At 32.9% G+C, this 71,872-nt stretch overlaps 6 protein-coding genes and 1 long non-coding RNA gene across 15 annotated transcripts; 5 read left to right on the forward strand and 2 right to left on the reverse strand.

Annotated features, from left to right (window-relative positions):
- Positions 1-17,589: 17,589 nt before the first annotated feature.
- Positions 17,590-22,257, forward strand: LOC109797463 (CDT1-like protein a, chloroplastic). Its single transcript, XM_020357511.3, has 7 exons — positions 17,590-17,870; positions 17,995-18,114; positions 18,221-18,446; positions 19,034-19,900; positions 20,608-20,779; positions 20,867-20,954; positions 21,977-22,257. Exons 1-7 carry the CDS (start codon positions 17,707-17,709, stop codon positions 22,038-22,040), a joined length of 1,701 nt encoding a protein of 566 aa, XP_020213100.1. The 5' UTR covers positions 17,590-17,706; the 3' UTR covers positions 22,041-22,257.
- Positions 22,258-22,772: 515 nt separating this feature from the next.
- KPL (kokopelli) lies at positions 22,773-28,801 on the forward strand. 9 transcript variants are annotated; one of them, XM_083074156.1, is made up of 8 exons: positions 22,773-23,209; positions 23,360-23,437; positions 23,738-26,912; positions 27,018-27,110; positions 27,362-27,457; positions 27,539-27,871; positions 27,964-28,074; positions 28,556-28,801. In XM_083074156.1, the coding sequence occupies exons 1-3, from the start codon at positions 23,090-23,092 to the stop codon at positions 25,805-25,807; spliced, it is 2,268 nt and encodes a 755-aa protein (XP_082930282.1). In that variant the 5' UTR covers positions 22,773-23,089; the 3' UTR covers positions 25,808-26,912; positions 27,018-27,110; positions 27,362-27,457; positions 27,539-27,871; positions 27,964-28,074; positions 28,556-28,801. The 9 variants fall into 9 exon arrangements, with proteins under 9 accessions (XP_082930282.1, XP_082930284.1, XP_082930279.1 ...); XM_083074158.1 differs by having other exon boundaries at positions 23,738-25,908; positions 26,832-26,912; positions 27,018-27,457; XM_083074153.1 differs by having other exon boundaries at positions 23,738-27,110.
- On the reverse strand, positions 23,577-25,930 carry LOC145957769 (uncharacterized). The gene is made up of 2 exons (XR_014433770.1): positions 25,833-25,930; positions 23,577-23,861 (listed from the first exon to the last, which is right to left on the reverse strand). It is a non-coding gene; the product is annotated as an uncharacterized LOC145957769 (long non-coding RNA).
- A 2,492-nt stretch (positions 28,802-31,293) lies between the features above and the next one.
- On the forward strand, positions 31,294-34,607 carry LOC109797070 (uncharacterized). Its single transcript, XM_020356974.3, has 3 exons — positions 31,294-31,507; positions 32,622-32,919; positions 33,481-34,607. Exons 2-3 carry the CDS (start codon positions 32,628-32,630, stop codon positions 34,476-34,478), a joined length of 1,290 nt encoding a protein of 429 aa, XP_020212563.1. The 5' UTR covers positions 31,294-31,507; positions 32,622-32,627; the 3' UTR covers positions 34,479-34,607.
- A 1,622-nt stretch (positions 34,608-36,229) lies between these two features.
- Positions 36,230-37,346, forward strand: LOC109797491 (miraculin). The gene has a single exon (XM_020357544.3). It carries the CDS (start codon positions 36,291-36,293, stop codon positions 36,918-36,920), a length of 630 nt encoding a protein of 209 aa, XP_020213133.1. The 5' UTR covers positions 36,230-36,290; the 3' UTR covers positions 36,921-37,346.
- A 1,375-nt stretch (positions 37,347-38,721) lies between these two features.
- LOC109796448 (pentatricopeptide repeat-containing protein At2g20540) lies at positions 38,722-40,854 on the forward strand. The gene is made up of 2 exons (XM_083074162.1): positions 38,722-39,088; positions 39,170-40,854. Exons 1-2 carry the CDS (start codon positions 38,839-38,841, stop codon positions 40,384-40,386), a joined length of 1,467 nt encoding a protein of 488 aa, XP_082930288.1. The 5' UTR covers positions 38,722-38,838; the 3' UTR covers positions 40,387-40,854.
- An 8,077-nt stretch (positions 40,855-48,931) lies between these two features.
- On the reverse strand, positions 48,932-58,109 carry LOC109796449 (beta-glucosidase 12-like). The gene is made up of 13 exons (XM_020356123.2): positions 57,966-58,109; positions 57,752-57,821; positions 52,799-52,857; positions 52,636-52,711; positions 52,433-52,510; positions 52,261-52,348; positions 51,911-52,166; positions 51,677-51,795; positions 51,294-51,511; positions 51,082-51,113; positions 50,875-50,977; positions 50,619-50,727; positions 48,932-50,502 (listed from the first exon to the last, which is right to left on the reverse strand). The coding sequence occupies exons 1-13, from the start codon at positions 58,074-58,076 to the stop codon at positions 50,307-50,309; spliced, it is 1,515 nt and encodes a 504-aa protein (XP_020211712.1). The 5' UTR covers positions 58,077-58,109; the 3' UTR covers positions 48,932-50,306.
- Positions 58,110-71,872: the final 13,763 nt, after the last annotated feature.

Consider the following 71,872-nt stretch of genomic DNA (forward strand, 5'->3'; position numbering starts at 1 on the left):
ACAAAATTTGTGACGGATTTTTAGAGACGGAATATATTTCGTCACAAAATTCGTCACAAAAGTCAATAAATGCTAGTCCGTCACAAAACTTAAAATTCCCTCACAAAATGCGTCACTATTAGCGACGCTATTTTTTCTGTCACAAAATTCGTCACAAATATTTATTTTTCTAGTAGTGTTAGTAGTTTAATCAATTTAATTAAATAAATATTCTATTGATTATTATTAATGTTGTTGTTATTGTGTTTAATTTAGGTAATATTTTAAAAATCAAATCGGTCATCAAACTAATAAGGATACTAGGTCAATGAGTAAGTTAGAAGAATACAAAGTATTTTTATACTAGTTTGCCTGCAACTATCAAGATTATGTCCAATTCTTAATTAAACCCGATCAAGTTTCACTATCTTTTCCAAAGATATAAGTATTTTTTCATTAGCTACTTCTAGCCCAACTTAAGTATTCTTTGACTTATCTTTTCAAGCAACTGCCTAAGTATTCTTTAACAAGTCTCTTCAAACTTCACACAATCGAGTACTTTTTTATAGACAAGACTCTCCAAGCTCAAAGTAACCAAGTATTCTTTTATAGACAAGCTTCTCCAAGCTCAAAGCAACCAAGTATTCTTTTACAGTTAAGTCTCTTCAAGCTCAAAGCAATAATACAAAGTTAAAATTGGGTAAGATAATTGTGTTTTTCATCTTACTTTCAAGACATGATATAACAATATTAAGTACAAGGTTTATACATAGAAAGATTGAATGTAATTTTACAATTGTGTACTTCTCTACTTCTTTCTGATTCTTTAAACTTCCTTTTATAGGTGCTTCAATGAAGATGATCGTTGCTGTAATATTTTGAAACTTTGATATAATATCATGAATTTTCTTATCATTACCTTATTCTTAAAATAATAATTTTAAATTTTTATTTTATCACATTTAAAATAAATAAAGATAGATGTTTTATTTTAATACTTTATATTTTTTATTATATTTTCGGAAAATTAAAATAGAAATATTTGTTATCCAATTTTAATATTTTTAAAAATAATATTTGTATTATTATATATATATAATTGTTAAAATTTTAAATGTTTAATATAGGTAATTATATTAAAATTTATATATATATATATATATATATTATGAATGGACTAAAAAAATTATTAATTTAAAAAAAAATGAAAACCTGCAGTAGAAAAATCTGCTACTGTTATCTTATCCTCTTATCTCATAATTAATAACCCTTATCTCTAAGTAACTAAGTTGTAATAAAAAGTAAAATTCCAACTAAATGATAAAAATTCTCCATCAAATGCTAATTATGTAATCATTATAAATTCTACTATAAATAGGCTTAGATTTAGAAGATCATACAATTGAAAATTGGTGAAGGAAGAACACAAAAGCTTATGGAGAGAAAAATAGTGAGAAGGAAGAGAGAAAGCGAGAAAAAAAATACAACTTTTGAAGTATCTCAAAGATATATCACTTTCTTAAGGTAAGAGGGAGGATAACTTTATCTTTTTAAATTTTATATGCTATTATGTTTATTTAATTATGTTATATTTTATGTGTATTTAATTAGTGAGGTGTTCCTAACTTCACTTACTTGCTTAATCTATGATTTTTTTTACTCTTAATAATTAATGAGGTGTTTCTAGTTTGTGTTGTTTAATTATTTTATGATGTTTATCAATGTCATTTATTTGATTAATATTCCTTAATACATTCCATTTATGTAATTTAGTTCAAGTATCTTTTATATTAATATTAACTATAATATAGTTTTGTTAAACTCATATTGTTGTTATTTCTTCATACATTTATAAAGATAAAAATTATTATATGACAATAAGAATGAAAGTTTGAATTAATTTGTAGTTGGAGGTTCACCTTAGGGATTTAAATGAGTAAAAACTTAAGGTGAAATAACCTTTAGTTATTTGTTATTATAATGTTCATTTATCCTGACTAGTCACTACAAGTATAATTCAAATTTTTATATCAAGAAAAATTAATATATATTTATTAGTATTAAATATTTCTATGCATATTATATAATTGTTGATATTTATTGGATAATTGTTCTCACTCCTTATGTTTCTTGTTTAAAATATGTAATTAATTTATAATAGAAAAAAATATAGATGGATTTGCCAGCAATTCCGGGTCCTTTTCCCTCAGTCATATCTGCGATATTCTCCGGTACTACGTGAAGTATAGATGCTGTAGCAAACTCGGTTTCTTTCAACGGAGTGGCGTTGTCATCTTTTACATTCTCTCCAAATCAAGAAGTTCTTACCATGATCGACGACCCTATAGTAGTTACTTTTTATTTACCCCCAGCGAATCACGTTAATCCCATTGTAAATATGTATCAACCTAATCTGTAAATATTGTAATAGATATGTGAAAAGTAAGTAGTTACGCACGTAGTTGTAAATATTTTTAGAATAATATGTAATGTAATTATAAGCTAATTATATGTAAATGAGTTCAAAAAATCTTTCTTTGTTATCATGTATAATATTATTAATAATATACTTGTGTTTTCAATCTATAAATATTATAATATATATAATATTGGGTTTAATATTTACATGACTAGACGTTATAGTTGCAAGTTCTTGAGCATCTCTCACATGTTTGTTTCTTCTGTCTTCAATTTTTTCATTCCTTGTGAATAGAAGTATCCGTTGATGTATTATGCATAAGAAAATGAGATCTAATGTAAAACAGGTTATAATTTCAATTGCATCCTCTTGTATTGTTTAGCAGATTTTAAATAAAATGCATAAAGTCTTTTCATAACAAAACACTCTTGTATTATTTAGCAGATTTTAAATAAAATGCATCAAGTCTTTTCATAACAAAACCCTCTTGTATTATTTAGCAGATTTTAAATAAAATGCATCAAGTCTTTTCATAACAAAACAAAACAAAAAGGTTATAATTCCTTTTCAAATCATTTAGCTCATTTGTATCCTTGTTGACGTGGATTTAAAAGCTATTGTCATATATTAATGCAAGTTGTATTGGTGTAACATATATTAATACTAATACATGTACGTAATTTATAGTATTGTTAGAATATAACCTATATCTGTCACTATTAGTTTATATTTTCAAACTTAATGTACGAAAATTTTATTTATTTAAAATATATTCAGATCAGCAGATGCATGCATGTAAATTAAGGAGAACGTATAAGTCTAAGAAATGGAAATTGATTACGTGCGTAGCAGTTCATCTCATCTGCACAAGAGAAACGCTAGCTTCTTACCTGCAGGATGGTGCAACATCATTTTCTTTTTACTGATTTGGTGTAATTTCAATTTATAAAACAAACTATGGGTTTATCTCATTCACAATTTCATTTCAAAACATTTTAAATCTTTTAATAAATTGATCCCTGAATACTTTTAACTTATACACATGTTTGTTTTTGAATACTTTTGTTCAATCGTTTATCTCAGACCTGGGTTTAGCACTGATAAAAAAAAAAACTAGACTTTGGATATATTTTTTTTAACATTGAAAATATATTGAAATCACACCATCACAATTATGAATGTCAATACAAACATGCCAAAACATTTAACCTAATTAATCTATCCTATTATAATTTAATTCAACTCTATTAACCATGTTGTTAAGTTATTTCCTTTTTTTGCCATAACATTATTATTTAACATTTTTTTCTTAAAAAAAGAAAAATGGAGTCTCAACATTTGACCTCTCCTAAGAGAAGTAGAGAACCTTGCACCATCTATTATTCATACCCCCAAATCATTATATTATGAAGTGTTATTAGTCACACTACACTTTCTAATATATTTATTATTATGATATACTTTCTTTTATTAGTTATAATTTATTAAAAAAGAGAGTTATTAAATAAAGGGTAAGACTCATTAATTTTTTTATTTGCAAATTAATTTTAGCACATTAAAAAACCTGTGTATTAAAAAAATATATTATAAAGTGATTTATTAACATTTTTCTATTATCTTTCTCTCCTCGATCTTATTATCACAAGTCATTGCAAAAATGATTTTTATTGCTAAAATCACTAGTACAAAAATCACATTTAAAATTAGGATTTTAAAATCGGTTAAAAAGTAGTTGATATTAAAAGTGACGCAGTGACAATTTTGTAAATAATAACATTACTTTTTAAATCGACTATCTTTTAACTGATTTTAAAAGGTATCTGATGCTACTTTTAAAATCGGTTATTTAAGAACCGATTTTGTATGTAGTATACAAAATTGGTTCTTAATTAATCGATTTTAAAAATGTCAACGCCTATACTTTCTCTCTTTCCCTCCATTCTCTTTGATCTTTCCCTCTATTCCTTTCTTCGCGCTCTCATCTAAAGTCTCTAGCTTCTCATTTTCTTTGCAAGACTACTATATCAAGGTAACATTCTCATTCTCTTCCCATGTCTCTAGTTTCGTTGTTGCTTTATTCTAGTAAATTTCGAATCTGGAACGGGCCGTTCTGCAACCAAAATGAGCTATTCTACAAACAGAACGGGCTGTTCTACAACCAGAACGGGCAGTTCTTCATCTAGAACGGGTTGTTCTGATTACAGAACGGCCCGTTCCAGATTACAGTTTTAGGGCTTTTGAGGAACCTGGAACGACCTGTTCCAGTTTAGAAGTCTAACTTTTAAAATCTGTTTATGCATGACCGATGTTAAAAGTCTAACTTCTAAAATCAGTTTATGTATGACCGATGTTAAAGTGTAACTTTTTAAAATCGGTCAAAGAATTGATTTTAAAAGTAAAAAATGATCGATTTTAAAAGTATTTTTTTCCACTAATAAATATCATAGCCATCACACAGAAACTATTGAAAACCAACCACCAAATGGGTAATAGTTCAACCAATTCACCAATCAAGGCCATTATTTCATTTGCAAACAACCAAATAGATAAAATGAATAGTCCTCAAGCTTTTGTGGGAAATAAAATAACAAAATGATGTTTAGAATACAACAATGTCACTTGGATTAGTTAAAGAAAATACAAAACCCCTTTTTCAATGGGCAAATTAGCTCAACATCATAAACACTAATAGATAAAATGTTTTTTTATATCTTAAATGTGATTTTAAAAAGTTAATGATTATGAATTCTACATCCTAAACAGTTTTTTTTTAACGTGTTACTAAACTCGATGAGAGACCCAACATAAACACTGATTTGTGTAAGATATTAACATGGACAACTTGAGTTCTGTGTGATTTCAAACTAATGTTCTAATTGGTTAAAATCTCAAACAATGATACATGATTAATTTGTTATTGTATCAATCATTTTGGTTGCTACTCCTTCGTCACCAATAACTTTGGTTACCAATATAACAAAAACGAAAAGGTTTTAAAAAAATGAAAACAAAAGCGATATATTATTAAAAAGAAAATATTCCTTTTATTAATAGTTATAAATTATAGATTTTAACATTATGTATAATTAAATTATAAAATAAAAAATTACAAAACTTAAATTAGGATAATATATATATATATATATATATATATATATATATATATTGCATTATAAATATAATATCATGTTATAAAATGTATTACAAATTTTTTAATATTAATACATAATACTTCAAAAATACTTATATTTTATAAGAAAATATTATATGTCAAAAATAGGTTAGGCTGTCTTAAATGGAATCCAAGTTCATCCTAAAAATGCACCAGACCCAATTTCGAAGTTCAAGTCTATTCAAATCAACCTTAAACCAAGACAGTTAACAGATTGAGTTGGATCATGCCCGATCCTAATAATTTATGATTAAATGATAATGTAAAACTATTTTACAATGTTAGTGTATCATTATTAAACTCTTTATAAAACATTTTCATACTTATAAAATAAATTTTGTTAATAAAAGTATAATACACATTTAAAAACTAATTTCAACACAATACCTAAATTAAAAGGGGAAATGAGTCAAATGACTAATAGGATTGCCTGGTGGTTGGAATAATAAGGAGTTGGTGTAAATACTTAGAATTTCAGTTTAATCTCCATTATCATTTATATATATTTTTATGAATAAAAAAGTTAATAGAGGAAATATATTAATTTTTTAAATAATAATATTCAAACCATAAAGATTTAAAATAAAAATAAACAAAAATAAATATTAAAATTTCTATTATATTAAATATTTTTTCATATTGTCATTTCAATAGTTATATTTTCACTTGTATAAATAACAAGAGGTGGAAATTGGGTATTGGTTTGAACCAACCTAATGATCCAGTGAAATTGGAAGAAAAAATTTGGATTGGTTCAAAATGATTTGGATTTGAAAATTACACTACTAGAAAAATTAAAATTAGAGAGAGAACAAATCCGTCACTAATCTTTATAAAATCCGTCACAAATAAATTAGTGACGGAATTTGTGACGGAATCAGTTCCGTCACAAAAATTGGCGTCACAAAATATTTAGGGACGGATAATTTTCTCCGTCACAATTAGTGATGGAATTAAGGCATCACAAACAATATAATTTCCGTCACTAATTTATAACAATAAATGTTTAGAAATTAATAAAAATCCGTCGCAATTTGTGACGCGTCTAACTCCGTCGTAATTTGTGAGGGACTAAATCCCTCGCAATTTGAGAGGGATTGAGAGGTATGTGAGTCCGTCACAAATTGTGATGACTATAAATCCCTCACAAATTGTGATGAATAGAGTCCGTCACAAACTGTGATAACTATAATTAACTAAAATCCGTCACAATTTGCGATGAAAGAAATTCGTCACAAACTGTGATGAATAGTATCCGTCACAAACTGTGATGCCCAAAATTGACTAGAATCCGTCACAATTTGCGACGCCAGAATTCCGTCACAAACTGTGATGACCAGAATTGACTAGAATCCGTCACAATTTGCGATGGATAAAATCCGTCACTAACTGTGATGACCAAAATCCGTCACAAACTGGGCGTATGTGATGACTAATTAGTAGTTTAATCAATTTAATTAAATAAATATTCTATTGATTATTATTAATGTTGTTGTTATTGTGTTTAATTTAGGTAATATTTTAAAAATCAAATCGGTCATCAAACTAATAAGGATACTAGGTCAATGAGTAAGTTAGAAGAATACAAAGTATTTTGATACCAGAACGGGCCGTTCTGGATATACATGCTTCTTTTATTGTTTTTCTTATATTTAAATATAAATGTATAATTTTAATATCTCTATGAGTTCCTATGAGAAACCTAAGGGAATGCATTTGTAATTGTAAGAGACAATTATATGAGTAAGATATTTATTGTATGGATTAAAGTGCTCTGTGGGTTCTTAAGAGAATCCTGAGAGAAACAAACAAACTATGCAAGTTTATATTTTGCTTCTGTTGTATTCCTTGTTGCATGAGATGTATGAATATCTATTTAATTCCACAAATACATGAGTTTTGATTTGAATTAAACATGTTTGGTATTTCAATTATGAAAAAATTATGTTATTCAATTTTTGTTATTTGTGTTATGGTACGTGGGGTAGAGGCTGTCACACAAATGATATATATTTATTATTAATAAATAAATAAAATATATATATTATTATTTTTATAATATTATTGATAAATTAATATCAATAATATTATTAGTATATTTATAGATAAACTAATAATTTGATAAATATAACTTATTATATATTAATATACTTTTACAAAAATATAAATATATTAATTATAAATATACATATCTTATCTACTATATTTATATTTTTTTAAATATATATTAATATATACTAAGTTATATTTATCAAATTATCAATTTATTTATAAATATACTAAAAATACTATTGATATTAATTTATTAGCAATATTAAATTATTAATAATATATAAATTTTATTTATTTAGTAATAATAAATATATATCATTTGTTACATTAATAAAAACTATAGTATATTAACTTAAATAAGCAAATAATTGTATAATTTTAAATTATTATATATATATATATTAAAATTTTAAAATTATTAAATTTTTAATGGGAGAGATTCAAATTGCACAATTATGATATTTGAAGGACTAAAATTGTTCAATTAAAAATTAAAGGACTAAAATTGCACAATTACAATTCTTTAGGGACTAAAATTATTCATTTAAAACTTTAGGGATCAAAATTGCACAATTACAATACTTGAGGGATCAAAAATGTAATTAAGCCAAAATTAAATTAATACTCTTTTTTTTTTTAATTTCACAAGTTTTTTTTTAAATATTTTTAATGAATGTCTTAATTTCTTATGCTCAAAATTGACAATTTTTTATTTAATTAAATGAATTTCATAATTTTTTCAGATCTTTAATGAAATAAAATATTTTTAATTTTATTATTTTTTTTAAAAAAAATTTAACATATTTTCGTTAATAATGCATAAGTCTTATATATAAAAGTTTCATAAATAAAATTTAATATTTTGAGAGGGAACAATTCATCACAAATTTTTTCACAAAATATTTTAACCTATTTGTGACGAAATTTTGAGAGGGAATAATCCGTCACTAAATTTTTTTTATTTAGTGACGAAATTTGTGACGGATTTTTTAGAGACGAAGTTCATTCCGTCACAAACATTTTTTTTTATTTAGTGATGAAATTTGAGACGGATTTTTAGAGACGAAAATTTTTTCGTCACAAAATCTGTCACAAATATATTTTTTTATATTTAGTGACAAAATTTGTGACGGATTTTTAGAGACGGAATATATTTCGTCACAAAATTCGTCACAAAAGTCAATAAATGCTAGTCCGTCACAAAACTTAAAATTCCCTCACAAAATGCGTCACTATTAGCGACGCTATTTTTTCTGTCACAAAATTCGTCACAAATATTTATTTTTCTAGTAGTGTTAGTAGTTTAATCAATTTAATTAAATAAATATTCTATTGATTATTATTAATGTTGTTGTTATTGTGTTTAATTTAGGTAATATTTTAAAAATCAAATCGGTCATCAAACTAATAAGGATACTAGGTCAATGAGTAAGTTAGAAGAATACAAAGTATTTTTATACTAGTTTGCCTGCAACTATCAAGATTATGTCCAATTCTTAATTAAACCCGATCAAGTTTCACTATCTTTTCCAAAGATATAAGTATTTTTTCATTAGCTACTTCTAGCCCAACTTAAGTATTCTTTGACTTATCTTTTCAAGCAACTGCCTAAGTATTCTTTAACAAGTCTCTTCAAACTTCACACAATCGAGTACTTTTTTATAGACAAGACTCTCCAAGCTCAAAGTAACCAAGTATTCTTTTATAGACAAGCTTCTCCAAGCTCAAAGCAACCAAGTATTCTTTTACAGTTAAGTCTCTTCAAGCTCAAAGCAATAATACAAAGTTAAAATTGGGTAAGATAATTGTGTTTTTCATCTTACTTTCAAGACATGATATAACAATATTAAGTACAAGGTTTATACATAGAAAGATTGAATGTAATTTTACAATTGTGTACTTCTCTACTTCTTTCTGATTCTTTAAACTTCCTTTTATAGGTGCTTCAATGAAGATGATCGTTGCTGTAATATTTTGAAACTTTGATATAATATCATGAATTTTCTTATCATTACCTTATTCTTAAAATAATAATTTTAAATTTTTATTTTATCACATTTAAAATAAATAAAGATAGATGTTTTATTTTAATACTTTATATTTTTTATTATATTTTCGGAAAATTAAAATAGAAATATTTGTTATCCAATTTTAATATTTTTAAAAATAATATTTGTATTATTATATATATATAATTGTTAAAATTTTAAATGTTTAATATAGGTAATTATATTAAAATTTATATATATATATATATATATATTATGAATGGACTAAAAAAATTATTAATTTAAAAAAAAATGAAAACCTGCAGTAGAAAAATCTGCTACTGTTATCTTATCCTCTTATCTCATAATTAATAACCCTTATCTCTAAGTAACTAAGTTGTAATAAAAAGTAAAATTCCAACTAAATGATAAAAATTCTCCATCAAATGCTAATTATGTAATCATTATAAATTCTACTATAAATAGGCTTAGATTTAGAAGATCATACAATTGAAAATTGGTGAAGGAAGAACACAAAAGCTTATGGAGAGAAAAATAGTGAGAAGGAAGAGAGAAAGCGAGAAAAAAAATACAACTTTTGAAGTATCTCAAAGATATATCACTTTCTTAAGGTAAGAGGGAGGATAACTTTATCTTTTTAAATTTTATATGCTATTATGTTTATTTAATTATGTTATATTTTATGTGTATTTAATTAGTGAGGTGTTCCTAACTTCACTTACTTGCTTAATCTATGATTTTTTTTACTCTTAATAATTAATGAGGTGTTTCTAGTTTGTGTTGTTTAATTATTTTATGATGTTTATCAATGTCATTTATTTGATTAATATTCCTTAATACATTCCATTTATGTAATTTAGTTCAAGTATCTTTTATATTAATATTAACTATAATATAGTTTTGTTAAACTCATATTGTTGTTATTTCTTCATACATTTATAAAGATAAAAATTATTATATGACAATAAGAATGAAAGTTTGAATTAATTTGTAGTTGGAGGTTCACCTTAGGGATTTAAATGAGTAAAAACTTAAGGTGAAATAACCTTTAGTTATTTGTTATTATAATGTTCATTTATCCTGACTAGTCACTACAAGTATAATTCAAATTTTTATATCAAGAAAAATTAATATATATTTATTAGTATTAAATATTTCTATGCATATTATATAATTGTTGATATTTATTGGATAATTGTTCTCACTCCTTATGTTTCTTGTTTAAAATATGTAATTAATTTATAATAGAAAAAAATATAGATGGATTTGCCAGCAATTCCGGGTCCTTTTCCCTCAGTCATATCTGCGATATTCTCCGGTACTACGTGAAGTATAGATGCTGTAGCAAACTCGGTTTCTTTCAACGGAGTGGCGTTGTCATCTTTTACATTCTCTCCAAATCAAGAAGTTCTTACCATGATCGACGACCCTATAGTAGTTACTTTTTATTTACCCCCAGCGAATCACGTTAATCCCATTGTAAATATGTATCAACCTAATCTGTAAATATTGTAATAGATATGTGAAAAGTAAGTAGTTACGCACGTAGTTGTAAATATTTTTAGAATAATATGTAATGTAATTATAAGCTAATTATATGTAAATGAGTTCAAAAAATCTTTCTTTGTTATCATGTATAATATTATTAATAATATACTTGTGTTTTCAATCTATAAATATTATAATATATATAATATTGGGTTTAATATTTACATGACTAGACGTTATAGTTGCAAGTTCTTGAGCATCTCTCACATGTTTGTTTCTTCTGTCTTCAATTTTTTCATTCCTTGTGAATAGAAGTATCCGTTGATGTATTAATTGTTTATATTAAATGCATTTTACCAAATTTTTAATTTTTATCTGATCAAGGAAGCTAATTATCACCTTTTAGGTACCAAATGAGTGAAGTCGTGCATAAATCAATTCAAAACAACTTTTGTTTAGGATTTATGTGATTCAAGGGATTTACTTATCTTTTTTTGATGAAAAGCATGTCTTCCTTATTTTTTTTTATTGTGGGTACCAAGGAAGCTATTTTACTTTGATTTATTAAGGAATCATATACATGAAGATTAATTTATTTATCAGACATTATAAATGATATGAATTCAAAATAAATGTCTTATAGGTGAAGTATTTCGTCTATTAGACATTTTGTGTCAAGATAACTAATTGTCTTATAATACATTTGTCTTATACTCATTCATCTTCTTGAATAATTTGAAAATATTTTCTCTAGAAAAGCATTTATGATTATTATCATTAAAACTTATAGTATGAGGGGATCTAAGATCGTCTTTAGACCTAACATATATATATATATATATATATATATATATATATATATATATAATATTTCATACATATAAATTTCAATAAAATTCATACAATGCCTTAAAGAAACTCCTAAAAAAATTATAATGAATATAATACTAACAAATCAACCAAATTAAGGATAGGTTCAATCATATAAATTAATACATGATTTTAATTAAAAATATATTATATAAATTATTTGAGTCAATTATATAACAACGCTTCCATATGGTAGCTTTCTACATGAAGGGTGATGCTCTTAGTTGGTTGAAGTGGCTCTATACTAACCATCAATTGGATGATTGGGAATATTTTTTTCGAGCTCTCAAACTCCAGTTTAACCCTTCATCCTATGAGAATCACAAAGTCAAGCTTCTCAAAATTTGTCAATTTACTATTATTTCTAAGTGTCAACTTTGTTTTGAAAGTTTATCTAATAGAGTTTTTGGCTTATTCCATTAACCCTTTTAAATTGTTTCTTTTCATGTCCGATTCTATAAATTAAAAGAGAATAGGTTATTCTTAAGTCTCAATCTGTCCATTAGGCTATGGGCTTTACTAGATTAGTTGAAACAAGATTCGCGACTCCAAATCAAAAACTATATCTCGCTCCCCTCCCACACCATCTCTTTCATTATTTTCCTCGCCTTCAACACTTTCCACTTCCATATACCCTACACCTCTACTTATAAAGAAACTCACCCTTGCCCAAATGAAATATTGTCATACCAAGGGCATATGTTTTAATTGTGAAGAGAAATTTTACCCTGGCTACAAAGGTTCCCCTAAACAATTCCTACTACTTTTCATTGATGATGACCCACCTTTACTTTACCTTTTTGATAGTCTTGATGTTCCTTCCTTTGACATCACTTTTTTTTTTTTTTACCTTTAATGACCTATTAGATTCGCAAGCTATCCACCTTTAACTGTCACCTCAAGCTTTAATTGGTCAACCCTCCCCACAAACTCTTCGCTTTAAGGGTTCTATCAATGGTCTCATTGTTATCTTACTCAATGATACCAAGAGCTCTCATAACATCATGCAACCTCCCATAGCTTATCAACGTCAACTTCCTATTACTCCTAGCTTTACTTTTCTTTTCATGGTTAGCAATGGTGCTCACATTTTTTTGTTACCAATTTAAGGTGTTGACATTGTCTTAGGCATTGAGTGGCTTCGCATTTTAGGCCCCATTACTTATGATTTTTCCATCCCTTGCACGATGTTTAATCATAACAACACATCTGTTACACTCTATGGTGATCAATTCTTGGTTAATAGTTCTACATGCCAACAACTTTGCCATATTTTTCATATGGATGCCATTGACTCCATACACCTCCTTTTGGTCATTGTCACTAAATCCCCTCCATCACTTTGTAACGATCCAATACAATCATTTCACTTATGGATCAATAATTAGCACAAAAAAATAACTAGCACACCTAGGACCAATATAGTCACAATACCAAATTATGTACATTATAGCATGTATGTATATATATATATATATATATATATATATATATATATATATATATATATATATATATATATAAGTATATGTACAATAATCTAGTAATGAAAACTATAGACACTAGGTTGCCAGTCAAGCAACATCTATACATCTGATTATGTCAAAATAACCCAACCAAAAACAACAAAACAAGTCGCTAGCATCGCCTCACCAAGGCCACCACTTGACTCCAGTTAATCTTTTCATGATTCCTTGATAAATCATGATCATCACAATCCAACCACCAAAAAACATGAAAGAGCGAGTAAGATTATAAAAGAATAATCGTACAAGTATAGAAGTATAACAACTACATTGACAACATCAACATAATAACCACATCATCATGACATTCAACAACTTTACAAAGAAAACCATTCAAATACATATGAATACTCATTTATCACCACATCAATGTCATTCAACAACAATCTTAACAAAGCACATGAACAACACCAAATAACACCACATCATATATGCATACACTTCAACTAGTGTGTTGTCACGTATTCATCTATGGGAATTTCCTACAACACCTAAGCAATCTAAGTGCAACTTAAACTAAGAAAGTATAATACTACCGTTAGGTATAATATAGTTTAGGTGTGAGCCTACCATGATATTGATATGCATTAATCAAGTTACTTGTGGGATTAACTTGCTAATTATCCTTACGATATCATGCACTTTTCTAGTAATTAGTTAAGGATTTTAACCTTCGAATTCATACCTTACTCCAACATTGACTAAGGATCTAGAGGAGACCCAACAATCCACTCCAAGAGTTATCACCTACTCAAGGAGGGTTTCAACAAATGGCCTCCCAAAGTGCCATGCCAATATATGCACTATGAGATATTTAACTTTCAAAAACGCCATCTCCTCTAATCCTAAGTTAATCAATATGTTTTAATGACTATAACATTCTCAACATCAGCACCTCAACAATCATCATCTATATTCATTACCTAGGTTAATTAATATAAAGATCTGACAACATCATCACTTTATAACATACCAATGCATCACAACCATTTCAATCATACAATCATCTATATATATATCAATATACATAAAATAACATCACTAATCAACATACAACAAGCAATAAACTCACCTAATCTATTCATGTTCACCATTTAATTATATTAAAGCAACAAGTATTTTCAAGCAACTTGTGCCTAGTGTGATACACCTTGTGCCCGATGCCATTGAGGCAAGGTGCCCTCTGTCTCGCCCACACCCAACATCATACAACCCATGCCCAGCGTGGATTAGGTAGAGGCCCCCTAAACCCTCATGCCTAGCATCACAAAGTCCTATGCTTGACCTTATGCCAACCTGAAATGATTCTCTTTCCTTACGCTTGACACCATTCCTTTGGCGTTTGATGCCAATCCAACCTAAGGTAATTCTCTTACTTCACGCTCAATGTCATTCAAACCTTACTCAATGTGATTTCAAATCGAGACGATTCTTTGTTCTCATGCTTGGCACCACCAACCTCACACCTGCTGTAGGCAAGGTCAAAAGTCCCCTATTGAAGCTACACTCGGTGCCTAGAAGGCGTGCTTAACACAATGGTGAGTTCTACATATAAGAGACCCACAAATTTACTCCGTCACCTGAAACTCAACAAAACCAAGCATGCAACACAACCATACATTTCCATCCATCATATATAACTCATTCCTCATCAAAGTAGCATGCAACCAAAAATTGGTCAAAATCACCAAGATTCACTTCAACATGCTTCAAAGCACCAAAACTCATCATACATCAATTCCACCTCAGAATTTCAATCATGCAACCATTAAATTATGAAATCAATCATCCGATATACAATTCCATCAATTCAACAAGAATCATGAGTCTAACTTGTATTATCTCAACTCCAAGCAAAGGGAGGAAAAAAAGGGAGAATTAGTTCCAAGCTTTTGAACTTCAAGAAGCACCACACCACACCTTTACAAAGATGATCTTCAACAAGAGCCTTCAATCAACAGTAACACACCAAATAAAGATGTACTACTCTCTTGGGAAGTCTAGAAAGAAAAAAAAGAATCAAAATCTCCAAGGCTTCTCTTTTTAGGATCTCTCTAAGGTTTTTTGAGAAATGATTTTATGAGTCTTAAGTCTCATCAAAAGGCACTTTATATACTTCTCCTCTCAAGGTTAATTGGGCCTTAGGTCAGAGAAACCCTCAAAACTACCTAAATTCACAAGGATTCCTAAATTCATAAGTTTCTCAACAAAAGACACCAAAACAACACAACTCATAATTATTGACACCATTTTGAAACCAATGGTCAAACTAAAGTTGTCAATTGGTCCCTTCAAACCTATCTTTGTTGTTTCCCTTGTGACCAACCCTCCCAATGGTTTCATTTTTTCCAGACATGACACTCAATCATTTGCATGATCGACCCCCTCCAACATTTCTAGATTACCACCATCACTCAATTGACCTGTCGATTATCCCAATATCCCTACAATAAACACAAATCCTTATGTGCCAACTCAATGAAAATCTTTGTCAATCTCACCAAATAATGGAACCTCAAGCAAACAAAAATAAGATTGATCTTACCTTTCAACCACAAGAGTGGGTTTGGCTTCATCTCAAACCATATTGCCAACACTCCATCTCACGTTGATGTTCTCAAAAACTAGCTGGTCATTTTTATGACCTTTTTCAAATTCTTTGCCGCATCGAAGAGGTGGCTTACAAGCTTTCCCTTCCTTCTACGATCCAAATACATCCTATTTTTCATGTCTCTTTACTTCAATGCCACATCAGACCACCACCAACCACCATCAATTTGAATTAGTGAAATGAAGTATCAAATGATTTTTAAATTTTTTTAAAAATTGTGGAATTGATCTATGTATTAAGAACTTTAAATTTAATAGTTGGCTCGTTGAAATTTGATGTAGAATATGAGTTATTGAATGAAATAAGTCTAGGTAAACTTATTCCTGAAATAAATAGATCCCTTATATATATACATATAAATATATATACATATAAATATATATACATATATATATATATACATATATATATATATATATATATATATATACATATACATATATATATATATATATATATGTATGTATATATATATATGTATGTATATATATATATATGTATATATATATATATATATATATATATATATATATATGAGGAGAGATTACTCCACTTAATAACTCATACTCTACATTAAATTTTAATAATTCAACTGCTGAATAATAAATTTTTAATGCATAGATCAAATTTGTAATTTTTTTAAAAATTTAAAATTATATGATATTTTATTTTATAAATTCAAATTGACGGATAACCATAAAATATTTTATACATTGATTTGAATCTATATAATGAAATATCATATGATTCTTAATTTTTTAAAAATTTGCAGACTTGATCTATTTTTTAATAACTCTTAAGTCAATGGTTAAATTGTTAAAATTTAATGTGAAACATGAATTATTGAGTGAGGTAACTCTCTCTTTATATATAAAATCTATAATCTATAATTTATTCCTATACGTAAAAACGACTCCCTATTTTCGAATACATAAATTTTAAATTATTTTGTCCTTAAATTTTAAATAATAAAAAATAATATTAAAAATTAACTATTTTAACAAGCCTAAGACTATGAGGTTTAAGTTTTAACCGTAACACTAATTTTAACAAACTAGTAATTTTTAAATATATTTAAATAAATATAAAGTCACAAAGTGCCTTGATCCTACTTCTATATAAAAATGATAATTTAATTTGATTTACACAATTTTTTTTACAATTTTATCCTTATAATAACTTTCATACTATTCTCTCCCACTATTTATTTCACTATTTTTTATTTATTTTTATTTATTTTTTCTTATACTTTTTGTAAATCTCTAACTAATTGATAATCATGTTTTTTTTTTCTCTTCTAAATAATAGAAGCATATAGTGTCTCTTCCGTACTATATATATTAAAATAAATTAATATAATATATAAACCTTACAAATATAAGAATAAATTAAAATTTTCATTGTATTTAATATTTTCTTCTTTAGTGATTCAACGGTTATATTTTCTCCGGTATAAATAAAACAATACCGCGAGATAAGGGACTATTGAGCCATCACGAAAAACGATATTTGAACATACACTTTCCCTCGCAACAGTCACCTCACTCACCTATCTAGGGTTTCTCGAATCGCCATTGAAAATGGAACACAAATCGTGTGAGGATTCATCAAAAATCGCTTCGGATTTCAAGTGCGAGAAGGCTCTTCAAGTAGTTGACGAATCCATTGCGTGTCCCACGCCGCAGAAGAACTCTGAACCCTTAACCATCGCATCCAGAGAGGGACAAACTGAGATTCCACAAAAGTGTGCTCTCTATTTAATTCCTTGCATTTTCGGAAAAATTTTGGAGAAATTTTGCTCTTCAATGTCTTTTTTTTCTTCTTTAAATTTAGTAGAAAATTGAAATTTGAGTTTTTCTTCTGCTAAGACACTGGACGCTTGCGGAGTTGTTTAGTCACATGAGTTGTTCACTCAGATTGCTGCGTCTGCGTAAAAAGCCTCCAACTTTTCAAAATGTTTCCAGACAAGTTGAAATTCTTTCGAAGAGGTGCATTTTTTGTTGTTGTTATTTTTTATTATTTAAATGCTCTGAATTTGTTTAAGGGTTTTCATTGATGGGATAAGGAAGTGAGGGAAGCGAGTTTTGTTTGCAGGAAAATTTCCTATGTCCATCTTGCACAGATGAAGCACATACTCCCTGATGGTATATGTATAGACAAGATTCTTGTTCATGATAAGAAGACCTTGTGTATGGTGCCTGATCTGAACATCATCTTGAGATATGAAGTTGTGGAAGATCACTCTGGTGAATCTGCTGATCTGGCTCTTCGGCGATATTTTAATTCTAGTCTTGTTAATTTCCTTGTTCTTCATCCCGAGGTAAATTTTTCAATTTTGAGTTGTTAATTCTTAGTTCAATGTGTTATTGTATTATTCTATAATCTAAATATTTAGCTGTCACGTGTGTGATTATTGTCACACCTAAACAGTGGTATGAGATTATTTTATAATCTTTAGATGTTTTGAGATGCACGGTATCATTTTTTATATCTGCATTTCTTCTCTAATCTTAGGATGTTTTTGAAGTTGTTTGGTTGTGTTTGAGCGATACATTTTAGTACCTGCATTGTTAATGTAATACTAACATTTTATGGTAATATAGTACATAGAATCATTGATGGTGGGACTCAAAATCAATATCGTGGTGGCATATAAGTTATCTGCAAAAAAACTCTGATGTAGAAAATACTGTCACGTAGTTAAAAAATGGCTTGTTGATAATATCATAACAATAGATATGTATGATTATGTGGTTAGGCTACCTTTATATAACTGCTTTTTTCTTGGATCATGCTCAGTTATTTGCTTTTATTATTTTTAGTTGGCTAGAAATTTTTAAAAGTGTGATTGATAAAAAAAAACATGTTTGATATTTTTTTTTTGGTTTTGTTGTGATTGTGAACAAGGTTGCTGATATTCCAGAAGCCCAACTGCCAGAACCCTTTAACCGAAAAGCTCGTGGTTTGAGTTGCGAAGATTCTCATGTTAAAGACTTTTCATGCCAATCTTTACGTGTAAATTCTTCGACAAAACTTTTGTCAACTTCCAATCAAATTGAAATGTCGGGGAATTTCGAAGTGTATCCATTATTTAGGAGGCGGTTTTCTCGGAAGAATATTGCTGACCAAACAGAAAGGGTTGAGTTTTCATCCACGATAACTTCTTCATCATCTCATGCGTCTGATTGTTTGGATAACCAAGAAAGTGAAAAGGCATTGCAGACAGAAAGGGTTGAGTTTTCATCCACAATAACTTCTCCATCATCTCATGCGTCTGATTGTCTGGATAACCAAGAAAGTGAGAAGGCATTGCAGAAAGGATGTGCACCATTAGCTGATGATGTTGCTAGTCTCAATATGGAAACAGAGCACCATAAGAAATTATTTTCGATGTCTTCTCAACCTAGTGTTGTTAATACCCCAGTACATACTATCGGCCCCCATTCTGTTACTTGCAATAATTCTGAAACCCCAAAGGTGAAAAATATGCCCAGATATGATAGTTTTATGACAGAGACACCTGCCCAGTCGGCACCTGCAAGATTATTGCCCATTTCTGATGTTAAGCCCCGGAACATGTCTACCCAGAAGTCATCATCGTATCATAAGCCAGCAAAAAGAGTGCTTGACTTTACACTCATGGAAGGTAATGATGACTTGGACATTAGTCTAGACAAGCTAGAATCTAGCAGACTTCCGCATGGCTTTCCTGAATCTATTAGAGCATGCTCCGATGATTGCAATTCTTCTGACTCTGTTCCTGTTCTTCAAGAGGTATGCCTATCACACCTTTATCAATTTTTGAGTGATTCTTCTGTCATATTCTTCTCATACTCACTAATTATTCCATTTTGAATGAAATAAATTTTTTTCTTCTAATATTATAATACCTATCTTGTATGTGTTCACCGTCCCCAACGGAGATTATTACTGCTTTCGGTGGTGGATACTTCGTATCAATACTATGATAAAATTTTTGTGAGTAATAGTTCACGTTAAGATCTGATTATTTAATAGGTGCATGCATGCATAAATTAAAAAAGTGAGACAAGATATGATTATGACAAAATAATGAATATAAGGAGTGAGAAATGTTTGAAAGATAGAAAATGAAAATGAGGGTAGTCATACGAAAATATTTTCTTTTATTAACTCCCTAGCTATACTAGGTGATTGTTCCTTGTCCTTTTAGATTGATGGGATGGGATTTATCATTATAACCTTGTATACACCATACAGTATTTATTTTTCTTTCTTGAGTTATCCCTGCTTCAGTAGCTTCGAGTATCCATGTTTTTAATTAATAGCAAGATCTTTGATGTACATGTATGATACCTTTTGAACATATTTAGTGGTTTTACATAAAAATTCTTTATGAATAATCATGAGCAAATTTTCAATTATTTCCTTGTGAATTTTATTAGAATTTTTTTCTTCTTCTGAAAGTGTTTTCTTTCTTGTAACTTGGCTTTTCAACGCAGGCTCACACCCAAAATCAAACCGGTCTAGATACACAGCATAAAAAACATTCACAGTTGCTGGATCTGGTTAAAGTGATTCATTCTATATTTCAATCCGTCAACAGAATCCCAATCACAAAAGAGGAGCTCATGCAGAAAATACTTACCAACAGTTTGGATTTTGTTGATATTAGTATGTTCTAATTCACTTGTTTACTACATGATTTCTTGTTGATTGTTATTAATAGAATGCAATTAACTAATATTGCTACCTCTATAGGAGAAGTTGAAGAACGGGTTGAGTCTCTGGAAAAGTTGGTGCCAGATTGGATCCGCAAAAAATCGCTTCTTATTGGAGATATGTACTGGTGGGTTTCTTGGGTCTCTTCCTGTTTACTGTTGAGTCAATATATTTTACTGATGTGAAACGTACGAGTTATAGAAGTTTTAATGTTGGGCCATTAAACTGCAATTATTATTATTTTTTATTATTTTGAATGTGTGTGAGAGGGTGTTGATTGTAGAGGAGGGTTAACAGGAAAGTAGACTGCAATGTCTGTTCATTCTTACAAATATAAAATCAACCTTAAAGTAGCAACTAAGCTTGTGAGACAGAGTTGGTTATTGATATATGATGCAGTGCTTCCTTCCTTAACCTAGTTGTAAGGAGTTTGATCATTGACATCCTTATTATTTTAATAAAAAGGGAATTCAAGTAAAATGACTATGGAATTCTCATCTATCTAATGTTAGTTGATTAATTTTCGTAATTTTTATTTGATTTAAATATACTTTTAGTTTTTGTGAAATCAATAGTTTCAATTCTAGTCTCTAAACAAGTTTTTCTTTATTTTTTTTATCTCTGTAATTTAGAATTATTATTTTTTTAGTTTCTATTATTATGTAATCATTTCTAACTATTTATTTGTTTATTAAAAAATCATTTGACTATTTCAAGTGTTATCCATTATTGTTAATGATCCTATGTTAATGTGTAATATTTTAAAATATTTTTATAGGTTTTTAAAATAAATGTTATTTATCTTTTTTAAAATTATCATTAAAGATTAAAAATAAAGATTTTAGATTTTAGATTTTAGAGGGATGAAAATCAAATAAATATTATTTGAAACGAACAAAAATCAAAATTCAATTATTTTAAGAAACTAAAATTATATTTAAGCTTTTTTACCTTGTATAGTCCTATTCTTAGCGATTCCATTGTTATTTTGAAATTCATTATGTCTATGAATGCACGTTCTTATTCTCTTTTATTGAATTTTAGCTACTTATTCTTAGTGTTATTGTGAGCTAAAACCATCTGACTTGAAGTTATTTATTTGTTAATTGTTTTGAAATTCTAATAATCGTAAAACCTTAATATTTGCAGCATCAATGAAGACTTAGAGTTGGATTCCGTTGAATCAAGGATTTCCAGCAAGGAGATTGTTTGAGAAGGCTTCAAGGATTTCCAGCAAGGAGATTGTTTGAGAAGGCTTTTACCGACTGTTAGAAGATACGATGTTATAATTTTTTTTTTATAAAATTTTTACTCTCTTTAATAATGTAATAGAGGATGAATTTTTCTTCATTATTATATTTGAACCATATAAAGTCACACATTTTAAGAGTGAAAAAAAATAGAAAAATCAAACAAATATTCTCTTATCATTCCTTTCACAATTCCAACATTATGGTTCATAAAATAAAATAAATTGATAGAATAAAATTATTTCATTAGTATTTTATCACTAAAAAGTTGGAAAGAAAATAAGAATAAAATAAAATTCCTTTTTTTATCACTAAAATTTCATTAGTGTAAAAAATTAAAGTGAGAATACTATCACTATTTATGATTTGATTATTTTATGAGTTCAAGATGATTTTTTTTAAAGTATGTTATCATATATATATATATATATATATATATATATATATATATATATATATATATATATATATATATATATATATATATATATATATATATATATATATATATATATATATATGAGGAGGGTTTAAACGACATCGGTGTAACTTTTACTAAGTGTTACACTGCTCAATAACTTTATATTAAATGTGAATTTTGAAAATTTAACTGTTAAATTGAAAGTTTATATCTCTTAGATTATATATATCAAATTTTGTTAAAATAGAACAACTTGAAAGTAATCAAAGTGTTCATATTTTAGTATATTTTGAAATGTATGTATTACGTCAATTTTGTTTTATGAAAATAAAGTATTAAATCATCTTAGATTAATATAAAATTTGGAGGAAAATATTTTTTAATCAAATTTAAAAACTTGAAACTAATCATAATACCAATTAGATTAATATACTTTTATTATTTTTTATTTTAATTTTATTTTTAATAAGAGTACGAAATAGTAATAATAACAGCGTTCAACCATCATTAGCGGTTACAACTTGCAACTGCTGACAAATTTGAAGTTACGCGCTTCTTCCATTTCTCATTCGCGTTTTCTGTTTCCACGTTATGCAGCAGCGGATTCCAATGGAATTTGAGGAAGCCCACAATAATTTACGCGCTATAAGACTCTTATATAGGCTTCTCCAAGACAATAGCATCGCCTTGCAAAGTTCAAATTCAAAGGATGTAAGTGCTTTTATACTTCCATAAGAAAACCAACATAATGTGACTGCCACATAATCTTAAAGAGTTCTCTTTTGTCTTTTGTCTTCTTGCTGCTGGATTTTACTTGGACAAATCTCAGTGTTTCTATGTATATTTTCTTGTTTGTCGCAGTTGGTTGAGAGGGCACGAGATTTATTGAAAACTTTGCTGGATGTTGCTGTTGAAAGTGTTTTTGAGACTCATTTAAAGGTGCATATATGGTTGTTCATCATTATATTATAATGGGACCCTTCTTTTTATGAGTAAAAATATTGTGGATGAGATCATCATTCTTTTCCATCTTTTCTTCTATTTTTGACCTTAATCAGAGGAATAAAATGCACTTCAATAGCAATGCTTCAAATTCTTCCACCCACTGAGCCTACCAGCAGTATAAAGAATATGTGATTTCTTTTATGTGATTCTGATTCTTTTATTTAACAGACCATAGATACACAAGCAGGTATATCTAAGACATCCTTTGAACAAGAAAAACATGTGGTTGTGCAGGAGTCAAAGTCTCCAGTTTCAGCCAACATTTCCCAAAGCTCTGTAAAATATCCACTTTGCAGTAAAATGACTCCAGAGAAGGAAGATCAGACGCAGTTGCCAGAGCCGTCAAAGCTTAGCATATCTGATGATGGAGGAACAAAATGTAAAATACTATGCAGTATAGGTGAGGAAAGCAGTATGATGCAACAGAATGCAGTTAAGGCAACAAATCTATCTAATGACAATGGCGTTTTACCCAACACAGAGAGTAATCATAATAAACAACAGCATCATGATGTTAATGCTTTATACGATGATGGTGAGCGTGCAAAAGAATCGTTACGCATGTTTGATGCAAAAGATAGCGAGCAAAATGAGGAGAATAATATATCATTGATGAGTAGAATTCATGAAGCCCAAAGCAATTCTAATGCTGCCAGACAGGTTGAATATTCGGATCAGAAGGGTGATTTCTCTGGTGATTTGGTTAATGCGATCAAAAGAATTGAGTCTCGGATTTTGGCTTTCAAAATTTGTTCAAATTTAGTGAATTCCAGTAAGAGCAGTGCAGGTCATCATACTACGCATGAGGCAGCAAATTCAGACAGTCCTGTAATACAGAGAATCAATGGGGCTTCAGGAAGTCAATTGAGTTGTGGAAAGTCTCTATTGGAAGGACATAGGTTGATGAGTCAGAAGACATGTAAACCAAGTTCTAAGGGTGAAAATTTGGATTCAGCAAATGCATTTGAGGAACCCTATTTTGCTGAACATGAATCATTGAGCCAAAGTAAGATGGCAAATCAGAATTATTGCCTTCATCCTAGTGCAGAATCTGCAAAGAGCATTGATGTACCAAAGCAGATTGGTACCCAGATGGTATCAGGAGGAGAGTGGTTGAGAAGTCAAAATAGGATTCAAAGTTCAGAAGAAAGCATAACTGTTATAGACAGAGCTAAATCATTGAATAGGTTAGTTAACGCCGATGCCTATTTTGGGAGTCAAGCTAGTGAGTGTATTCAAGGTTTTAGGGTCCCTTTGAATCAAGATGGTCATACTAAGAAGCATTTCATGTTAGTAAGTAAAACAAATAGGGAAAGTATGGTAAGAAAAAATCCAGTGGCTTGGTCAAAGACTGATCAGAATCGAAAGGAAATGAGGTCTGAATCTTCCTATGCACAGAAGTCTGCACGATCCAAGTCCATTATTGCAAGGAGAGAAAAGCCACCACCTCATCAGATGGTAATGAAACCAACTCTATTGGACCAGAGATCCAGCGAGATTAAGGTAAACTCCCATCAACACAGAGACTCTTCAGTTTTGGACAACAGAAGAACTCATAAGACTGGTCATCTTGAACCACAGAAGACAAGGGCTCTACCACAACATCATGAACTGGAGGAGTCAAGCTCAAACTCTGATTCTTCTCGCTGGAATTCTCTGCAAGGCAGTGCCAGTGATTCTGAGGATTACTCCTTGCCAGATGGAACACAGTGTTCCCCATTAGGAAGGATGGTGGATGCAGCGTATGAAGGCAGTTCAGAAGAGAGTAACAATTCATATCTCGATAAGGATGATGGCCCTTCTCATAGATTTGGCGGTTTCAAATCTAATAGGCATCACCGTGAAAGGAATTCTAAGGAAACAATTGGGAAACTAAGGAGGCTAAAAAATAAGTTGGGACTAATCTTTCACCACCACCACCATCATCATCATCATCTTGATGATGATCATGGTAACACTCATTCTAGAGCAGGTCATAGACATGGCATGTGGAATTACTTGCAGAATGTCTTCCACCATAAAGACAAGCATGGGGTGCTAACAAAAAAAGATGAGAAGACAAGGAGAGGGGCTGCTGTTGCAAGAGCATTGCCTCAGAAAAACCAGGTTGGGAAGTTTCATAGACTTGTGGAAGGGGTCCTGAGACACATCCAACATTCAAAGAAACCAAAGCCTTCCAAGCTTGATGGGGTGAAGCATAGAACTAGTCAGAAGAAGTTGCTTTGGTGGCAAATCCTTCGACGACACAGGGGAGTGAAGCTGAAAAATAAAGGCCGAGTTAAAGTGGGAATTAAAAATCACTAAAGAACTTTTGAGTTAGGGTGCGCACTAGAATTTCTTCCTGGCCTCACAACTATTGCCTTCCAGCTTATGGTATTCAAGCTACAATCAGATTGCCAGAACAGGTATATCCTCTGATTTTCTTATATTTTTCTGAATATTTTGGCTCTGTTGAATGGGCGTTTTCTGATGCTTGAAATTCAATGGATATGACCTGGAGGTGATGCAGGATTTTGTCAGTGCAGGTTTCGTAAGTGCATGGTGATCCTGGATTTCTTATTATGTACGCACCATTATAATGGATATGTTTGTTATTCTGGGTACTCATAGCAGTGTCATTGCCTTTTGTGTTTATTTGAAAAATTTTAAAGGTTTGGGCTTGGCTTTAGATATTACCTTAGCTTTCCACTAAGATAGATCGAGTATTTGAAGTTGGTAACATGTTTCTCTAAACCAGGGTTTAGTGTTGCATATTTTACTTCATATTTTAAAATATGGATTTAGCAATACCAACTTCAACTTTGGTTTAGACCACTTCATCCAAGTTCATTTAATTTTGGTCACAGGATATATTGATAATTTATTACAGTTGCCAATATTCTATAGAATACTTAAGGTGCAACAAAAAGCATGACACCTTTTTATTCTTTAACTGCTATAATTATGTTCTACGCTCCCTAGTTGCAAACAAAATATGGTTTGGAAGAACATAAACAGTTGTTTAATACTCTAAGGACATATTGTTTAGTACCCTAATTTGTACGATGTCAACTGTGGAAGGATAGGAGATATTTAACCTTGTTTGATTTGAATGAAGGATAAGAGATAAAAAAGGAAAAGAAAGAAAACACGTTTATCGAGTTTTTTTTCTCTTGTTTGGTGTACAAGAAAACAAAAGAGAAAAGAAAAAGGAATATGTGGTCCAGTTCCACAACAAAATTCTTGACTTCTTTATATTATGCTGGCATAAGTTTATTATTATTATTACAATACCTGATGTTTGTTTGGTATCATACCTGGATGTATTTTTCCTATACCTTTCCAATAGATCAGATTGGCAGAGATGGAGAAATTGTAATTTGCTTACCTGGATGTTGTACTTTCTGATATTTGGATAGACAGTGAAGAGGTAATTTGCAATTTGATTTGTTTCTATTCTCTCTTCCTTTCCTCTAGCACCTAGTTATTATTATGTAGCTTCATTTAATCTTGGAATTGTTTCTTCGTAAAGAAGGTTTTGAGAAAGCTAGAGACTGTTCCGGATGGTTTTGAAAGTGTGGAAGTGATTCCTTATTTGTTTTCACGGGAAACTTCTCTTCTCGACCATGTAACCTCGCATTTAATTCTTATTCGAGCCTCTGGTGAATTTCACTTGCTATGATTATATTTAGTTCATTAACAGTGATAACTAGAAGTCTGGAACTAGGTGCTGGGATCAGATCACATTATTTTATGTGTTATTATAATAATTAGTATGATTAGTTCTAACAAAAATCATTGTCATTATTTGTTGCTTTAGAAAAGGATATTTTATTGTGTTGTGTAAGGTTGAAAAATATTATAAACCTTAATATGCAGAATGCAGTTTGGTGAGCTGGGGCAAAATAATTCTCGCCCATCCACAGCTAACAAAGCACAGTAAATTTCTGTTTATTCCAGGTCCTGGTGATGCAGGTATTGACATTGTTGATAATCACTCACACATCCTAGTTACTTCTTCATGGGCTATACATTATTTTTAGCAATTTTTTTCAGGTCGTTGTACATCTCTTCCTAAGCGTGCTTGTTGGGATGCAAGTAAAATCTCACATCATTCAAACAAGAAGATGGACATAGATTATATAATACGATTATCTCTATTGGTAGATAGATCTTTTGGGTAGAGCCATGTGTATGTGTGTGCAAACCCCGTGCACAACAGTGCTCTACCAAAATATTTAACTGAGGAGCTCCTAAAGCACATTCCTAATGCCATATTTCATAGCAATCCCAAGAAATAGTATTTTTCCGTCAGGATTTGCTGCATAAAATGCGTGGCTCATGTTTGATTCCTCCTTCTATGGAAGAAACGATGATCATTTTCAGCATGTAATTTGTCTCTCTTGTTTGTTTTCTACTTTATAGATATGAAATTTGTTTTTAGAATCGGAAAACTAATGGACTGTTGGTTTGAATTGCAGTTTGTTGCTACTATGACACATCAGAGTCACCTGTGTCCGCTCCCTTTAACTGTACAATCCATCATCTGGAATTACCTCCATTGCCTTCATCTTTATCCATCTCCACACACGGTATTGCTCTTATTAGATTTTTTTTTTCCTTTGAGATAAAGATGTTTTGAGAATAGCAAAAGCTTCTTTGCACACTGACTATTCTAATTTTTGGGTATAGTGTCACAGAAAAAAGAGTGGCTGATTAAATAAGTATGCAATTCTTGAATGGTTGAATCTCTAATACTCATTTTGAATTTTTATTTTCAATCTTCTTGGGGGTTAATAAATAGTTGGTTTTGTTAGAATGCAGTGGAAAAATTCAGTTTATCTTTGAGTCACTATATTTTTTTTATCTTTATGTAATAATATAACTTGAACAGTTTAACTTAACTTTTTTTTTTGAGAAAGGGAAACCAAAATTTATTACCAAAACTAGAAAAAAAAAAGTGTACAGGTACAAGACTGTTAAGAATCCGACATATACAATTTATTATATTTGATGTCTCAAAGTGCGAAGAGAATGTTCAGTGCTGATATTTTTGGTGACATTTTGATGCAGATAGTGTTAGGTGATATAAGTCAGCAGAAAACTTTCAAGTACTCCGGAATCTTGTTTTAATAGCGGTTCTTTTGCAATTGACAGCAATTTGTGACATACCTTCCTTCTTCTCAAGAAGTTGAATTGTCAGTCTTGTAAACTGAGCATAGTGTCATCTTCTAACCATGAACATCTCAGACTTCACTATTCTTTCATCGGAATTGTTGGTTTCTCCTCTTGGAAAACGTAATTATATTGTTTCTTATAGATTAATCTTGGAAATTTTTATACTAGGTCGTAGATATCTAATCTAGTTGAAACAGTTTATTTTTTTATTTAATAAATAAATAATATTTATCAGCAGATATTACATAAGATGTATTTTTCAAATAGAATTAATCTATAGGTCAATTTAGTGGTATGTGATAAATTGTGAATTAGCGAAAATCAAACATTATTAATGTAAAATATTGATGCATGAACTAATTTGACTAACAAAAATATTTAAAGACTAAAGTGAAACTTTTAAAATTTAAGGAACCAAATCTAAAACCTAAAATAAAAATAAAAGATCTGAATTTTATTTTAGTTTTAAGATCAAAATAAAAATTTAACTTATTTGTAATTAAGATTAATAAGATCAGATATAATATTAAATATTAAAAGAACTGAAATATTTATCAATTTAACGAGAGTAAAGCATTACTTAATGGTTTTCTTTTATAAAGTTATTCATAACCTTAATATCAGTTTTACGTGCACTAAATTTGAAAAATGAATAATTAGAACATAAATAGATGAAATTTCAATCTCAACTACAACTTATCCTATTTTTATAAAAAAAAAAAAATCTCAACTACAACTTATATAAAGTAATTAATATAGTAAATAAACTTAAAGTAAAACAATCATTGAATACAAAATAAAAACAATAAATGAACTTAAAATAGAATAGTTGCATGCTGCATATTACTTGCTGTCAGTTATTAAAATTTAAGTAGACATTGAATTAAATCAAATAATATATAATACTTGTTGGACCAATCATTGAAATTAAAAAAAAAAAATTGTCAAAATATAAGTTTACTTGCTAGTATATGTTAATTTAATTATTTGCTAACGTGCATTCAAGACAAAACATATTTACATATAATTTTTAATTTAATTTTTTTTGGATCGCTTTTACATTTTTAAACAATAAATTAAACTGAAGTTCATGATTTAAGAAAATAAAAAATTAAGTAACAGTTAATTTTCAAATTTTGTCACTGAATTTCATTTTTTTGGTTGATTTTAATTTTTTTGATCTGAGTTAAATTTAATTTTGAACACTAACAATAAAAGTTGAGACTTAATATTGTATTGATGTGGTAATGTAAATAAATTATTTTTTAATACATAAGCACTTGCAAGTATATTTTATATGATATATGGTGCTTAAATTTAAGGAATTTCTTTTGTCATGTAGACATGCTTCAAAGTGTCAATGATCTACTAACATCATATACTCAATTAATAAGGTGACTTAATGTATAAAAGTTGAATGATAAAATATATAATTTTAAAATTTAAATGTCATTATATTTAAAATAAAATTTTTTAGTCTCTATATTTATTTTTTTAATTATTTTTAGTCTTTATAATTTAAGATAAATCTTTTAATAAGTCAATAACTATATTTTTAAAAATATGTGCAAACCTTTTTTTAATTTGTATGATAAGTTTTCTTTTTTAATTTCTATAATAAAAAATATTTTACTCTATTATTAATAAAATTTAGAGTTTAAAATAAGAAAAAAAAAATTAACTGAAGGATAACTCATACATATTCATGTACACTAACTTACACTCATGTACAAATTTTAATGAAAAAATATAATCTTATAATTTTTAAAAAATATTTCATATATCTCATTTGAAGTATTTTAAATAATCAACTATGACCATAAAGGAAAAAAAAAAACCAAAATGCAACTACTAGATTTTTTATTTTTGATTTGTTGATTTCGTACAAAGAAGAAATGTAAAATGTAAAATATAATAAAAATGTAAAAATATTGATAGTTTGATTATTTGTATTTACAAAATTATTTATTTAATTAAATTTTTAATCATGAAATATATATATATATATATATATATATATATTTATTTATTTATTTACTATATCATATAGATAAATAGATTAATCTATCATGTCTAACAATTTTTTTTATAAGTTTAAAGCTTATTTTTTTTAAAAAATAAATAAATTTTAAAAAAAATCTAAACCCAACATTTTTATTTAATAAGTTAAGTTAGATTAGATTTTAAATAAGTCAAGTCATATTGTTTAAAGCTTAATCTATTCTTATTCTTAACTGCGATATTCATTGTTCAAATATTTTTTTACCTAAGAAAAACATTATCATGTATTCATGTCAAAATGAAATATTATAAAAAAAATTTAACGATAGAGACTAAAAAATTAAAAAATTTATAAATATAAAAACTAAAAATATTTATATTAAATTATATGATTAAAAATGATTGAAATTAGAACCAAAAGATTTATTTTAAACTATACAAATTAAAAATTAAATAAAATTATATAGATTAAAATTAAAAAAATAAAAGAATGAATGTGCAATTAAGTCTAAAATACAAAATTCGTACTAAATATCATTTTTTCTTAAGTCAAATACTCAACAAACAACACTATCTAAACAAAACCCTTAATTCCTATAACAGATAACAAAAAACCCTTAATTCTTCCTGGCCTCATTAAAATTCCGGCCCATGGGCTCAAAGCCTGAATCAGTGACCGCATAGCCCGTCCGGGCTCAGTCCGAAACTTACATACCCGAGATTCTGTTCTTAGTCCCTTGTCTCCGGTTCAAACAGTTTCCGTCTCTTTCTGCTGCTTCGCTCTCTCTGAACTTTCATTGACGCTAGCAACCACCTTCGGCACGCTTCGTGTAACAGCACAATCAGGTAACACTAAACACGTCTTTCACCGATTCTTATCATAACTTTGTATATTTTGGTTCATCAATTTTTAATTTTTTTCACACTACAATCACGACTTTTCTTTCATTCAATACATGGTTGCCAAATTGACGCGAGGCCCGTTATTCTTTGTTCTGGGCTTCGTGTTTTAAATTGAATTTCAATGGTTAGAGGATGTAATAGAGGACTTTCGATTTTTTAGTTAATTTTTGTGTGGTTGAGATCTGTGGAACTTGAAATTGAAAAGTTGAAAAGTAAGCGGAAGTTTTGGTATTTGTAGGAATTTGAGTGGAGTGGAGAGAATTTGAGTTTATGTTGAAGAAATTCAAAATGAAAAAGATGAAAAAGGGTTATCGATGGAATTATAATTGTTAATTAAGAGATTATCGTTTTATTTAAAAATAATGATGATGATAAGATACAAATACTCTGGATAATAAACCAAATTGGGAAAACCATGTTTGTATTGTAGCAAACAATTAAGGTCTAGTTGCTGTTTGCATATTTATCTTGTGTTAGAGATTAGAGACAACTGACGGAAATTGGTTCTAATCGAAGGGCTAGTCCCTCACAATGTGGCAAACCAAGGTTTGAATTTCTGTTCTTGAAATAGGTGCGTGTATGTTAAGAGCTCAACCATATCTTGAACAGGATTGCCTCTGTAGCATAATTTACTGGCTTTAACTTGCACAATTTCATAATTCACAGTGGTAAGCCGGATGGTCAATGGTTCAATTTCTTAAGAGTTGGAATCATTAAGATTAGGCCTTACACGATTTGAAAGCTCTTCTGCTTCTTCTTGTATTGCATCATATAAGATCTCTCTCTTCCTTTATTTTTTTTTTCCCTTTTCTTTAATTGTTACAGAATGTAAGATCTCTTGGTTTGGTTGTGACTACTAACTAAAATACTGAGCGGTTGAGTTTGCTTTATTTAAATATAAAGATGCCAGTGTTTAAAGGCTTGGTTGTTGTTTTCGATGTGTAGTAGATGCCAGTGTTCAGGCCTATGTGAACCCATTTCTATTTGTGTAAGCAATGTCTTTTGTATTTGAAATTATGAATTGCTTTGCTAAGTTTAGTTGATATTTGTTTAACAGGATAAAATGACAAATGAGAATACAACAAACATTGAGATAGATTATGAATATGAAGATTGCAATAATTCCAAGCGCCCAAAAATGACTTCTAAAGTATGGGAAGAAATGCAGCGAATTCAAACAAATGAAGGCAGCAAAGTTCTGTGCAGGCACTGTGGAAAACTGTTGCAAGATAACTGTGGAACTTCTCATTTAAAGCGTCATTTGATGATATGCCCTAGGCGTCCTAAACCACTGGATATTATTACTCAAGATTCAATGTCTTCAGTGTGTCTTAGAGGTTCCGGTAGTGCCAGAGGTAAGCATTATCTTTGTTCCCCCAAATTGATGTATTACCAATTTTCTTGACTCATTTAGCTGCCATATAGCTGATCAAGTTTCATTATAATATTTTGTGGTAGATAGACCCAAATAAAAACTTGACTTATTAACGATTGAAAAGGTTTAAAAAATTGCAAAGGACATAGCATCAAGTGGTTATATTTCAGAGCTTTTCTTTCAAGTATAGTTGATCACATGCACATGAGTCTGTTATGTTGTTGTCTGCCTTAAGTCACCCTTACAACTTGGTAGTTTACAAACTAATGCAACACATGGTAGCCATGGTAGAGTAAGAGATTGATTTAGACAACATTTACTAATGGCTTTAATGCTAAATTATAATATTTGGTAAGGAGTAATTCTTTGCTATATCTATGGTAGCAGCTTTAGAAACTTGATTTCCTGTCCTGTGTTCTGTAATTACATTTTGTATTTCTTCCAATTGGAATGTGGCTGTGCATGCTTTTACCAATTGTTCATAGAAAACACATTTGGATTACCTTTCATTACCACCACTATATTTTTTCTTATTTTGTAGATTCTGGATTAAACACAGTGCTTATGGTTCGCCCATTGAAGGTTGAACCTGAATCACAAGTCCCGAGTTATTGTCAGACTTCAATTATTCGAGCTCCAACTGCTATTGCATCCATTGAAAATTCGCCCAGTCCCATACAAGAACTACATCCAAAAACTAGTTCCTCTATTGTGCTGTCTAGCATTGAGTCTCCCAAGAATCAAGGGGAACTGACTCTCGATGATGTAGAAATGAAAGCATTTTATGCTTCTCTCGATGCCGAGACCCCAGTTATGTCACCTTCCCAAGATACCACAGTCATTACTGAATCATCCAACACCACACCTTGTGAAGAGACTAAGAAAGCTTTGAAAACACTGCAAGACCTTCTCTCCAAAGACTTCTCTGATCTATTGCATACTGGACAATCTAGTACCATCAAATCTGCCATAGAATACCTTTCCAAGTTGTCTGCAGACGATGGAATCTCAGCAGAAATGAGGTTGTTGATATTAGAAGTTTCTAGAGAATTCACTCGCTGGAGTTGCGACTACAACGATGCTAGTAGGAAAATAGACTCTGCCAGCACCAACATCTCGAAAGCGGATAAACTAGAAGAAAATCTTGAAGCTAACAAGAACGAGTTCAAGGAAGTTTTGTCCTTAGAGAATGAGTTAAGCAACCAGTTATCATGTTTGGAGAAAAGAAAGAAAGAGCTTGAAGAGCAAATAAATGCAATTAAAGCTAACATTTCTGTTTTTCAAACGGCTAGGATAACAAGTACTAAGAGGAAAAGGGAAGTTTTCGAAGAAGCAAAGATTCTCAAAGCACAAAGAGATGATTTGAGGGAACAAGTGCCTCACTTGAGAAATGAGTTGGAAGTTGCCAAGAAAAACCAAGCACATATTCGAAGTGAATGGTCAAAGCTTGGAGAAAAATTTACGAAAAGCTTGAATGGGATGAATTGTGAGAACTTGGATGATAAATCCGTCCAGGATTGTCAGGAAAATTGCATTTAACAAACTTGAATTTCGATTTTAACTAATATCATTACCTTCATACCAACTCCATGACGAGCTAAAAATAAGCTCTGATATTTGTTATACCTCTGGTGAAAAATGAAGCATTTTTTTTACCAATGCTTTTAATTTCATGATCATCTATAATAAATTAAAAAAGAGAAAATAGGCTTTGTTGTCATCCAAATTATCATGCATGGTAAGTTTGTTAACTTTTACAATAAGTATCTTAAAAGTCGTATTATTAATAAGTTTTGATGATTTGATGGTGTAAAATAGGGGAAAATTGATTATAATTTATGAATAAGTTTAGGTGATTCCAGATTGTTATACATGCATGGAACAACTTTGTTAAATTCAATTTAAGCTTGGATTTGTGTGTGATCGGTTAATGTTTATAAAATAAGGTTAATATTAGTGGACGAGTAGTTGCTCTGTGTATTATAATTCTGTTTGCATTGTTTTCACACTTTATGCGATAACGACATTGTTCAAAATTTTACTAAGTTATCACTTCCAATATTTAAAAAAAAAAATTAAGATTCATGCTCCTATGTATTATTATTTTTATTTAATTTTCTATAAGGAGAAACTTTTACATAATTTAACCACACTAAATATTAAATTTGAATATCACTACTAATTTATACATGCACCAGCGTGTACCTACACCTACACACAAAATTGAAGAACTAGAACTAGAAGGTAAGAACAAAAGAAGAATTCGTAAAAAAAAAAAACAGGAACAAAAGAAGGAAATAAAAGTAACTTGATCACAATTTCATAAATCATAATAGGCTCAGAGACAACACAACTGTGTAAGTTTCATAATTTCTTGTACCAACTCTCTTCCACGTGTATGAGGAGATAAAACAAAAAATTGCTATAACAATTGAAAAGATACCTTCTTATTTTATCTGAAAACAAACACGTGAAGTTTCATTTTTAATAATGTTTTTTGTAGAGTAAACACCTCGGTCCCACACCAAGTCAACAATTCTATCCCAACGTTCCGCAGATCTTCAAACTTTTATTTTAAATAAACCACTCGTGCCCCTCGGGTCAAATATAATATAGACCAAAAAACCAGTACAGATCAACAATTATATATCTTCGTAGTTATCCAGTATCATCTTACTTCTTAACATCAAATATTTTTTAATGCCAATTTAAATGCAATAACCTCGTGTTTCACAACCCAAATTTCAAAATTATTTTTTATTCAATTGATAAAAAATATCTAATTTTTTTTAAATACTAATCTCGACAAGAGAAATTCGTCCAACCTTTTTTTAGTAAAACTTTTTTTTATCATATATATATATATATATATATTTATTTATAAGACAAACATAAAACCTCACTTTAAAAAAATCTTTATTTATTTATACTAGAACCAATGGAAAAATTCCAAAATTAAAAATTCCTTTATCATACATAACAAAGAAACTTGGTTACACTATCTTTAATCCAAATGCTGGGAGAGGCTCTATTTCAATGCACAATTAACATCAGTTGATATAAGTAATAACGATTTATAATTTTAACTAAATAGTATAGAGTTCAAATTTTAATGTTAAATATGAAATAAATTATATTAAAAATGGAATATCCACATACATTCATAATCTAGTTGAGATTAATTAGAATTTTTAATAATGATACTTTGTACCAATATTATTATAAAAAAGAAATCCTTAGTCCAAATGGGACCTCACACAGCTGACAGCACTATATAATGATGCATCAAGAGACATGCAACACAAGTGACATCCACACAACACACTAGCCTGAATCACATAAGCAAACACAATGAAGTTTTCCATGGCAGTTCCCCTATGTCTCTCCCTCCTCTTGGCTCTCAACACACATCCACTCCTAGCAGCAGAGCCAGAGGCAGTGGTTGACAAGCAAGGTGAGCCTTTAAGGCCAGGAGTGGGGTACTACGTTTTCCCCCTTTGGGCCGACGAAGGGGGCCTCTCACTGGGCCCAACTAGGAACAAGACATGCCCTCTTGACGTCATCCGTGACCCTTCATTCATAGGCCTACCTCTCACATTCTCTGCACCGGGCTTTGACTACATTCCAACTCTCACTGACCTCAAAGTTGACTTCCCTGTGAGCACAATCTGCGTCCAGTCAAACGTGTGGAGGCTGAGGAAGGAAGGTGCAGGGTTCTGGTTTGTGAGCGCTGATGGGAACCCCAATGACATCACTAGCAAGTTCAAGATTGAGAGGCTTGAAGGGGAGCATGCCTATGAGATCTACAGCTTCAAGTTCTGCCCCAGTGTGCCTGGAACACTCTGTGCTCCTGTGGGCACTTTTGTGGATACTGATGGAACAAAAGTTATGGCTGTGGGAGATAACATTGAGCCTTACTATGTCAGGTTCCAGAAGGCCTCCGTGAATCATGAGAAGAATCAGGCTTTTAGCATTGTCTAGTTTGGTTGGTACTTGGTACCTTTTGTGGATTATCAGGTGGTTCTGTTATGCATGATTTTTAACTAGTCTCTCTGCATGACATGTAATAAGAGTGTTTTTTTAAATTTTTTCTCTGATAAAAAAAATTTAAATTGCATGTCATGTCATGTAGTAATTTGATAGGATCATGAATTACCTGATAATTTCTAGTCATAGTAAGAGGGGTTATGACTTGGAATAATAGGCCACAAGAGTGCAAGGCAATGCAGCTCTTTTTTGCTGTGGCTGTGTGAAGGAATTGCAAGGAGTTTAGTTTTCTAGGTTCGCATGTCTCACAACAGAAACAGTCGTTGTCCTTGTCTCTGTTTTAAGATTTGCAAACAATAATATCTTTCTCTCTCTGTTTTAACAAGGGAAATGAAATTTAGTTATTTTGCTTGTACCAAATGTCTCAAGTTTTTGGGTTCCATATTTTGTAACATGTTTTTTCTAATTCTGCCTTAATTGAAGTATAAAAGAGCAACATAGCTTGCCAAGTAACTCGAGGCTAAGCATGATCGACTCTTCTTGAGTTTAGTTAGCACTTTGTGCCTAGAACTAGAAGGCAAGAACAAAGGAAGAATTCGTCATATAAAGATAAAAAAACAAAGGATAAAAACAAAATTAAGTTCATCAAATTTCAAACTAGGCTCAGCCAACGCAACCATGTAACTTTCAAAAATTCTTTTACCAATTATCTTCCATGTGGACGAGGATAAAACGATAAATGGATATAACAATTGACAAGATCGATAACTTCCTCTTTTTATCCGAAAATAAACACTAGCACGTACGTGAAGTTTCAATTTTAACAAAGCTTTTGTCGAGTAAACATCTCGGTTGCACTCCAGCTCCACAATTATATTGTGAAAATCTTATTTTAAATTAACCACACTAATGCTATATATACTCGTGGCAAATTTAATATAAAGAAAACCCAAAATGTCTATATTATACTATATCCACAACCAATAATAAGCAAATTTAAAACTAATAAGCTCGTGCAACATGACCCAAATTTTCTATAACATAATTCTATCCATAACAAAAAAAAAAAAAACACCAAATAAACTTGGTTGAAGCACCCCCATGCAAAAGTTTCACCTCGTGCAGCACTTTATTATGATGCATTATGAAATATGTAACACAAGTGTCATAATCATACACATAATACATTAGCCATTTTGCCTCAATCTGAGTGACAAAAACATTGAAGGTTGCGATTCCAGTGCATCAATTACTCACCCTATGTTTTCCCCTTCTAATGACCCTAAACATAGCCACTACTAGCAGCAGAACCTGAGCCAGTGGTTGATAAGCAAGGGAACCCTTTGGAGCCAGGAGTGGGGTACTATGTGTTTCCACTTTGGTCTTTGGGGGTTGATAAAGGGGCATGGCATTGCACACCCTTGTCTAATAATCCTTGGGACGTTTAAAAGAATTAATTGTGAGATTTTAACACGAGAATCACAAATGAAGATTATTATTATCACTGCTCAGTCATAAGATATTTAACTCATGAATATTTGCATGTGGTACAAAAGCGAAAACCTCCCAACAATAATTAATATCATTTTAAGATAAATTTAACATTATTTTAAAATATCGATTTAGATTTAACTCAATCCTGAATGGTAAGATAAGAATTATTTTAAATTATATATACTACTTAGATTGTATTACTATTGTAAATTAGATCTCCAATAAATAATGATGTCATTTTAAAAGAATAAAAATTTATAAGAATAGGAATTAATAAAAAAAATAAAATAAAATAAAAGAGTATAACCAAATTCTAGTACGTTAGAGGTGAGTCGTGTTTTTGTGTTTTTAATGTACAAATTTCAATGTTCTAACTTCTAACGGATGAACTATGAATCTATGATCCAGTTTTATTTTGATGAACTACGCATCCTTGCAAAGAACACTGCACAGTTGTGCAAGCCTGGACCAGCTTAAGCGAATCCATGCGCAGTGTGTGACACTAGGATTCCTAAACTTCCGAAATGTCCAACAAACTTTGTCATGCAGGTTGCTTCAAAGTTACAAGAATGTTGGAAAAACAGAAGAAGCAGAGAGGGTCTTCAATCAGATTAAGGGTCCAGATATAGTATCATGGACATGCCTCCTCAACCTCTACCTTCATTCTGGTCTTCCTTCCAAGTCCCTCTCAGCGTTTTCCCGTTGCCTGCATATTGGTCTTAGACCTGATAGCTTCCTCATTGTTGCAGCTTTATCCTCTTGTGGGCACTGCAAGGATTTGGTTAGAGGGAGGGTTGTTCACGGAATGGTGTTGAGGAATTGTTTGGATGAAAACCCAGTTGTGGGTAATGCTTTGATCGACATGTACTGTAGAAATGGGGTGATGGGAATGGCTACTTTGGTTTTTGAGAAGATGGGGTTCAAGGATGTGTTTTCTTGGACTAGTTTGCTCAATGGGTACATGTTGTGTAACAATCTGAATTGTGCCCGTGAAGTGTTTGATGCAATGCCTGAGAGAAATTTGGTTTCTTGGACGGCTATGATTACTGGATGTGTCAAGGGAGGAGCTCCAATTCAGGCTTTTGAGATGTTTAAGCGGATGGGAGCTGATGATGGAGGACCTCGTCTTTGTGCGGATTTGATCGTGGCGGTGCTCTCGGCATGTGCTGATGTTGGGGCTCTTGATTTTGGTCAGTGTTTACATGGTTGTGTTAAGAAGATGAGCCTGGAGCTGGATGTTGCAGTGAGCAATGCTATGATGGATATGTACTCCAAAAGTGGAAGGCTTGACTTAGCTGTAAGGATATTTGATGAGATCTTGAAGAAGGATGTGTTTTCATGGACTACAATGGTATCAGGGTATGCTTATCATGGGGAAGGGCACCTTGCTTTGGAGGCATTTTCTCGGATGTTAGAATCAGGGGTTACCCCAAATGAGGTAACCATGTTGTCAGTTTTAACTGCTTGTAGCCATGCTGGATTAGTTGTGGAGGGAAAAGTGTTGTTCAATAGAATGATTCAGTGCCATTATATGAAGCCGAAGATTGAGCATTATGGATGCATAGTGGATCTTCTTGGCCGCGCTGGATTTCTGGAAGATGCAAAAGAAGTGATTGAGATGATGCCAATTAACCCGGATGCTACTATATGGAGATCATTACTCACTGCTTGCTCTGTTCATGGGAATTTGAGCTTGGCTCAAATAGCAGGAAAGAAGGTAATTGAAATTGAACCAAATGATGGTGGAGTTTATATGCTTTTATGGAATATGTATTGTGTTGCTAATATGTGGAAGGAGGCCTCAGAGATAAGGAAGTTGATGAAGGAAGGGAGGGTCAAAAAAAGGCCCGGGTGTAGTGTGGTCGATGTTAATGGTGTTGTTCAAGAATTCTTTGCTGAAGACACATTGCTTCAAGTTAGTGCAGAGCTTTGCCACTTGCTAAAAAGAATCAAGGAGCACTCATAAACATATCATTTTTAAAATCACTTATGGTAGAAGTCTTTGATGAAGCAAATAAAGGAAAACTGGACCACGAAACTAGAATTTCTGCATCCATCTCATCCCTTTGATCCTAGAGAAATATGGTGATTTCAATTAACAAAAGTCTGAACGATTTATCTTTGTGATGCAGAAAGAGACATGTTTCCAGTCACGTAATTTAAAACATGTGGCAAGTCAAATTTAATAGAGTTTGTATATTTATTCTTTTAGACAATTATTTTTTTTATAGAAAATTTAAGTATATATTCTCCTTGTGTAACTGGCTAGGCATTCTTGACTGTTCACATGGTTAAACCCTCATATCTCATTCCATATACGATTCTTAGCAGGTAAGATTTTTTTTCCCTACCTTATGTAATTTTGATAGTTTAAGGTGATTCTTTTCTCATCTTTTCAATCTAACTAGTTACAACTTGATTATTCCCTTTTCAACTATGTCTTGCTTTATGCTTCATAAATTTTTAATCGATTTTGGAGTTTTGAGCATTCATTTGGCAGATGATGGTTTGAAATTAACCATTTTGTTGATCTACTCTTTTACCTTACTTTAAAATATTTATTTAGAAATCAAAGTTGAAGCAACACATTGCTGAACACTATATATAAAATCCACTATCATACATATATGTGGATCTTAGACATAATTCTTCATACTTAAAAAAACTGAAGTTTGAACATTGAGTCATGTGCTTGATATTATAATATTTAGACACCCTATACATTATTAATGAAATTCATCTTCTTAATACGAAGTATCATATGTAGTGTGTATTTGAATTGTTGTTAGAAAGACATCAAACGTTCATTTACGCATTCCAAAACACAAAATGGAGAAGCAACAATACTGATGGATTGAAAAAAAAGTGGGTCATGTTCAACGGAACAGTAACCCAAATACACCCGTAACATTTTTGTGTTGCAGAAAATTCTTAAACCAAATGGTTGAGAGTTTAGGATATCTTTTGAGTCCATTATCGTAATTTACAAAGCAAATTTCATATCTCAAAGTGTAGCTAAAATACTGGTGGAAGTTGTTAATCAATGACCATGCAAATATCCTTTTACATTCGTGCCATCCCTAATAAATTCAAAAGCAATAAATAAGGGATGCATTGAACATACATGTAATAGATCAATTAAGAAGGAAAATAAATAAGTTGTCTTTTTATATGATAACACTTGCTTGATTGTAGTTTGATAGCACTCTAGGGTTCAACCACCTGAGACCATAAACCATAATTGGATCTGTCAAGTTTTATGTTAATTGTGTTGTTGTCTAACTCTTGTGAATTGGTTTGTGGAGTAAACTAGTTCTGTGCTAGGACTTTAGCAATGGTAGCAGCTAGAGACTACACGAGGTCCTCTAAGATGTTAAAGGATGCCTTAAGTTCATTCCTCGTGCTCTCATCTGCCATTTAAGCTTTTGATCTTTAGAACACAGCCCTAGGATCAATCATTCTTGATACCATGCCAATTTTGGGAAAAAAACCCTTAGTATTGTCATTAATTCGAGTTACTTATATACATGTGATTGTATTATCCAATATAACCGAATCAATCACAATAATATGAAAAGATTACAATCAGAAACTAATTGAGAGAATCAAGGAGTAACTAACTCCTAAGATCACGTAATTGACAGCTAAGCTAACAAATATATCAATTAAAATTAACCACCCTTAAGATACCAATTAGGAATCAATAATTGGAATCTACTATTACAATTTTGAAAATAAAAAAAAAATTCACTTTTGACTCTTAACTAATGTCTTGATATTCTTCGTAAATTTACGATAAACTTAATGCTATTGACTAACTTAGATTTTTTTTCTCTTAATTCTTGTGAATTAATTGCTTAACAAGTGTTATTATAAAAAAAGATTGAAAGAATTATTTAATAAATATTAAATATTAATATATTTAATCTAAAATAGATTGAGGGAGTGCACAGGAATAGACAACTTAACTTTGAAGATGATTTTTGTACCTGCACGAGGGTATATCAACAATTTCGTCTCTTTCTTAGTCCTTCTTCTTGGTCTTCGTCCTCTTCATCACTCTTCAAACATATCTATTCGAAAAGGGTAAAAAGGGTACCAACAAAAAGATATTCCAATGTCTAGGTTAGTCTTCGACTTTAGACAATCAATGCAATTAATGCTTCTATAAATGCCAAGTAACCTACCTTCTCTCTCCATATTTGATACTATTTATACTAATCTTATTAGGTTTGGGCTCACATGGTAGGCTCAACAACCATCACCATGCCTTTAATAAAGTATATTTGCTTATTTTCATATTTAGTGGATCCTTAATATAAATCGAAGAGTCCTCAGTCTCCACCTTCTAGTATAATTTTATTAATTAATTAATTTTTTTTACCATTCATATATATATCCTCTATGTTGGTCCTAGTTAACTAGAATCTAGAAGAGAGGTTGAATAGATTTTATCCCAAGATGACTCTAATTTAAAAAAATTCTTGATCAAAACCTACCAAGATATCTAAAACTCAACATTTACTCAATTTGATTTAACAAATAATAGTAGATTACAAGGTTCATTACCAATGTATAAGAATATTAAAGTTAATGCAGTGAAACAGTCACTTGTAATCAAGGTTGATTTTATATTACCAATTTCTTAAATCAGTTTCAATTACAAGAATAATATTTAGAGTATATACAATAATTGAAATATCATATCTCACAAATCTTTGAATTCTTTAATAAAGAAATTATCAAGATTCCTAAAGAGATTAAGAACACAAGTTTATACTTCAACCATCTACTTGGCCTACATCCAGTTTTCTCTGAAATATCATATCTCACAAATCTTTGAATTCTTTAATCAAGAAATTATCAAGATTCTTAAAGAGATTAAGAACACAAAAGCTTATACTGGTTCAATCATCTACTTGGCCTACATCCAGTTTTCTCTGATTTAGCATCCCACTAAATCAAAAATCATTCACTATAATATTGTATACAAACACCATGCACACACAATATTACAAGAATATAAACATACATCAATCTTGACACCACAAGATTGAAAAAACACAAATTTTTGTACCCCACAGAAATTACTTGAGAAATCTCACTCAAGATTTCAAGATCTCTTATTGAGACACACTATCTCAAGAGATACACCATTCAAAATGAAAATACAGGTTAAAGATCATAAAGATATCACCTAATTTTGTGTAGATATTGATCTCTCAAATTGAATACACTTCTTGAATTTCTTCCTTCAAGAACTCATGTTCTATCTTTGTAGTTTTTGATATTTCAGAAAAATTCTTTGATCAGCCTTGATTCTTATTTATGAAAGTAATCTTTTTCTCTAATGTTCTTTTTAAAAAAAAAATATCTAATTGTTCTTTTTTAATTTCATAAAAGATAGGTATATAAAGTGCAAGATGTGATTCAGTTATAAAGAGTAATAATAGAGGTAATCTATTACCTGATAGGATAATTTGTTACTAGCTCTTTAAAATTGAACCAAGAACACAAAACTACCAAGGTAATCGATTACGGGATATGATAATCGATTATCCCGAGCTTTCTAAGACCCAAAATTGAGTTTCAGATAATCGATTATCTCATGTGGTAATCAATTATTCCGATGAAAATTTTGATTCTTTAGCCTTGTTTCAAGTAAGAGAGTCTATTTTAATTTATTACCAACTTTGGTAATATGTTACCTCAAAAAACACTTAAAAATCATTTTTCAGTAATAAACTTGGTAATCTATTAATACAGAGGACATTTGAATATCCTTTTCCAGTAACAGACTTGGTAATTTATTACCCTAAATAGTAATTGATTAATAATATTACCTTGAAAACTATTGTTTGAATCAAGTCATATTTCTATGTTTAAACACTTGATAGTAAATTACCTTTTCATGATAATCTATTACTTTATGTTTATATGTGGAAATACTAAAAAAAAAAATCAAATTCTCGGTTTCTTAAAAAAATTGATTAGTTCTTGAATTAAGCATTCATCACCATCATCAAACATAAACAAACACACACACACACATGCCTATATCTATTACAATCATTACAATATCCTTTTGCATAGGCTTAAGCAACATCTATATAATACATCATCAAAACTAAAACAATCTTCAGGAGTCTTCAAGATGTCCCATCATCTCTAACAATCTCCATTATCTAAACACTCTAGACTTTTTAATTAATAGGAATAATTTGCAGTTTGGTTTTTAAAGCTTAATATTTTTTAAACTCTCAATTTTGCAATATTTTCAATTTTCATCCTTCTTATAATTTAGCAATTCTGAGTCACGTATTTATTTTTAGGTTGTATTTAAGTAGAATTTTTTTTGATGATTATTCATTTAATTAAATATTGTTGATTATAACTCAAAATTTAATCTATCATGAGTATGTTCTGTGAAGTCTTTCATTTGTATATTCTTATAGGTTCAATCTGTGTTCATTTGTCTGATGGGTAGAATGTACATTTAGTCTATCTTCATTAGTCCAATGGGTTTAGTATGTCTTCGTTAGTCTTATGAGTTTATTATCTCTTTTTTATAATAATTAGTCTTAGTGTCTTGGGTCCTTATAATTATATATATATATATATATATATATATATATATATATATATATATACATACACACACACACACACCTATTTGAGGATCTTTTCTAAGTGCGATGCAAAGAGAGAAAGCTTGAGAGCAAAGTACTAAGTATGAGTGTGAAGAGTTGAGAAGATATGTAGAGAGGAACAAAGAACTAGTTAGAGAAATCAAGGGATTTTTGAGAAGAACAAGAAATTGTTTTGTTGTAGAGACTTGATATTGGTGTTCAACTAGTGAAATTTACTCTCTCTCGTGAATATAAACCAAATTGGTTGAATCATGTAAATTTGTTGTGTTTTCTTCTCTCAATCTTTAACATTTTACTTTTATGTTTTTTGCATTTATATTTTTATGTTCTTAATGGATTTTCTTGTTTCTACATTTTTTTATTTGTTCTTGCATAAGGTCTATTGTTGTTTGTTTTCTTTCTTATTTTAAAACCAACAAGAGGCACAGTCTGTGGGGAAAAAAGGAAGAAAAAAGAAAGACTAAATCACAGGAATAACAAAGTATGATATCGAGAAGTTTTTAATTAAGGAACGATGACTTTGGGTTATGGAAGATAAAGATGGAAGCTGTCTTGGTACAATAGGGAGTTGTAGAAGCTTTGAAGGGTTAGGCAAAAATGTTTGAATCTTTATCACAGAAAGAGAAGAACGAGATGATTGATAAGGCAAGAAGTGTTGTCAGCTTGTGTCTAGGTGATAAGACCCTGAGGGAGGTTGCAAGACAAAAAACAATTGCTTCCATGTGGGTCAAACTAGAATCTTTATACATGACAAAGTCTTTGGCAAACCAGTTATGTCTGAAGCAACAAATTTTCTCTTTCAAGATGATAGAAGCAAGATTGGTTCAAGAACAACTTGGAGGTTTTAATAAGATTCTTGATGATTTGGAAAATATTGAGGTGAAACTTGAAGATTAGGATAAAGCTTTGCTCCTAATCAACTTTTTACCAAAATTCTTTGAACATTTCAAGGATATTCTATATGGAAAAGAACAAGCCATTTCCTTGGATGAAGTTCAAACCTTAATTTGAACTAAGGAACTTCAAAATAAGCAAAAATTGAAGACAAAGGATAATGGTGAATGAGAAGAAATGACCTAAGGGAAAGAAGTCTACATCAAAATGGAAGAGCAACACAAAGTTCAAGCTTAGATGTTATATTTGTCATAGAACTGGTCATTACAAGAGAGATTGTCCTAAGCAAGAAGGCAAGGAATCGAAGAGTTCCATGTCTTTGTTGTTTTAGATGGTTATGAGAGTGTAGGGGTGTTAATGGTATCAACATAAAAAATGCAAAGGAATTGGGTTATGGATTCTAGATGCACCTACCACATGTGTCTTGTGAATGATTTCCTTGAGACTTTAGAAGTTAAAGAAAGTGGAGTGGTGATTTGAGCATGGCTCAAATAGCACAAGATTTAGGAAAAAATGTAATTGAACTTGAGCCAAATGATGACAAAGTTTATATGCTTCTATGGAATATGTATTGTGTTGATAATATGTTGAAGGAGGCCTAAAAAATTAGGATGTTGATGAAGGAAATTAGGGTAAAAAAAGGCACGGGTGTAGCGTGGCTGATGTCACTACAACAAAATTTATTATTAACGATAATTATTTAATGATAATAATTTAATTATCTCTATTTAATTATATAATAAAAATATTAATGACTAATATATAATAGCTACTAAAAATGCATTTATATTATACTAAAGTTTACTATTAGCGACAATTATTTATTGAAAAAAACTTAAGTCTCACATCGATTAGAGATAAGATAATTAAAGAGTATATAAGTGAGTAATAACTATCACCTTACAAGATTATTTTGTAGGGTTGAGTTAGACTCCTAATCATAGTTTTAAAAACCGGACCGGTCATCGAACCGGTTAAGGTACTGGGTCAGTGGGTCAAAGGTTGAACTGGTGGGTCACTAGTTGAACCGCATGACTCGGTTTTTATTTATTTTTATTAAAAAAATATTCATATTAAATATATTTTATACTTATAAATTTTAATAAATTTATATCTTATTTTAAATTTCAATTTTTCTATCTTATTTAAAATTATTTTTATTTTTGTTTTGTAAAAAAATATATAAAAAATTACATGTTAAACTGTATATTAATACAAATTAAAAATATAAATAATATATACATATATAATATGCTTGCAATTGATATCACAAAATAATATATGTAATATCTACATATATATTATATTATTAAATATATAATATAAAATTAATAATATGCTATAAAAGTTATTTAAGTTGTATATTATATAAACAAATACATTAGAACAAATAGTCATTGTTATATTTAATAAGAATCTTTGTTCTTCCATTAAGAGATTCAATTTTCATTATTATTTTTGTGGTTTATGGTCCCTTAAAAAAATAAAAATAAAAATGGTTGAACCGGTTTGACCCACCGGTTCACCGGTTGAACCGGAAAATTGACCGGTTCAATCCGGTTTGAAACGGGTCGACTGCATAACCGATCCAACTTAAGGTTCGGACCGGCTGGACCACCGATTCCCGGTCCAACCGGTCCGACCGGCCGGTTCGGTCCGTTTTTTTAAACACTGCTCCTAATTCACTATTCTAAATTGGTATCAAATTATCCACTATTACAAAGTTCAATAGTGCTATAAAACAATTAGAGAACAACTTTTACCTTGTAGGTCTCACATCTCTTAAGAGACAAGACAATTAAAAAATGTATAAATAGAAGACAATCCTCATCTTACAAGTCTCACATCGACTAGAGATAAAAAAGTATATAAGTTATGAATTTAGAAAAGAAAATTATAGGAATAAATTATTTAAAGTTTTACTAACAATAGATAAAAGTCACTAAATGGATGGAAATGAGACAATTGAAAAAAAGAGTTAATCACCTATACACTTCCAATGTAAAGTTTTTTTACACTAGCAGTCAATCAGAGCCGTTAATAGTATCTTTTCATCTGCTCATTTAATTAAATTAAAATAAAAAAGGTAAAAAAGGCACTATTAACGACTCTGATTGACTGCCAGTGTAAAAAACTTTACACTGACAGTGTATAGGTGATTAACTCTGAAAAAAATAACTTTAATTTAATGGCCTTTAAAATAGCTACTAGCTAGAATTGCCACTAAAAAAATAAGTTTTCCGGACAATTTAATGGGTCTTTACCAACATTTTATATAAATGTTGGTAATAGTATTAGCAACCCTAGATACACTAGTCATTATTTAAATACTGATAAAAAAAATAATGGTCATTTATATGATCGCTAAAGAATAAAATAATGGTTACAAGAGACTAATAGTATAGTGTGTGAATGGTGTTGTACAAAATTCTTTGTTGAAGACACATATCGCTTCAAGTTACTGTATAGCTTTGCCACATGGTAAAAAGTATTAAGGAGCACTCAACAACATTTCATTTTTTAAATCACTTTTGAAATCACGGAAAAGTGGACCAAGAAACTAGAATTTCTGCATCCATTTCATTCCTTACATAATGGAGAAATGTGGTTATTTCAATCAACGAAAGTCTGAATGATTTACCTCTGATTCAGGAAGGAGACATGTTTCCAATCAAGTAATGTAAAACTTGTGACAAGTCAAATTTAATAGTGCTTATACATTTATTCTTTTAGACAATTATTTGTTAGAAATTTTTTTTAAGTATATAGTCTCCTTGTGCAACTGACTAGACAGTTTTTTTTTTTTTTTTTTTTAACTTTTTATTGTTTACACAATTATACCCTCATATATAAAACTTAGGTAAAACTTTTTTTTAACTGTGATTGATATTGTTCTCCTGTCGAAGTTTGAGTTTTATCTCGGTAGTATTCACTTGCATTTAATGCATGTTTTATTAATATATATTTGCACATGTCATTGAGGTAAAACTTCAATTTTAATTAGAGAATAATACTAATTATACTTAAAAAATTGTACCTAAATTTTATTTATATATCATTTCATGTACCATTCTTTAGAAGGTGGGATTTTTGTGTCACCTCAATGCAATTTTGGTTAGACACTACAACTCAAATGGTATTTAGCAACATTTAAAAAATGTTACTTAATTATGTATAAATGTTGCTAATTTGTTTTAGTAACATATTATCAAATGTTATATATAGTTCATGTTGCTAAAGACTTTTAGTAACATTTTTGCATAATTAGGTAACACTTTTTAAATGTTATCAAAGTAGTATTTTTGTAACATTTTAATAATTTTTTGTAACATTTTAATGATGTTGCCAAGATTTTTTTAATCATATAAAATAATAATTAATTTTAATTTAAATATTAATTTTAATTATTATATTTCTATGTCTCCTAAACTTCTAAGAATTCCTTAAGTTTTTAGGGAAAGACATTTTTAGTTAGTCACCACTAATTGTATATAAAATATCAAATTTCATTTATCTTAAATATAACTATATGAGTATATATACTCTTTATGAGTCATTAATCTATTCGATGTGAGACTTTATTTATGGGTTACAATTAGATATAAGAGAAATATATTTTTTTTACTCGATGTGGGACTTTGATTTTAGAAGCAATTATAGTAACATTTTTCAAAAAAATGTTGCAAAATAACTTATGTAAATTTTTTTTACTCGATATGAGACTTTGATTTTGAAAACAATTGGAAAAAATAATATTGAAATACAAAATTACTTTATCTATAATGACATTTTTCAAAAAAATGTTACAAAATAACATATTTATATAATATATAGTAACATTTTAACAAATGTAAACAAGAAAATGTTGCTAAAAGATTAAAATCTAGTAGTGAGAGGTCATATTTTATCTATATGTCTTGCTTTATGATTCATAAATTTGTAATCTGTTACGGAGTTTTAAGGATTCATTTGGAGGAAATGAAGGTTTGGAGTTAATCCCTTGTTGATCTTGGATCTAGTTAGATAAACTTTCCATAAAAACTTATAAGAGAAGAAAATGCGAAAAAAAAGACAATTAACTTTTTCATAAATTAAAAAAATAATTTTTAGAGAAATAAATATGAAAAAGAATTGTATAAATTAACTTATACATATTTAGAGATATTTAGAAATCAGAACTCAAGCAACACACTATTCAACATAATATATAAAATCCATTGATACACACATGTGGATCTAGAAATAATTAATCATACTTGAAGACTGAAGTAAGACCATTGAGCCATATGCTCATTATTATAATATTTAGGCATGTCATACATAATTAAAGAAATTCAGCTTCTTAAAGCGAAGAATCATATGTAACAATTTTATGTTGTAGGAAATTCCTAAACCAGGTGGCTGAGAGTTTTGGATATCTTTTGAGTCCATTATCATAATCTACAAACCAAATTCCTGATCTCAATGAGTAGCCGAAAAACCATTCAAAGTTGTCATTCAAAGGCCATGCAAGATATCCTTTTACATTCACGCCTTCCCTAATAAATTCAAAACCAACAAATTGGTGAAGCATTGAACATAAATATGCAATAGGTCAATTAAGAAGAAAAAAAACTACTTTTATTTTTTTATTTTTTTATATGATTGCACTTACTTGATTGCAGTTTGAAGATAATAGAGATGGCCATAATAGTAATTGATCCTAGGTGTATCTGTCAGGGCTTCCTCAAGCAAGAGTGTTGGATCATTCAACTCGTCAATTGCTATGTTATTTGTCAGAAGAAAATATACATGAGCATAAACTCATTTTCTTAACATTAATATAAATCAAAAATTAATTTTGCACCAATGAATGATCTTTTATAGATGAATAATGAATAGATTGAAAGAAAATACAATGAGTGTGTTACCATTTCCAGTGATGTAAATCAAAGGGTTGTTGTACTTTGTTTTAATATAGAGCAACAGTTTGTGAATCCCCTTTGGATAAACAGACAACCATACTGAAGTACTCTACAAATACATATATCATTTTTTTTATTGAGCAGAATAATCGATTGAAATGAAGCATTAATATGTAGTTCATAATATTTCATTTAAACCATTCACATACGTACCTTTGGACCAATACGTATCCCGTTACGCTCATCTATCAACATAAAATACATCATGTTATTTTCGTTCTTCAAAGCCAAATGAAAATGAATTACATAATAAATTAAAGTAAAAAAAATTATTTGGTCTTGTCATATACATTTAAGATGAAATCATCTCTCTTCCATTTATTGAAGCCATTTCTATCAGTGAGATCTCATAAAAATGCACTTACTTGTAAGAATAGTAAGAGAATCCGTGAGGTAGCTAGGCATGGATTCACTTAATTCAGATGCATCAGTGGCATAATAGGAAGTGTGGTAGATTAATCCAATAAAATCAAAGGAGCCTCTTACAAGTCTGGCCTGATATGTAGAGAATTTTGGTAAACGACTCTCCACTAGAGTTTGCATGGAACTTGGATAATCTCCTAATGTTAATGGATCTAAAAACCTGAAATACACATGTTATGCTCTCTAAGTAAATATTATTTCATTGTTGTAAATGTAAATTAAAAAATAAGTAATATACTAATGATTAGTCATCTTCTCACAACAAAAGGTCAATGTTTAAGATATAATAGCTCCACGTGTGATTTTTGGTCCATAAAGTAGTTACCATCCAAGCATGAAATCAATGGCTCTTTGTGCAGCTTGGTGATGATCCAATTCTGTATCATAGAGAGGTACCATCCAATGAGAAACTAGTGTTATCCCTATCCATCCCTTTTGAGAAGCCTATGTGCACAAAGTAAAGATAAGTTTTAGGTCTCAATATATTAATATTAATTCAAGAAATGCATACACTTCATGAATTGAATTTTCAAAGTATAAATTTTTAGCAAAACCTAACTTGATACTTAGTCCTGTAGATGTTAACAGCAGCTGCATGAGCAAGTAACTGATTGTGAGCCACTTTATAGGGTTCAGTTGCTGAATCCCCACCAGTACAATTTTTGTTTTGCCAGGGTGAACATCGTCCAGGTGCGAAAACCCCCTTAGCATAGCCATGATCACTAAAAGTCCATGGATCATTCAATGTAATCCAATACTTCACTCTATCCCCAAATTCCTTAAAGCAAAGTTCAGCATAATCCTGAAAATCATTCCTAGGATAGTGATAGGAAAAAAAGTTAGGTACAAGGATTTTTAATACATAATAATTATATCGAATATATTAGTTGTTAGATATGTTAATATTACACTATATTGGGACTTAAAAAGCCACCGTATTCATCTTCTAAAGCTTGAGGAAGGTCCCAATAAAAAATAGTCGCAAAAGGTTGAAGACCTGCAATGGTGGATGTCAATTAAAGTAACTATTTCACTTTTTAGACCTAAATACCAGTGAAAAATAAATAAATATTTAAATGACCTTTGGCTAGCAGCTCATTGATGAGATTGTTGTAATAATTAATTCCCTCCTTGTTTACACCTCCACTAAGCTTTCCTTCTAAATTAACCAAGAGATTCAACATTTAATTGAATGATTATTCATTGAACAAATAATTATTTTTCATTGAAATGAGATTTAATGAATGGTAATGAGTAAAATTAACAAAGTTTCATGTTTCTTACTTGGCATTATTCTGGACCAAGAGATGGAGAATTTATAAGCATCCATGTTCATGTCTTTCATGATCTCAATATCTTCCTGCATTATCAATTAATTATGTTTTAAGAAAATTCTCAATTATGCTTTGTATATGTTGTTTTATTACATGTTCATTATATATTGCACCTTATAACGATGGTATCCATCAATGGTTACATCTGCATTACTTCTATCCATTATCTTATCTGTCATAGATCGAACAGAATATAATGGAGTTCAGAACTAGTGGCATCTCAAACAAATGTAAAATAAATAATAAAATTTAAACTAAATAAATCAATATGCGTAAGTCAGAATTAATAAATAATTATGTTGTTTTATAACCTTATGAGATATTATTAGCTTTTTTTTTTACAAATTAATAAATTTTGAATGATTTTGTGACTTATAATTATTTTATGTTTTTCATTGAACACATTTTCTACATTATTCTTATGTTAGTTATTTTGTTCTATATTTGTTTATATCTTTTTAGTAGTTGATCGCAATGAAAGTAAATTGTGCACAGATGTATGAGTTAATTACATATATACTATTCGTATAAATTTTTTTTTATATTGACAATCAATCAGATTTGTTAATAGTGTCATGTTATTTACTTATTTAATTAAATTAAAATATAAAAAAATACTATTAATAGATTTGATTGGTTATGGTGTAAATAAAAAAAATACTATTAATATATATATATAACACACCCTTCAGCCTACTCCTCACGTGACGTTCATTTTTTGCCATGATTTTCGTCTTCTGAAAGAGGACGTACCCAATAATTCACGCATTCTATTGTTTTTATACTGGAACTTTTTTTTCTTCTAAATCACTCAACAGTCTAATCTGAGTTAGGACTATTAAAAATGATTATGTTCACTTTTTGATTATTTAACGCATTGACATATTCAGAACTCAAATCGAAAATAATTGATTAAACTAAAATAATCATACGTCAAATGATCCACACTAATATTATTACTTTTTTTTTTTTTTTTGCTGAATACACTTATATTATTACTACTCTCTTTCCCATCGATCACTTCCTTTTAAAATTATTGATTGATATTTAAAATTAAGGCACGAAAATTAGAATATAATTTCTCTTATTACTTTTATAAGAATTAAATAAGAGATGTTGTTTAATTCTGTTTCTAAAAATTGAATTTAAAATATCGTATTTATTAATTTGTTAATAACAATGTTCTTCATGCATTACTAGAAAAATGTCATTTTTTTTGCGAATTTTCCTACAAAAAAATATTCGCAGAAATTTTTTACAAATATTCCTGCAAAAAAATCTTCACAGAAATTTTTTGCAAATTTATTTACGAAAAGTAATTTACAGATATTTCTTACAAATTTTGCTACAATTTTAATAATCATAGAAATTTTTTTCATGGTAAAAATTTACAGAAAATATTGAAAGAATTTTATTTTTTTTCTTGCAGATTTTCTTGCAAAAATAAATTCGCAAGTAATGTTTACTAAATTGGTAGAAAATTTTGCAGGTAACTTTTCTTGTGGATTTTCCTACATATTTTAATCCTCAAGAAAAATAAAAAAAATATTTTAAATTTATAAGTTTAATATTTTAAAAAAACTTCAAGTCCCACATCGATTGAAAATAAAGCAATTAAAGAATATATAAGTTAGGGCAACACTTACCTTACAAGTTGATTTGTATGGTTGAATATTAAACTTATAATCTACAATCTTAGAATTTAAAAGATTATGTATCATATGTTGGAGGCATGGAAACAAATGTTTCGGATGAATTCATTGTGAGCATTTGAAAGTAATTATTGATAGAATTTATAGTAATTTCTTTAATTTTTTTTCGTAAAAATATTCCTGCAACATTTCTTGCGAAAAAATTCGCAGAAACTTTCCTGCAAATTTTCTTGCAAATTTTTTTTGCAGGAAACTTTCTTACGAAATTTTTTTTTGTAGGAAACTTTCCTGTGAATTTTTTTTGCAGGAAACTTTCCTGCAAATTTTTTTTTACAAGAAACTTTCCTGCGAATTTTTCGTAAGAAATTCCGTAAGAAAATTTTTTGCAAATTTTAAAATTCGCATAAATATATTATCCACGAAGGTATTACCTGCAGATAAAATTTTGCAGAAAAATTTGCAGAAACAATGTTTCCTTCGAATTTTAATGAAAAATTCGCAAGAAAAGTCGCATATATAAAAAAAATTCTAGTAGTATGAGTTATTATTATGAATTTAGTTAATAGTAAGTAAAATGTATCAATACCTTAGGCTTTTCATATATGTAGAACATTTTAGAAATATTAATTTGCCTTTTCACACGCATAATAAATAAAAAGTAAAACAACAAACTTACTAATGATGATAGAGATTAAAAAAATTAAATCATAATAGGAAAAAAATATTATCACTATTAAGTGTAATTTCAGAAAATATATTACTTAAGGGTCTTATTCATTAACTACCCTTAAGACATTGGTTAGGGATCAATAAGTATAACGTTTTGAAGTTGAGATTACATTGATAATTATTGTGGAATGTATTATTATAATTAAAAAAAAAAACTAACTTTGGGCTCCTTAAGTATTATTATAATTAAAAGAATTAAAAAAACTAACTTTGGAATGTATTATTTTAATTTTTTATAAGACTCAATTAACAAATTTATAAGAATTAAAAATTAATTATTTTATTTAATAATATTAAATTTATCATAAATTTACATATTTTTTTTCAAAATTATTCTTAAAATAAATTAGACATGTTCTTTTTTTTTTTTCCAAATATTTTTGTTAACTTTAATTCTTTTAATCTCTCAATAAATGTATTATTTTAATTTTTTAGACTATGCATATAAATAGACAAAGTAAAGTTCCCAGACTTCTCTCTATAGAAGACGAAATTAAATTCTCAAAAAAGTTTAACAATATGTCATGGCCGGGAAACCTATTTAATTAAGTTGATGGGAAGTTCCTCTCTTTCCAATACAGTAACTAGAAGAAAATGTATGTCGGATTCAAGTTCAAATAATAAAAACACACTAGACATTAATGTAAGTCTACTCTTTGTGGTCGTAAAACAAAAGTTTGTAAAACTTATACAATATTATTTTTATGTTTATTTTTTTTATTACTTCATTTATTATAAAGAGATATTATTAATGATGAAGATAAATAAACACAAAAGTAATATTATAAAGTTATTATAAAACTTTTATTGTACATGTAACATTACTATTTTAGAAGTATAGTAATACTTTAGTATTGATGTGAATAGAAAAAAAAAAAAGAAGTTAAAGAAACTTGAGATTTGTTGTATAAAATATCAATAATTTTAGAATAATAAAAATAGTAAAATAATATTTTTTTATCCCATAATAAGTATCATATTAGAAGAAAAAATATATAAGCCCTAAAATAAATATCATGTTATTTTTTCAATATAATATTAATTATATATTTTTCATTTATATTCTTCATAATATCTTTTAGAAAATAATTTATGTTTCATTATTTCTAATAAAAAATTAATCATAAGATTAAATTTCATTAAAACTCTAATGCTTTTCATCTCTTTATTTTTTTTTTGAAGGGGGTTTTTCATCTCTTTATTATTATTATTTTTTAATTTGTGTAAACATAACATATTGGTCATACAAGAGAGGACCGGCTTAGAGTTGATACTCGATACCCGATAGCCTAGGGCTTACAGCTGAGGGGGCAAAAGAATAGACAATTTTGAAGATGATTTTTATTAATAAATTAACTTATTTTTCACCATTCATATTTTTTTTTTTAACTTTTTAACTTTTTATAATTTGCGATTTGGTTTTTAAAACTCAATATTTTTTTAATTCTACTATGTTTTTGTTGCTGCTGATTTTTTCTACTACTTTTGCTGTTAAATCTGTTTCAAATTATACTCATGTTATAATATAATGTGATATATATATATATATATATATATATATATATATATATTCTTCATTTTCTAATATTATACTGATGGCCAGAATCAAATCTAAGTCTTAAGATGAGTTACGCCCCCATAACACCAGTTGAATCAACCTAAATAATTTATAGTTATGATCAATAATAATTGAGCTGGTTACGAAATTAGACTCAAATATACAAAGTTCATAAAAAATCTACGTTCAAAATTTAGATTTATTTGATTCAGTCTCCGTAACATATAACGTGTTGATGTGTCATATATATTTATATTTAGCTTAGCTATATATTTTGTCCTTATTTTCTCAATTTTATAAATTTAATTTTTTTTTTCAAATTTAATCCCCCTTTATTTTAATATTGTACAATTTTGGTGTAACATTTTTTTTATTAGTGAGAAGAAAAAAAAAAAAACAAAAGAAAAGAAAAAACAAACTAACTACCCTTAAATATAAAGTCTCCATTGTATCTCCCAACAATAACGAAAACATGAGTTGGACAAACGGATTATAGGACTAAAATGTCAACCAAGATATTATCGATCTTAGATAATCTAAAAAATTCTAAAATATGATTATTATTATTATTATTATTATTTTGTATAAACTACATATATCCTCTATTGAAGATAGTTTAGTTTAAGTTAGGTGAAATTATTATAAATTAATAATAAAATTATTCTTAAAAAAATTTAATATAATTATACATTCAAGATTTGAACTCAAAATCATTAATTAAGTTAAATAAACATGTACAAGTTGAAAACATTGATGTTGAACTTTGAAATTTTTAAGACACTAAAGTTCAAAACTTTCATGTCTGATTGATGTATTTAAACTTTTAAAACATTAAAATTTTGATTTTTTTAAGAATGTGTAAACATTGATATATTAAAAATTCACCTTTTTATTTAGAATGCTTGATGTTGTTATAAATAAATAAATATATATATATATATATATATATATATATATTCCTTTTTTTTATATATTTTCTTTTTTTTTTCATGTTTTAGATAGCATAAAAGAGGAAAGAAAAAGAAAAAAAATTGCAAGATTTTTCATGTTTTAGATAGCATAAAAGAGGAAAGAAAAAGGAAAAAATTTGTAAGATTTTAATTTTTTTTCATCAAAAGGAAGAATACCTGGATAATGATGAGTGAAAGTATCCCATATACTGGGCCCTCTGCCACCAACATTTGCTGCACCTTCATACTGAAATTAACAGGCAATATATATATATATATATATATATATATATATATATATATATATATATATATGAACCATCACATTTTAAGCCATATATAGCATCTTACAGGCATAGTTTAATTAAGATTATTGAAATATTAAAAGAACTTGATAAGCAGATGATGTTGTTCCAAAAATAAAACCTTCTGGGAAACTACTCCGATTCAAGGATGCAATGTTATCGTTGTTGAACATGGTTGCTGCTTCAATAATTAGCATTGAGCCGAGAATCAGAAAAACACAATAATGAAGAAGAGTGACATTCAAATTTGTTCCGGCCAAAAGGTAGACTAGGGTTTTTTCCTAGATCGTGCCTCAGAGCCAGAGCATTCAAAAAGAGTAATCTGTCTTTCTAGCTCTAGGGTTTTGGGTTTTATACTTTTGTGTTTATGGGCTTCGTGGACCCCGCGATTTTCAGGATTCTCCTTAACCGCTCTTATCCTGAGGTCGCGGGAGTGGGTGGTTGTTAGTCAAGTCGGTATTTTACCGAGAGTGCCTTCACAAGGAGACCTATCGGGAAAGTGACGAATTTCCTCTCGGGTGCATGTAGCCGAGATTGGAGCCGAGTTGCCACACCTTGTGATAGTACCGTCAGATATTGGACGAGTAGAGGGTCTAGTCAGGATTTTTCCTAGACGGTATGTTAGTCGAGTTAGTTCTCAGCTTCCGAGAAGCTACTCGGTTTGGGGCGCCATGATTCACTCCTTCCGAGAAGATACTCGGCCTAGGACGATGACGGTCCACTCTCGGCCTAGGGCCACGACGGTCCACTTGTCCTCCAGCCTTGAGCGTAGAAGGCGAAAAGGCTCGAAGTGTGATTCGAGATGTCCCTTCGCTTAGTGGCGAATTTCCTCTCGGGTGCATGTAACCGAGATTGGAGCCGAGTTGCCACACCTTGTGATAGTACCGTCAGATATTGGACGAGTAGAGGGTCTAGTCGGGATTTTTCCTAGACGGTACGTTAGCCGAGTTAGTTCTCAGCTTCCGAGAAGCTACTCGGTTTGAGGCGCCATGATTCACTCCTTCCGAGAAGATACTCGGCCTAGGACGATGACAGTCCCCTCTCGGCCTAGGGCCACGACGGTCCACTTGTCCTCCAGCCTTGAGCGTAGAAGGCGAAAAGGCTCGAAGTGTGATTCGAGACGTCCCTTCGCTTTTCGAACGAAAAGACACGCCTTTATTGCAAATCCGGCGTCGCAGGGGACAATTTAATGGTAATGCCACGTGGCCACATTTGCCCTTAATGTCAAGAGCGTGGGGCCCCCTAGACTCAAAGGCTGAAACTCCTCACGCGCGGTGTGACCCTTGGGTGTTCCCATTCACGCGCGCGTGGCGCCTCAGTGTGACGCTCCACCCCTTGACTTGAAAACCCTATAAATGCGAGGCCATTTGAAGGTTTTCACTCCATTTTGTCTCTTACTTCTCGCGACGTTTTTTCCTGGTGGCTATTCTTGCTCCTTCTTGGTCTACGGCGGCGCGCGGCGGTTCTGTGCTTGTGTTGGGTAGGAGAAGGTGGTGAGGGAAAACCCTAGGTACGCGTATTTATTTTACCCTTTCGGTAGTTCTTCCTTCCTAAAACTGGTCATTTCTGGGGGTTCTTAGTTAGGCAAAAGGATTTATATGATGGCCACCGTAAGTTATGTAGAAATGTATAAATGGGTTAAAGGTGATGCTCTAAAATGTGAATCTTCTATAAACTCAAGGGCTGCCATGGATAGTGTTTGTAGGGATCATGTAATATGTAGTCAGGGTGAAAATATCCTTGTTTGCGAGCCGTGTGTCGATAAAGAGCCGATATGTCTTAGATCTTCCTCTGCTGCACGTTTTACTTTCTGCTATACAACTCTTATCTCTAAGATTAAGGTTAGATGGCCCCTTACCGACTGTGAAAAGGGAGTACTTCAGAGATTGAATGTAGCCCCTAGTCAGCTTCATCCAAATAGTTGGGCATTTGTCCGAGGGTTTGAGATTTTGTGTTCGGGATTAGGCGTAATGCCGAGTGTGGATAAGTTTTTTTATTTTTTTGAGAGTCGTATAAGCAAACGTAGCAGTTGGGTGTCGGTTAGTGGAGTGAATGGGAGAGGTTTGTTGTCCCTATTTCAGTCGTCTTACAAAGGTTTTAAGAACTCTTACTTCCGCATTCGCTGCACCCCGGGTAACGAACACATACTTCAGGGGTATCCTCTATTTTGGTGTGAAAATCCGGCATCTTATGGAGGTCTAGGATCCGAGTCTCTATCGGAGATTGACCGAGAGGGTGTTAAAAAAATTGAGGAATTGAAAGCCTTTTTCGACACAGCCAAACTTTTAGATTTAGAAAATAGGCCCGCTGAGTTGAAAATTTACATAGGTACTTGACATTTTTTTCGTAACCATTTGTGTCCCTTGTTCTGATTGATCCATTCCTTATTATAACATTTTGTTTGGCTTGTTCGCAGAGAAAATGGCTAGTATGAGCAACCGGGAGATGATGAGACTGTGGAAGCAGCAGAAAGGTTCTCAAGCTGCTGGAGTTGAGGGTTCTGGGGTTGGGAAGATCGAGACCCCAGAACTCCTTACGAAAATGGGAGAGCCCTCCCACAAGCGTCGTCGTGAGACTGAGAGGCCAGTCTCGGTTGTTAACTTGGAAACTCACATCGACACCGAGGGGAACGAAGCAGGCGGAGAGGATGAAGTGCAGTCCACCGAAAGAACCCTGAGCGTGGGTCTTGGTGATGATTGGGAACCTATAGATCATGGAGCTGATCAGGGCAAAAAGGCTTCTTTTTGGGATGACAAGTTCAATCATTCGAATCATATTCGTGGTACAGACTTGCTGGAGGGCGACAAGGAGGACTTGGAAAAAATGAGTGCCTTCACCATAGTGAAGGGGATTGAGTCTTTGACCAATCGGCTTTCTGTCCTTTCTCTGGTGAACGAGGATAAAGTGCGAAGCCTAGTCCGAGAGTCAAAGCTTCAGGGAAAAAGAATAAGTGGCCTGGAAGAGAGTGTGAACAAGGGTAAAGCTGATTTGAGATGGGTAACCAGTGAGAGAGACAAGCTGGTAGATGGTCGCCGAGAGCTGGAGGAGGAGAAAAAAGCTTGGTTGGTCGAGAAGGCGAAACTTGAGAAGGAGCTTGAGGAGACTCGGCTTGCCCGCGATGAGAATGTTGGTGCTGCTCGGTCCTTTGAGGGCGAGGTGTCTTTGCTGAAGTCTGAAACTGAGAAGTTGCAGACCGAGTTGCAGGCGATCAAACTGGAAGCTTTGCAGAAGTTCACAGCAGGTTTTGACGCAGCTACTTTGCAAGTGAAATTTCTTCATGTCGGCTTGGACCTGGGGGGTATCGGGTACTTCAAAGAGATTGTTAATGGGGAGCTCGTCGACCCCCCAGAGGATGATTAGCGTCTATCGCTTGTACCTTGTCCTTTGCTGTTGTTTTTTGCACTATCCTCTGAAAATGTTCCGGCCAAAAGGTAGACTAGGGTTTTTTCCTAGATCGTGCCTCAGAGCCAGAGCATTCAAAAAGTGTAATTTGTCTTCCTAGCTCTAGGGTTTTGGGTTTTATACTTTTGTGTTTATGGGCTTCGTGGACCCCGCGATTTTCGGGATTCTCCTTAACCGCTCTTATCCTGAGGTCGCGGGAGTGGGTGGTTGTTAGTCAAGTCGGTATTTTACCGAGAGTGCCTTCACAAGGAAACCTATCGGGAAAGTGACGAATTTCCTCTCGGGTGCATGTAGCCGAGATTGGAGCCGAGTTGCCACACCTTGTGATAGTACCGTCAGATATTGGACGAGTAGAGGGTCTAGTCGGGATTTTTCCTAGACGGTATGTTAGTCGAGTTAGTTCTCAGCTTCCGAGAAGCTACTCGGTTTGGGGCGCCATGATTCACTCTTTCCGAGAAGATACTCGGCCTAGGACGATGACGGTCCACTCTCGGCCTAGGGCCACGACGGTCCACTTGTCCTCCAGCCTTGAGCGTAGAAGGCGAAAAGGCTCGAAGTGTGATTCGAGATGTCCCTTCGCTTAGTGGCGAATTTCCTCTCGGGTGCATGTAACCGAGATTGGAGCCGAGTTGCCACACCTTGTGATAGTACCGTCAGATATTGGACGAGTAGAGGGTCTAGTCGGGATTTTTCCTAGACGGTACGTTAGCCGAGTTAGTTCTCAGCTTCCGAGAAGCTACTCGGTTTGAGGCGCCATGATTCACTCCTTCCGAGAAGATACTCGGCCTAGGACGATGACAGTCCCCTCTCGGCCTAGGGCCACGACGGTCCACTTGTCCTCCAGCCTTGAGCGTAGAAGGCGAAAAGGCTCGAAGTGTGATTCGAGACGTCCCTTCGCTTTTCGAACGAAAAGACACGCCTTTATTGCAAATCCGGCGTCGCAGGGGACAATTTAATGGTAATGCCACGTGGCCACATTTGCCCTTAATGTCAAGAGCGTGGGGCCCCCTAGACTCAAAGGCTGAAACTCCTCACGCGCGGTGTGACCCTTGGGTGTTCCCATTCACGCGCGCGTGGCGCCTCAGTGTGACGCTCCACCCCTTGACTTGAAAACCCTATAAATGCGAGGCCATTTGAAGGTTTTCACTCCATTTTGTCTCTTACTTCTCGCGACGTTTTTTCCTGGTGGCTATTCTTGCTCCTTCTTGGTCTACGGCGGCGCGCGGCGGTTCTGTGCTTGTGTTGGGTAGGAGAAGGTGGTGAGGGAAAACCCTAGGTACGCGTATTTATTTTACCCTTTCGGTAGTTCTTCCTTCCTAAAACTGGTCATTTCTGGGGGTTCTTAGTTAGGCAAAAGGATTTATATGATGGCCACCGTAAGTTATGTAGAAATGTATAAATGGGTTAAAGGTGATGCTCTAAAATGTGAATCTTCTATAAACTCAAGGGCTGCCATGGATAGTGTTTGTAGGGATCATGTAATATGTAGTCAGGGTGAAAATATCCTTGTTTGCGAGCCGTGTGTCGATAAAGAGCCGATATGTCTTAGATCTTCCTCTGCTGCACGTTTTACTTTCTGCTATACAACTCTTATCTCTAAGATTAAGGTTAGATGGCCCCTTACCGACTGTGAAAAGGGAGTACTTCAGAGATTGAATGTAGCCCCTAGTCAGCTTCATCCAAATAGTTGGGCATTTGTCCGAGGGTTTGAGATTTTGTGTTCGGGATTAGGCGTAATGCCGAGTGTGGATAAGTTTTTTTATTTTTTTGAGAGTCGTATAAGCAAACGTAGCAGTTGGGTGTCGGTTAGTGGAGTGAATGGGAGAGGTTTGTTGTCCCTATTTCAGTCGTCTTACAAAGGTTTTAAGAACTCTTACTTCCGCATTCGCTGCACCCCGGGTAACGAACACATACTTCAGGGGTATCCTCTATTTTGGTGTGAAAATCCGGCATCTTATGGAGGTCTAGGATCCGAGTCTCTATCGGAGATTGACCGAGAGGGTGTTAAAAAAATTGAGGAATTGAAAGCCTTTTTCGACACAGCCAAACTTTTAGATTTAGAAAATAGGCCCACTGAGTTGAAAATTTACATAGGTACTTGACATTTTTTTCGTAACCATTTGTGTCCCTTGTTCTGATTGATCCATTCCTTATTATAACATTTTGTTTGGCTTGTTCGCAGAGAAAATGGCTAGTATGAGCAACCGGGAGATGATGAGACTGTGGAAGCAGCAGAAAGGTTCTCAAGCTGCTGGAGTTGAGGGTTCTGGGGTTGGGAAGATCGAGACCCCAGAACTCCTTACGAAAATGGGAGAGCCCTCCCACAAGCGTCGTCGTGAGACTGAGAGGCCAGTCTCGGTTGTTAACTTGGAAACTCACATCGACACCGAGGGGAACGAAGCAGGCGGAGAGGATGAAGTGCAGTCCACCGAAAGAACCCTGAGCGTGGGTCTTGGTGATGATTGGGAACCTATAGATCATGGAGCTGATCAGGGCAAAAAGGCTTCTTTTTGGGATGACAAGTTCAATCATTCGAATCATATTCGTGGTACAGACTTGCTGGAGGGCGACAAGGAGGACTTGGAAAAAATGAGTGCCTTCACCATAGTGAAGGGGATTGAGTCTTTGACCAATCGGCTTTCTGTCCTTTCTCTGGTGAACGAGGATAAAGTGCGAAGCCTAGTCCGAGAGTCAAAGCTTCAGGGAAAAAGAATAAGTGGCCTGGAAGAGAGTGTGAACAAGGGTAAAGCTGATTTGAGATGGGTAACCAGTGAGAGAGACAAGCTGGTAGATGGTCGCCGAGAGCTGGAGGAGGAGAAAAAAGCTTGGTTGGTCGAGAAGGCGAAACTTGAGAAGGAGCTTGAGGAGACTCGGCTTGCCCGCGATGAGAATGCTGGTGCTGCTCGGTCCTTTGAGGGCGAGGTGTCTTTGCTGAAGTCTGAAACTGAGAAGTTGCAGACCGAGTTGCAGGCGATCAAACTGGAAGCTTTGCAGAAGTTCACAGCAGGTTTTGACGCAGCTACTTTGCAAGTGAAATTTCTTCATGTCGGCTTGGACCTGGGGGGTATCGGGTACTTCAAAGAGATTGTTAATGGGGAGCTCGTCGACCCCCCAGAGGATGATTAGCGTCTATCGCTTGTACCTTGTCCTTTGCTGTTGTTTTTTGCACTATCCTCTGAAAATGTTCCGGCCAAAAGGTAGACTAGGGTTTTTTCCTAGATCGTGCCTCAGAGCCAGAGCATTCAAAAAGTGTAATTTGTCTTCCTAGCTCTAGGGTTTTGGGTTTTATACTTTTGTGTTTATGGGCTTCGTGGACCCCGCGATTTTCGGGATTCTCCTTAACCGCTCTTATCCTGAGGTCGCGGGAGTGGGTGGTTGTTAGTCAAGTCGGTATTTTACCGAGAGTGCCTTCACAAGGAAACCTATCGGGAAAGTGACGAATTTCCTCTCGGGTGCATGTAGCCGAGATTGGAGCCGAGTTGCCACACCTTGTGATAGTACCGTCAGATATTGGACGAGTAGAGGGTCTAGTCGGGATTTTTCCTAGACGGTATGTTAGTCGAGTTAGTTCTCAGCTTCCGAGAAGCTACTCGGTTTGGGGCGCCATGATTCACTCTTTCCGAGAAGATACTCGGCTTAGGACGATGACGGTCCACTCTCGGCCTAGGGCCACGACGGTCCACTTCTCCTCCAGCCTTGAGCGTAGAAGGCAAAAAGGCTCGAAGTGTGATTCGAGATGTCCCTTCGCTTAGTGGCGAATTTCCTCTCGGGTGCATGTAACCGAGATTGGAGCCGAGTTGCCACACCTTGTGATAGTACCGTCAGATATTGGACGAGTAGAGGGTCTAGTCGGGATTTTTCCTAGACGGTACGTTAGCCGAGTTAGTTCTCAGCTTCCGAGAAGCTACTCGGTTTGAGGCGCCATGATTCACTCCTTCCGAGAAGATACTCGGCCTAGGACGATGACAGTCCCCTCTCGGCCTAGGGCCACGACGGTCCACTTGTCCTCCAGCCTTGAGCGTAGAAGGCGAAAAGGCTCGAAGTGTGATTCGAGACGTCCCTTCGCTTTTCGAACGAAAAGACACGCCTTTATTGCAAATCCGGCGTCGCAGGGGACAATTTAATGGTAATGCCACGTGGCCACATTTGCCCTTAATGTCAAGAGCGTGGGGCCCCCCTAGACTCAAAGGCTGAAACTCCTCACGCGCGGTGTGACCCTTGGGTGTTCCCATTCACGCGCGCGTGGCGCCTCAGTGTGACGCTCCACCCCTTGACTTGAAAACCCTATAAATGCGAGGCCATTTGAAGGTTTTCACTCCATTTTGTCTCTTACTTCTCGCGACGTTTTTTCCTGGTGGCTATTCTTGCTCCTTCTTGGTCTACGGCGGCGCGCGGCGGTTCTGTGCTTGTGTTGGGTAGGAGAAGGTGGTGAGGGAAAACCCTAGGTACGCGTATTTATTTTACCCTTTCGGTAGTTCTTCCTTCCTAAAACTGGTCATTTCTGGGGGTTCTTAGTTAGGCAAAAGGATTTATATGATGGCCACCGTAAGTTATGTAGAAATGTATAAATGGGTTAAAGGTGATGCTCTAAAATGTGAATCTTCTATAAACTCATGGGCTGCCATGGATAGTGTTTGTAGGGATCATGTAATATGTAGTCAGGGTGAAAATATCCTTGTTTGCGAGCCGTGTGTCGATAAAGAGCCGATATGTCTTAGATCTTCCTCTGCTGCACGTTTTACTTTCTGCTATACAACTCTTATCTCTAAGATTAAGGTTAGATGGCCCCTTACCGACTGTGAAAAGGGAGTACTTCAGAGATTGAATGTAGCCCCTAGTCAGCTTCATCCAAATAGTTGGGCATTTGTCCGAGGGTTTGAGATTTTGTGTTCGGGATTAGGCGTAATGCCGAGTGTGGATAAGTTTTTTTATTTTTTTGAGAGTCGTATAAGCAAACGTAGCAGTTGGGTGTCGGTTAGTGGAGTGAATGGGAGAGGTTTGTTGTCCCTATTTCAGTCGTCTTACAAAGGTTTTAAGAACTCTTACTTCCGCATTCGCTGCACCCCGGGTAATGAACACATACTTCAGGGGTATCCTCTATTTTGGTGTGAAAATCCGGCATCTTATGGAGGTCTAGGATCCGAGTCTCTATCGGAGATTGACCGAGAGGGTGTTAAAAAAATTGAGGAATTGAAAGCCTTTTTCGACACAGCCAAACTTTTAGATTTAGAAAATAGGCCCGCTGAGTTGAAAATTTACATAGGTACTTGACATTTTTTTCGTAACCATTTGTGTCCCTTGTTCTGATTGATCCATTCCTTATTATAACATTTTGTTTGGCTTGTTCGCAGAGAAAATGGCTAGTATGAGCAACCGGGAGATGATGAGACTGTGGAAGCAGCAGAAAGGTTCTCAAGCTGCTGGAGTTGAGGGTTCTGGGGTTGGGAAGATCGAGACCCCAGAACTCCTTACGAAAATGGGAGAGCCCTCCCACAAGCGTCGTCGTGAGACTGAGAGGCCAGTCTCGGTTGTTAACTTGGAAACTCACATCGACACCGAGGGGAACGAAGCAGGCGGAGAGGATGAAGTGCAGTCCACCGAAAGAACCCTGAGCGTGGGTCTTGGTGATGATTGGGAACCTATAGATCATGGAGCTGATCAGGGCAAAAAGGCTTCTTTTTGGGATGACAAGTTCAATCATTCGAATCATATTCGTGGTACAGACTTGCTGGAGGGCGACAAGGAGGACTTGGAAAAAATGAGTGCCTTCACCATAGTGAAGGGGATTGAGTCTTTGACCAATCGGCTTTCTGTCCTTTCTCTGGTGAACGAGGATAAAGTGCGAAGCCTAGTCCGAGAGTCAAAGCTTCAGGGAAAAAGAATAAGTGGCCTGGAAGAGAGTGTGAACAAGGGTAAAGCTGATTTGAGATGGGTAACCAGTGAGAGAGACAAGCTGGTAGATGGTCGCCGAGAGCTGGAGGAGGAGAAAAAAGCTTGGTTGGTCGAGAAGGCGAAACTTGAGAAGGAGCTTGAGGAGACTCGGCTTGCCCGCGATGAGAATGCTGGTGCTGCTCGGTCCTTTGAGGGCGAGGTGTCTTTGCTGAAGTCTGAAACTGAGAAGTTGCAGACCGAGTTGCAGGCGATCAAACTGGAAGCTTTGCAGAAGTTCACAGCAGGTTTTGACGCAGCTACTTTGCAAGTGAAATTTCTTCATGTCGGCTTGGACCTGGGGGGTATCGGGTACTTCAAAGAGATTGTTAATGGGGAGCTCGTCGACCCCCCAGAGGATGATTAGCGTCTATCGCTTGTACCTTGTCCTTTGCTGTTGTTTTTTGCACTATCCTCTGAAAATGTTCCGGCCAAAAGGTAGACTAGGGTTTTTTCCTAGATCGTGCCTCAGAGCCAGAGCATTCAAAAAGTGTAATCTGTCTTCCTAGCTCTAGGGTTTTGGGTTTTATACTTTTGTGTTTATGGGCTTCGTGGACCCCGCGATTTTCGGGATTCTCCTTAACCGCTCTTATCCTGAGGTCGCGGGAGTGGGTGGTTGTTAGTCAAGTCGGTATTTTACCGAGAGTGCCTTCACAAGGAGACCTATCGGGAAAGTGACGAATTTCCTCTCGGGTGCATGTAGCCGAGATTGGAGCCGAGTTGCCACACCTTGTGATAGTACCGTCAGATATTGGACGAGTAGAGGGTCTAGTCGGGATTTTTCCTAGACGGTATGTTAGTCGAGTTAGTTCTCAGCTTCCGAGAAGCTACTCGGTTTGGGGCGCCATGATTCACTCTTTCCGAGAAGATACTCGGCTTAGGACGATGACGGTCCACTCTCGGCCTAGGGCCACGACGGTCCACTTCTCCTCCAGCCTTGAGCGTAGAAGGCGAAAAGGCTCGAAGTGTGATTCGAGATGTCCCTTCGCTTAGTGGCGAATTTCCTCTCGGGTGCATGTAACCGAGATTGGAGCCGAGTTGCCACACCTTGTGATAGTACCGTCAGATATTGGACGAGTAGAGGGTCTAGTCGGGATTTTTCCTAGACGGTACGTTAGCCGAGTTAGTTCTCAGCTTCCGAGAAGCTACTCGGTTTGAGGCGCCATGATTCACTCCTTCCGAGAAGATACTCGGCCTAGGACGATGACAGTCCCCTCTCGGCCTAGGGCCACGACGGTCCACTTGTCCTCCAGCCTTGAGCGTAGAAGGCGAAAAGGCTCGAAGTGTGATTCGAGACGTCCCTTCGCTTTTCGAACGAAAAGACACGCCTTTATTGCAAATCCGGCGTCGCAGGGGACAATTTAATGGTAATGCCACGTGGCCACATTTGCCCTTAATGTCAAGAGCGTGGGGCCCCCTAGACTCAAAGGCTGAAACTCCTCACGCGCGGTGTGACCCTTGGGTGTTCCCATTCACGCGCGCGTGGCGCCTCAGTGTGACGCTCCACCCCTTGACTTGAAAACCCTATAAATGCGAGGCCATTTGAAGGTTTTCACTCCATTTTGTCTCTTACTTCTCGCGACGTTTTTTCCTGGTGGCTATTCTTGCTCCTTCTTGGTCTACGGCGGCGCGCGGCGGTTCTGTGCTTGTGTTGGGTAGGAGAAGGTGGTGAGGGAAAACCCTAGGTACGCGTATTTATTTTACCCTTTCGGTAGTTCTTCCTTCCTAAAACTGGTCATTTCTGGGGGTTCTTAGTTAGGCAAAAGGATTTATATGATGGCCACCGTAAGTTATGTAGAAATGTATAAATGGGTTAAAGGTGATGCTCTAAAATGTGAATCTTCTATAAACTCATGGGCTGCCATGGATAGTGTTTGTAGGGATCATGTAATATGTAGTCAGGGTGAAAATATCCTTGTTTGCGAGCCGTGTGTCGATAAAGAGCCGATATGTCTTAGATCTTCCTCTGCTGCACGTTTTACTTTCTGCTATACAACTCTTATCTCTAAGATTAAGGTTAGATGGCCCCTTACCGACTGTGAAAAGGGAGTACTTCAGAGATTGAATGTAGCCCCTAGTCAGCTTCATCCAAATAGTTGGGCATTTGTCCGAGGGTTTGAGATTTTGTGTTCGGGATTAGGCGTAATGCCGAGTGTGGATAAGTTTTTTTATTTTTTTGAGAGTCGTATAAGCAAACGTAGCAGTTGGGTGTCGGTTAGTGGAGTGAATGGGAGAGGTTTGTTGTCCCTATTTCAGTCGTCTTACAAAGGTTTTAAGAACTCTTACTTCCGCATTCGCTGCACCCCGGGTAATGAACACATACTTCAGGGGTATCCTCTATTTTGGTGTGAAAATCCGGCATCTTATGGAGGTCTAGGATCCGAGTCTCTATCGGAGATTGACCGAGAGGGTGTTAAAAAAATTGAGGAATTGAAAGCCTTTTTCGACACAGCCAAACTTTTAGATTTAGAAAATAGGCCCGCTGAGTTGAAAATTTACATAGGTACTTGACATTTTTTTCGTAACCATTTGTGTCCCTTGTTCTGATTGATCCATTCCTTATTATAACATTTTGTTTGGCTTGTTCGCAGAGAAAATGGCTAGTATGAGCAACCGGGAGATGATGAGACTGTGGAAGCAGCAGAAAGGTTCTCAAGCTGCTGGAGTTGAGGGTTCTGGGGTTGGGAAGATCGAGACCCCAGAACTCCTTACGAAAATGGGAGAGCCCTCCCACAAGCGTCGTCGTGAGACTGAGAGGCCAGTCTCGGTTGTTAACTTGGAAACTCACATCGACACCGAGGGGAACGAAGCAGGCGGAGAGGATGAAGTGCAGTCCACCGAAAGAACCCTGAGCGTGGGTCTTGGTGATGATTGGGAACCTATAGATCATGGAGCTGATCAGGGCAAAAAGGCTTCTTTTTGGGATGACAAGTTCAATCATTCGAATCATATTCGTGGTACAGACTTGCTGGAGGGCGACAAGGAGGACTTGGAAAAAATGAGTGCCTTCACCATAGTGAAGGGGATTGAGTCTTTGACCAATCGGCTTTCTGTCCTTTCTCTGGTGAACGAGGATAAAGTGCGAAGCCTAGTCCGAGAGTCAAAGCTTCAGGGAAAAAGAATAAGTGGCCTGGAAGAGAGTGTGAACAAGGGTAAAGCTGATTTGAGATGGGTAACCAGTGAGAGAGACAAGCTGGTAGATGGTCGCCGAGAGCTGGAGGAGGAGAAAAAAGCTTGGTTGGTCGAGAAGGCGAAACTTGAGAAGGAGCTTGAGGAGACTCGGCTTGCCCGCGATGAGAATGCTGGTGCTGCTCGGTCCTTTGAGGGCGAGGTGTCTTTGCTGAAGTCTGAAACTGAGAAGTTGCAGACCGAGTTGCAGGCGATCAAACTGGAAGCTTTGCAGAAGTTCACAGCAGGTTTTGACGCAGCTACTTTGCAAGTGAAATTTCTTCATGCCGGCTTGGACCTGGGGGGTATCGGGTACTTCAAAGAGATTGTTAATGGGGAGCTCGTCGACCCCCCAGAGGATGATTAGCGTCTATCGCTTGTACCTTGTCCTTTGCTGTTGTTTTTTGCACTATCCTCTGAAAATGTTCCGGCCAAAAGGTAGACTAGGGTTTTTTCCTAGATCGTGCCTCAGAGCCAGAGCATTCAAAAAGTGTAATCTGTCTTCCTAGCTCTAGGGTTTTGGGTTTTATACTTTTGTGTTTATGGGCTTCGTGGACCCCGCGATTTTCGGGATTCTCCTTAACCGCTCTTATCCTGAGGTCGCGGGAGTGGGTGGTTGTTAGTCAAGTCGGTATTATACCGAGAGTGCCTTCACAAGGAGACCTATCGGGAAAGTGACGAATTTCCTCTCCGGTGCATGTAGCCGAGATTGGAGCCGAGTTGCCACACCTTGTGATAGTACCGTCAGATATTGGACGAGTAGAGGGTCTAGTCGGGATTTTTCCTAGACGGTATGTTAGTCGAGTTAGTTCTCAGCTTCCGAGAAGCTACTCGGTTTGGGGCGCCATGATTCACTCTTTCCGAGAAGATACTCGGCCTAGGACGATGATGGTCCACTCTCGGCCTAGGGCCACGACGGTCCACTTGTCCTCCAGCCTTGAGCGTAGAAGGCGAAAAGGCTCGAAGTGTGATTCGAGATGTCCCTTCGCTTAGTGGCGAATTTCCTCTCGGGTGCATGTAACCGAGATTGGAGCCGAGTTGCCACACCTTGTGATAGTACCGTCAGATATTGGACGAGTAGAGGGTCTAGTCGGGATTTTTCCTAGACGGTACGTTAGCCGAGTTAGTTCTCAGCTTCCGAGAAGCTACTCGGTTTGAGGCGCCATGATTCACTCCTTCCGAGAAGATACTCGGCCTAGGACGATGACAGTCCCCTCTCGGCCTAGGGCCACGACGGTCCACTTGTCCTCCAGCCTTGAGCGTAGAAGGCGAAAAGGCTCGAAGTGTGATTCGAGACGTCCCTTCGCTTTTCGAACGAAAAGACACGCCTTTATTGCAAATCCGGCGTCGCAGGGGACAATTTAATGGTAATGCCACGTGGCCACATTTGCCCTTAATGTCAAGAGCGTGGGGCCCCCTAGACTCAAAGGCTGAAACTCCTCACGCGCGGTGTGACCCTTGGGTGTTCCCATTCACGCGCGCGTGGCGCCTCAGT

This window comes from Cajanus cajan, chromosome 1 (assembly GCF_000230855.2).
Source record: "Cajanus cajan strain Asha chromosome 1, NIPB_CcT2T_4, whole genome shotgun sequence".
In the NCBI taxonomy this organism is placed as follows: Eukaryota; Viridiplantae; Streptophyta; class Magnoliopsida; order Fabales; family Fabaceae; genus Cajanus; species Cajanus cajan.

Bases quoted from the DNA above. Each gene is read 5' to 3' on its own strand.
- LOC109797070 (XM_020356974.3), top strand. From the start codon at position 32,628: ATGACAAATGAGAATACAACAAACATTGAGATAGATTATGAATATGAA. The intron at 32,920-33,480 runs GTAAGCATTATC...CTTATTTTGTAG, and splicing joins AGGTTCCGGTAGTGCCAGAG to ATTCTGGATTAAACACAGTG.
- LOC109797491 (XM_020357544.3), top strand. From the start codon at position 36,291: ATGAAGTTTTCCATGGCAGTTCCCCTATGTCTCTCCCTCCTCTTGGCT.
- LOC109796449 (XM_020356123.2), bottom strand. From the start codon at position 58,076: ATGCTAATTATTGAAGCAGCAACCATGTTCAACAACGATAACATTGCA. The intron at 52,712-52,798 runs GTGCAATATATA...TTGATAATGCAG, and splicing joins ATGGATACCATCGTTATAAG to GAAGATATTGAGATCATGAA. The intron at 50,978-51,081 runs GTACGTATGTGA...ATGTATTTGTAG, and splicing joins GGATACGTATTGGTCCAAAG to AGTACTTCAGTATGGTTGTC.
- LOC109796448 (XM_083074162.1), top strand. From the start codon at position 38,839: ATGAACTACGCATCCTTGCAAAGAACACTGCACAGTTGTGCAAGCCTG. The intron at 39,089-39,169 runs GTCTTCCTTCCA...TCATTGTTGCAG, and splicing joins CAACCTCTACCTTCATTCTG to CTTTATCCTCTTGTGGGCAC.
- LOC109797463 (XM_020357511.3), top strand. From the start codon at position 17,707: ATGGAACACAAATCGTGTGAGGATTCATCAAAAATCGCTTCGGATTTC. The intron at 19,901-20,607 runs GTATGCCTATCA...TTTTCAACGCAG, and splicing joins CTGTTCCTGTTCTTCAAGAG to GCTCACACCCAAAATCAAAC. The intron at 20,780-20,866 runs GTATGTTCTAAT...CTACCTCTATAG, and splicing joins TTTGGATTTTGTTGATATTA to GAGAAGTTGAAGAACGGGTT.
- KPL (XM_029271082.2), top strand. From the start codon at position 23,090: ATGCAGCAGCGGATTCCAATGGAATTTGAGGAAGCCCACAATAATTTA. The intron at 23,210-23,359 runs GTAAGTGCTTTT...TGTTTGTCGCAG, and splicing joins AAAGTTCAAATTCAAAGGAT to TTGGTTGAGAGGGCACGAGA. The intron at 23,438-23,737 runs GTGCATATATGG...GTGGTTGTGCAG, and splicing joins TTTTTGAGACTCATTTAAAG to GAGTCAAAGTCTCCAGTTTC.